General features: G+C 41.5%; 2 protein-coding genes across 2 annotated transcripts; one reads left to right on the top strand and one right to left on the bottom strand.

The window, feature by feature from the left end:
- The first annotated feature begins 21651 nt into the window (after positions 1 to 21651).
- LOC124619564 (ornithine decarboxylase 1-like) lies at positions 21652 to 24955 on the top strand. The gene is made up of 8 exons (XM_047146052.1): positions 21652 to 21743; positions 21885 to 21981; positions 22194 to 22270; positions 22405 to 22577; positions 22685 to 22982; positions 23555 to 23806; positions 23921 to 24129; positions 24251 to 24955. Exons 1-8 carry the CDS (start codon positions 21654 to 21656, stop codon positions 24483 to 24485), a joined length of 1431 nt encoding a protein of 476 aa, XP_047002008.1. The 5' UTR covers positions 21652 to 21653; the 3' UTR covers positions 24486 to 24955.
- A 23562-nt stretch (positions 24956 to 48517) lies between these two features.
- LOC124619539 (ornithine decarboxylase 1-like) lies at positions 48518 to 52170 on the bottom strand. Its single transcript, XM_047146005.1, has 8 exons — positions 52062 to 52170; positions 51825 to 51921; positions 51539 to 51615; positions 51232 to 51404; positions 50827 to 51124; positions 49962 to 50213; positions 49641 to 49849; positions 48518 to 49520 (listed from the first exon to the last, which is right to left on the bottom strand). The coding sequence occupies exons 1-8, from the start codon at positions 52149 to 52151 to the stop codon at positions 49286 to 49288; spliced, it is 1431 nt and encodes a 476-aa protein (XP_047001961.1). The 5' UTR covers positions 52152 to 52170; the 3' UTR covers positions 48518 to 49285.
- Between the last annotated feature and the right edge of the window lie 19919 nt (positions 52171 to 72089).

The raw sequence follows: 72089 nt of genomic DNA, 5'->3' as shown, positions 1-72089 counted from the left end.
ACTTGGTAGTCACTTCTTTTAAGTAAGGGAAAAAGAGATCTCAAAAACAACTCATTAGGATGCTTTTGTGACACAAGTTGAACTTTGTGTCAAAACTGTTATCAAGTCTCTTACAAATGGGTCCTGAACTTTATTTTTTTGCTTTAGGAGCGGAAAGCTTAGCAGCAGTGTAAGGTGGAGGTGCACTGTCTTCATTACAGTTTTCCGTTTCATCGTCCTCAAGGGCAGAGGTATCATTCATATTTCCTGAGCTCCTGAAATTAAAAGAAAATTTTTTGGAAAAACCCACATACCACTTTATACTGTGCAAATTTGTGTGATGTGATAAGTACAGGTTAATTACAAATGATTGAAGCGATTTCACAGCTCTACAATAACGTTATTATTTGAGATATTTTCACAATGCTTTGCACACACATACAAAAACTCAAAAAGTTTTTTTAGGCATTCACAAATGTTCGATATGTGCCCCTTTAGTGATTCGGCAGACATCGAGCTGATAATCAAGTTCCTCCCACACTCGGCGCAGCATGTCCCCATCAATGAGTTCGAAAGCATCGTTGATGCGAGCTCGCAGTTCTGGCACGTTTCTTGGTAGAGGAGGTTTAAACACTGAATCTTTCACATAACCCCACAAAAAGAAATCGCATGGGGTTAAGTCGGGAGAGCGTGGAGGCCATGACATGAATTGGAATTGCTGATCATGATCTCCACCACGACCGATCCATCGGTTTTCCAATCTCCTGTTTAAGAAATGCCGAACATCATGATGGAAGTGCGGTGGAGCACCATCCTGTTGAAAGATGAAGTCGGCGCTGTCGGTCTCCAGTTGTGCATGCGCCAATTTTCCAGCATGTCCAGATACACGTGTCCTGTAACGTTTTTTTCGCAGAAGAAAAAGGGGCCGTAAACTTTAAACCGTGAGGCATCCAGAAGCTTTAAACTGCGCATACCATCGCCGAATGGAGTTAGCAGTTGGTAGATCTTTGTTGAACTCCATCCTGAAGTGTCGTTGCACTGTTATGACTGACTGATGTGAGTGCATTTCAAGCACGACATACGCTTTCTCGGCTTTTGTCGTCATTTTGTCTCACTGTGCTCTCGAGTGCTCCGGCGGCAGAAACCTGAAGTGCGGCTTCAGCCGAACAAAACTTTATGAGTTTTTTCTACGTATCTGTAGTGTGTCGTGACCATATGTCAATGAATGGAGCTACAGTGAATTTATGAAATCGCTTCAATCATTTGTAATAGCCCTGTATATACCAAGTCTGTATTAAGTAACTACTATATCAACTGGAAATACATTTAAATGTTACAAAATTGCAGAAAAAACTTTTCACTTACTGCCTGAATTCAATGGCTTCTTGCAGGAAAGACATCTGTCAACGGAAGGATTTTTTTCTTTTTGCTGTCATTGTGTTATCACTCTACTTAATTTTTGCAGTTCTTTCAGGTGGCTACTATATGCATCACGCATATTTTTCCGCCGCTTTTTTACTTCATTTTCTGTAGGAACGTTATAAACAATTATTTTTACGCCTACTCATAGAAATTAATTTCCATCAACCTGATATTCCGTTTTATACTCTAGTAATTTATAACAGGTATCTTGGGAATGGGATGCTCCGTGAAGTCTCTATACTACAGTTTTTAGTTGGTCGCTCAACTTTTCCTTCTGTAATTGAAGATACATGCAGAGAAATTTGGAGCTGCTTAGAGCTAAAGTCTATGCCAAAGCCAAGGAAAGCGCACTTACAAGAAGTAGCTTTGAATTTTGAGAAAACTACAAATTTTCCTCACTGCGTAGGTGCTACTGACGATAAGCACGTGTGTCTGGCGAGGCCCTGGAAGGGATTTTTTTGTCATATACAATTCCATTCTGTATTTGGTAGAAAATCCAAAGAAATTCTGGTCGTATGTAAAGTACACAAGCGGCAAGACGCAGTCAATACCTTCGCTGCGCAGTGCCAATGGTCCTGTTACCGGCGACTGTGCCGCTAAAGCGGAGTTATTGAACACAGTTTTCCGAAATTCCTTCACCAGCGAAGACGAATGGAATATTCCAGAATTTGAAACACGAACAGCTGCTAGCATTAATTTCTTACAAGTAGATACCTTAGGGGTTGCGAAGCAACTCAAATCGCTTGATACGGGCAAGCCTTCAGGTCCAGATTGTATACCGATTAGGTTGCTTTCAGATTACGCTGATACAATAGCTCCCTACTTAGCAATCATATACAACCGCTCGCTCACCGATAGATCTGTACCTACAGATTGGAAAATTGCGCAGGTCGCACCAGTGTTTAAGAAGGGTAGTAGGTGTAATCCATCGATCAACAGACCTATATCATTGACGTCGGTTTGCAGTAGGTTTTTGGAGCATATACTGTATTCAAATATTATGTATCACCTCGAAGGGAACGATCTATTGATACGTAATCAGCATGGTTTCAGAAAATATCGTTCTTGTGCAACGCAGCTAGCTCTTTATTCGCACGAAGTAATGGCCGCTATCCACAGGGGATCTCAGTTTGATTCCGTATTTCTGGATTCCGTATTTCCGGAAAGCTTTTGACACCGTTCCTCACAAGCGACTTCTGATCAAGCTGCGGGCCTATGGGGTATCGTCTCAGTTATGCCACTGGATTCGTGATTTCCTGTCAGGAAGGTCGCAGTTCGTAGTAATAGACGGCAAATCATCGAGCAAAACTGAAGTGATATCAGGTGTTCCTCAGGGAAGCGTCCTGGCACCTCTGCTGTTCCTGATCTACAGTATATAAATGACCTGGGTGACAATCTGAGTAGTTCTCTTAGGTTGTTCGCAGGTGATGCTGTAATTTAGCGTCTAGTAAGGTCATCCGAAGACCAGTATCAGGTGCAAAGCGATTTAGAAAAGATTGCTGTATGGTGTGGCAGTTGACGCTAAATAAAGAAACGTGTGAGGTGATCCACATGAGTTCCAAAAGAAATCCGTTGGAATTCGATTACTCGATAAATAGTACAATTCTCAAGGCTGTCAATTCAACTAAGTACCTGGGTGTTAAAATTACGAACAACTTCAGTTGGAAAGACCACATAGATAATATTGTGGGGAAGGCGAGCCAAAGGTTGCGTTTCATTGGCAGGACACTTAGAAGATGCAACAAGTCCACTAAAGAGATAGGTTACACTACACTCGTTCGTCCTCTGTTAGAATATTGCTGCGCGGTGTGGGATTCATACCAGGTGGGATTGGCGGAGGGCATCGAAAGGGTGCAAAGAAGGGCAGCTCGTTTTGTATTATCACGTAATAGGGGAGAGAGTGTGGCAGATATGATACGCGAGATGGGATGGAAGTAACTAAAGCAAAGACGTTTTTCGTGGCGGCGAGAACTATTTATGAAATTTCAGTCACCAAGTTTCTCTTCCGAATGCGAAAATATGTTGGTGAGCCCAACCTACATAGGTAGGAACGTTCATCCAAACAAAATAAACGAAATCAGAGCTCGAACAGAAAGGTTTAGGTGTTCGTTTTTTCCGCGCACTGTTCAAGAGTGGAATGGTAGAGAGATAGTATGATTGTGGTTCGATGAACCCTCTGCCAAGCACTTAAATGTGAATTGTAGAGTAGTCATGTAGATGTAGATGTAGATTGTTTATGGCAGTTGCTGATAGTAACTATTGCTCTCGATACATTGATACAGGGGCATATGGATACGAATGTGATTCAAATATTTTAAAAGGAACTAATTTCGGAAGAGCCTTGTATAAGGAAAGGTTTTCACTATTAGACGCCAAATAGGGACGGTGGCATGGGGGGAGGGCAATGGGGGCTATAGCCTCCTCCCCAATGGAGTATCATATTGCACTGGATAAAATTACTTCGGAAATAAGCAAATATATTACTCCTACAGATTCATTCATTTTTTTTTATAATTATGTGGCAATACAGATTGCAATGTATTTCAAACAAATAAGAGCGGCAAATAGCTTATTATCTAAACCAATAAATATCATTTAATTTAAAATGGGTGCCTTATTATTTATTAATACATATTTCTTACCCTGAGCTCCAAAACAGTTACCAAAAACTACTTTAAGCAAAACCAAATTTTAAAAATTTGTCGGTGGAGAACCCCAACTCTCCTTTTGTTAAGCGATATTCCATTCCCCCAAACCCCCTGCCCCCCAGTTAGCCCCCCGCCCCCCCACACACACACACCTTGAGCGACTTCCAGAATCGCCCCTGACGCCAAACTTGGACTAATCAACCAAACAGCGAAAACATGCCTTTCGTATTTATTGCAGTTGACGAAGGTTAAAGAAATTGGAAATGGTTCAAATGACTCTGAGCACTATGGGAGTTAACATCTGAGATCATCAGTCCCCTAGACTTAGAACTACTAAAATTAACGAACCTGAGGACATGACACACATTCATACCCGAGGCAGGATTCGAACCTCCGACCGTAACAGTAGCGCGGTTCCGGACTGAAGCGCCTAGAACCTCTCGGCCACATCGGCCGGCAAGGAGATTGGAAATTTGTGGTAAGGACTATGAGACCAAACTGCTGAGGTCATCAGTCCCTAGGCTTACGCGCTACTTAATCTAACGTAAACTAAATTACGCTAAGGACAACACATACACCCATGCCCGAGGGAGGACTCGAACCTCCGACGGGGGGAGCCGCACGAACCGTGATTAGACGCCTTGGAACGCACGGCTACCCCACGCGGCTGACGAAGGTTAAGTAAGATCTTGATAAACACTTGATGCAGCCTTTTGCAAGAAAATCAATCACGTTCTCGAGAAGTTTGTTTAATTATAGGTTGAGTAGAACAAGGGGTGTAGTAGAATGGCCATTTGACATCCTTGCCACAGGGCCATAGATGTTAATGTTAAGCCGGTCGGAGTGGCCGAGCGGTTCTAGGCGCTACAGTCTGGAACCACGCGACCGCTACGGTCGCAGGTTCGAATCCTGCCTCGGGCATGGATGAGTGTGATGTCCTTAGGTTAGTAAGGTTTAAGTAGTTCTAAGTTCTAGGGGACTGATGACCTCAGAAGTTGTCCCATAGTGCTCAGAGCCATTTGAACCTTTTTTTTTTTTTTTTTGTTAATGTTAACTTGGCTGAAAGTATTATAAAAACTTGTTACCCGCTGCTTAACTTTGTGCGGAGGTATGATGGCTATCGTTTTAAAGATACTTTAACTTGTTCTCTGGCAACTATGGACTCAGAGGTAGCAACCGTGGTTGTGACATCAGAGATATGTTTTGCAACTATTTCTGCTGTGTGGAAAGATCAGTTCCTTGGCGAAATGTATACTTTGTCAGCAGAGATAACAAGGCATCTGCTGGTGAGGATGTCATTGGTGTCATAAGCCATAATTACTTTTATTAACAGCTGATAATGTCATCATTGTCATGTTAAACAATCATTGTCATGTTACACTTTTGTTTTATGACTTAAATATGTAATGCTACGAATACTTTCACAGGAGTACTGCTCTTGCAAACAACCCTTTTAACTTTTATTCCTCAAAAGTATAACTTATTCCACAAAAATTTTCTTTTTTCAACTTTATCCTCGTAACTATTATTTTCTTTTTACCTTAGGTAATATTGGATTAAGATACTAGTAAGAAAAATTTGTATCAAATCAGGGTAATCACTTTCCTGAGTTTTTTAAAATATTGAAAACAGTCTGCAAATATCTCTAAATGTCATCACACACAATCGTGGTAAGTTCCAACACAATTAATTAAATTGTTTTGGTGGAAGAGGTTTGCTGCATGTTAGACTATTAGATGGAGAAGAAAAAATGAAAATTACATTTCTTTTATAGTAGCTGACCAGGCGAAAGTTACACCGATTGCTATCAAACTTTGCACGCACTTATATGCTAGTACGTACATTATCGTATCTAATGCATTTTGACCCTCCAGTGATAACGAGTTCCACTTCTGTCCCAACACTATCTGCTCACACCTTCTTCCATGCTTCTGTCTTCAACAGACAATGTTTATAATCTTACGATTATATGTGTCCACGTCAATTTTTTATCAACTCAGTGTCCAAATGATCCACTGGAAGGTCGTTTACAGATTTGTCGGACATGACCACTCCCAGGTGAAACAGATCTGAGTGGCTGCTGCGTGACTGGCAGTAAAAACAGCACAGTGTGGCTGGGATGCCGACGATTATTGCCACTCTAAAAATAGGCCCAGGCCCATTCGGCAGCGACAGTCGCGTGCGGAAACTCGACGGTACGACAATCTCAGCGCATTGTGTGGCACCCTCAGTTTGCAACAACGAGTTCCATTTACAGTGCAACAAAAATCGTTTAACTTCGGCGAAGAGAATCGCCTAGTGTGGTGTTAGCCTAAGGAAGCCATCTTGTCAGTTGTTGTCTTTATTTTTAAGAGAACTACTCTAGCTATTGTTGCGTTCTTTACCACTGAAAAATACAGAATTCGTTTCGGCAGTTTGCTGAATTTTCAGTTGCCTCGTACATCTGGTCCTCCCCCACCTTTCTGTGCATAACCTCCTCGCCCCTCTCTATGTTCATCTCCTGCCCCATTTCTATGTCCATTTCCATCTCAATGGTCAGTAGAACACCGTGTAAAAATTTGAAGTAAATATGTGAAGACCTTTTCGAAATTGTTGGTAACAATGTTTCCCCACTATATATTCGGTATATGTTTCTATATGTAATATATTACAAAAATATGTAGGCTACGTCTCTCCAAACATCCATTAGAGTATCGTGTGAAAACTGGAAGTAAATCAGTCAAGAATTTTTCGAGATTTGCGGTAAAATCTCTTACCCTTTATTACATGTTACGTATAAAACTGTCACACTGACTTTTTTTTTTTTTGTTATGAAAAGATGTGACAGCAGAACTGTCAAACCGAATGCAATTTCTTTTTATTTTCGTGTTCATACCAAAAACACCATTACCATCTTCAATTACTAATATAACAGAAACAAAAATCAACCAAATTGGTCAAGCTGTTCTCAGGTGATGATGTCTCACACGTGCGGCAGTCTATTTTTATTTGTATAGATTATGATAAATAAATGTGGTGTTAACGATGCTGAATGATCCAGCCGTTTCGGTGGATTTACCTTTAAAACCTTGCCAACAATAAATTATTTCATAGTTTGGATTATTTCCAATCAACCAAGAATATAACTTGTTAGAGCTTTAATATTTCTTTTAAAGTATTTTATTAAAAAAACATAAATCCTTGCATGTTTGGGTGTAATATATGCTAAAATCACATTGAACAACCTGATTGCGTAAGTAGAATTTTAAATTTAAATTCCTGGATCAACAAATTATTTGTTTTGTTTACTGTACTTCAACTCGCTTCTTGTATAAATTTCAACTTCTTACGTCATTAATAATTCACATTATGAAGTTTCATAATACTCTGATGTGATTTGCTAATGTGTGAGTTTAAGGATTTTGAATAGAGAAAAAAGATTTCCGAAAATTGCAAGAAACCCAGTCTACACAAAATTCAGAAGGCCTAATTAGTAATCCGGTAAGGAAATACTGTAGATTCGATGAAATGTGAAACAATGTCAATGAATTGTAGGACAAGAAAAGGATTCCTCAGCTCCACGAGACAACTGCCTTAATCATTTCTTTAATTCGAACCATTTGTCTTTAATTTTTTAGTTTAAGATATGGACAAAGTGGAGAAGCGGAAAGCCAAATGAAGATAAATACTAAAAAATCGCCAACAACAGTTAGTTTCACGTAATGTTTCTTTACAGGTTGGATCGATGCATGTTCGACTAAAGAAAAAGACTGCCAGGTAGTGAGTATAGAACGAGACACGTGCTTCAGAAATAAGACGATAAGATGCAAAAGGATGCATTACAACGACATTTCAAGCCAAAGAGAGAACGATCTAGCTGAATCGAAGGTGGAAAGGTGGATGCTGAGCCACAGAAGGAAGAAACTAGTGCAACTACTGAAGCTACGTCTTCATCTTCAGGACATCACCAAAAAGCTGACGAGAACACCCCTGTGATCACCGAAGACAGAAGCAGTACTGTCGGTTAGACCGTCAGTGAGAGAGCACTTCGATTTCCTGCTGCTAATAAGGCGAGTACACCGTTCGCTTGTAGGGTAAACATAGTCATGTGTAGGGACTGTGGTTGTTGTGAGCGGACGCAAGGAGAATTGGCCACTCTTCGGGGGCAGGTGGAGGCTTTGTCTGTTAGGCTCATCGAGCTCGAGGCGCAGGCGTCGGCTCGTAGTGGCGTTGGGGCAACTGTGGTGAGACCTATGCCTACTTCGGTGGCCTTGGAATCGCATGGAACCCCTGATGTCGCTGCGTCTTCCGGCAGTGAGCATCTTACCGGTCAGCCATCACTCCAGGGTGAATGGCGGACAGTGGTGGGCTCGCGCGTGCCTGGCCGAAAGGCGAAGATGGGATCTGGCCGCGTGGCAGCTGCCTTACCCCTTTCCAACAGGTACGGGGTGCTTCCTTGTGGTGATGACATCGTTTCCGAGCCACCACAGGATGCCTCGCCTGTTGGGCCAGTGGCCGATTCTCCGGCAAGGTCCCGACAGTCACAGAGGGCGGGCCTATTAGTTATAGGGAGCTCCAACGTTAGGCGGGTTATGGAGCCCCTTAGGAAAATAGCGGGTAGGTCGGGGAAGAATGCCAGTGTGCACTCGGTGTGCTTGCCGGGGGGTCTCGTCCGTAATGTGGAGGAGGCCCTTCCGGCAGCTATTGAACGCACTGGGTGTGACCGGCTGCAGATAGTAGCACATGTCGGAACGAATGACGCCTGCCGCTTGGGTTCTGAGGCCATCCTTGATTCCTTCCGGCGGCTGGCTGATTTGGTGAAGACAACCAGCATTGCACGCGGAGTGCAAGCTGAGCTTAATATCTGCAGCATAGTGCCCAGAGTCGATCGCGGTCCTCTGGTTTGGAGCCGTGTGGAGGGTCTAAACCAGAGGCTCAGACGACTCTGCGACTATAATGGTTGCAAATTCATCGACCTCCGTTATTGGGTGGAGAACTGTAGGGCCCCCCTAGACAGGTCATGCGTGCACTACACACCGGAAGCAGCTACTAGGGTAGCAGAGTACGTGTGGCGTGCACACGGGGGTTTTTTAGGTTAGAGGGACCCCCCCCCTTGGGCGAAACGATAAAATACCTGACGGCTTACCAGAGAGGACATTATCATCGTTGATAAAGAACGTCCGTCCTCAGAGACCAAAAACAGGAAAAGTCAACGTAATATTGGTAAACTGCAGGAGTATCCAGGGCAAGGTTCCTGAATTAGTATCTCTTATTGAAGGAAATAGTGCGCATATAGTATTAGGAACGGAAAGTTGGTTAAAAGCGGAAGTGAACAGTAACGAAATCCTAGACACAGAATGGAATATATACCGCAAGGATAGGATAAACGCCAATGGTGGAGGAGTATTTATAGCAGTAAAGAATTCAATAATATCCAGTGAAGTTATTAGCGAATGCGAATGTGAAATAATCTGGGTTAAGTTAAGTATCAAAGGTGGGTCAGATATGATAGTCGGATGCTTCTATAGACCACCTGCATCAGCAACCGTAGTAGTTGAGCGCCTCAGAGAGAACCTGCAGAACGTCATGAAGAAGTTTCGTGATCATACTATTGTAATAGGGGGAGACTTCAATCTACCAGGTATAGAATGGGATAGTCACACAATCAGAACTGGAGCCAGGGACAGAGACTCTTGTGACATTATCCTGACTGCCTTGTCCGAGAATTACTTCGAGCAGATAGTTAGAGAACCAACTCGTGAAGCTAACGTTTTAGACCTCATAGCAACAAATAGACCGGAACTTTTCGACTCCGTGAATGTAGAAGACGGTATCAGTGATCATAAGTCAGTGGTTGCATCAATGACTACAAGTGTAATAAGAAATGCCAAGAAAGGAAGGAAAATATATTTGCTTAACAAGAATGATAGGGCACAAATCGCAGAATATCTGAGTGACCACCATCAAACGTTCATTTCTGAGGAAGAGGATGTGGAACAAAAATGGAAAAAATTCAGAAACATCGTCCAGTACGCCTTAGATAAGTTCGTACCGACTAAGGTCCAAAGCGAGGGGAAAGATCCACCGTGGTATAACAATCATGTACGAAAGGTACTACGGAAACAAAGAAAGCTTCATCATAGGTTTAAGAGTAGTCGAATCATAGCTGATAAGGAAAAGCTGAACGAAGCGAAAAAGAGCGTAAAGAGAGCAATGAGAGAAGCATTCAACGAATTCGAACATAAAACATTGGCAAACAATCTAAACAAGAACCCTAAAAAGTTTTGGTCATATGTAAAATCGGTAAGCGGATCTAAATCCCCTATTCAGTCACTCGTTGACCACGATGGCACCGAAACAGAGGACGACCGAAGAAAGGCAGAAATACTGAATTCAGTGTTCCGAAACTGTTTCACTGCGGAAAATCGTAACACGGTCCCTGACTTCAGCCGTCGCACGGACGCCAAAATGGAAAATATTGAAATAAACGATATCGGAATTGAAAAACAACTACTATCACTTAGTAGCGGAAAAGCATCCGGACCAGACGAGATACCCTTAAGATTCTACAGTGATTATGCTAAAGAACTTGCCCCCTTTCTATCAGCAATTTATCGTAGATCGCTGGAAGAACGTAAAGTACCTAGCGACTGGAAGAAAGCGCAGGTCGTTCCCATTTTCAAGAAGGGTCATAAATCAGATGCGAATAATTATAGGCCTATTCCGCTTACGTCAATCTGTTGTAGAATAATGGAACATGTTTTGTGTTCTCGTATTATGACGTTCTTAGATAATACAAATCTCCTTCATCATAACCAACATGGATTCCGCAAACAGAGATCATGTGAAACTCAGCTCGCCCTATTTGCCCAAGAAATTCACAGTGCCGTAGACACTGGCGAGCAGATTGATGCCGTATTCCTGGACTTCAGGAAGGCATTTGATACGGTCCCGCACTTACGTTTAGTGAAAAAAATACGAGCTTACGGAATATCGGACCAGGTTTGTGATTGGATTCAGGATTTCCTAGAAGAAAGAACACAACATGTCATTCTTAACGGTTCAAAATCTGCAGATGTAGAGGTAATTTCGGGAGTACCGCAGGGAAGCGTGATAGGACCTTTATTGTTTACAATATACATAAATGACTTAGTTGACAACATCGGTAGCTCCGTGAGGCTATTTGCAGATGACACGGTTGTCTACAAGAAAGTAGCAACATCAGAAGACTCGTATGTACTCCAGGAGGACCTGCAGAGGATTAATGCATGGTGCGTCAGCTGGCAGCTTTCCCTAAACGTAGATAAATGTAATATAATGCGCATACATAGGGGCAAAAATCCATTCCAGTGCGATTATACCATAGGTGGTAAATCACTGGAAGCGGTAACGACCGTAAAATACTTAGGAGTTACTATCCGGAGCGATCTGAAGTGGAATGATCACATAAAACAAATAGTGGGAAAAGCAGGCGCCAGGTTGAGATTCATAGGAAGAATTCTAAGAAAATGTGACTCATCGACGAAAGAAGTAGCTTACAAAACGCTTGTTCGTCCGATTCTTGAGTATTGCTCATCAGTATGGGACCCTTACCAGGTTGGATTAATAGAAGAGATAGACATGATCCAGCGAAAAGCAGCGCGATTCGTCATGGGGACATTTAGTCAGCGCGAGAGCGTTACGGAGATGTTGAACAAGCTCCAGTGGCGGACACTTCAAGGAAGGCGTTACGCAATACGGAGAGGTTTATTATCGAAATTACGAGAGAGCACATTCCGGGAAGAGATGGGCAACATATTACTACCGCCCACATATATCTCGCGTAATGATCACAACGAAAAGATCCGAGAAATTAGAGCAAATACGGAGACTTACAAGCAGTCGTTCTTCCCACGCACAATTCGTGAATGGAACAAGGAAGGGGGGATCAGATAGTGGTACAATAAGTACCCTCCGCCACACACCGTAAGGTGGCTCGCGGAGTATAGATGTAGATGTAGATGTAGATGTACTGACAGTGGACCATCCACAAGATGTACAACAGGCGTCCAATTAACTGAAGATCTGGTTTATGAAGGGAGCTCCGATAACTACTCAGCAGGCAGAACTAAAATTAGGTGACCAGAGTTGGAAAATACGGGAGGGACATCAGCTGCTGCATTCGCCGCCGAAGATGGGATTGAAGGCGAAACTAAACTTGAAGACATGCTGGAAGATGGTCGGAAATGATTAACGATTGCGTTCTAACGACTTTGATCATGCGAGACCCTCCCGACTGCATATTTAAGCTGAAGATTGTCCTAAACTTGCGACAACTGGCGCTTCAACCCTGTGTATTACAGTTGTTTTTCGAAGAATCTAGAAAAAAGCAGATAGACTTTGTTTGGTGTACTCTGCTTTTGGTGCAAAATCTTTTCATCATGTATAGTAAAACTTGCAAAAAACGGTATAAGTGTCTGCGGCACATTGTTTCTTATCTCTAAAGTAATGTGGAGTCTACCGAGCATGTCAATTAGCACAAAAAGCATGTCGGGTGTTTTCTGAAGGACTGAAATATTCACCAACTGCTAACGCCCGTCATCAAAGGCGACTGAAAGCGGAATGGGAAAAAAGTTCCTCAGCATTTTATAGCGATACTAAACGTCTTGGGTCAGCAGTGTGGGCCTTTAAGAGGAAGTACAGATACAACCTTTCATCGTGACAACGGAAACTTCTTGAAACTCATTGAATTATTCGGAAAGGTCGACGCTGTGATGATGGGGCACCTGCACAGAACAAAGCAATTGGAGAACAAAGGTCATCATTACCTTGGAAAAGACTCACAGAACGGAATAATCCATCTTACTGGGTCATCTATAACCAACAACATTTTATTAATGAAGTATCATTCTAGATTGAATACCAGCTGTTTCAGAAGTAGAGCAGGTGACAGTTGTAGTAAGCGTCGTGCAAGAGATACGATTCGAAGGCGTATACGATGTCCGAATTCGCGAGCATTCCCTGAGATTTATTCCAATGCCTGGTTCTTCAAGCTCCATTTTGATGCAGGTCGTACTCAAGTTCTTGGGAGATAAAAGGAAATCCCGTTGTGTAATGTGAGAGGCCAAGGGCAAACATGAAGGGAAAGCATTCTGGTATCCAGAAGAGGAAGAGCCGTATCGATGCACTTACTCCCCTGAAGTTTCAAATTGGAGGAGTTCATCACGCGCTTATTCAGGTATGAGAAGAATTCGATGACATGTACTGCTCACAAAGCCACGGCACTTGCGAATCAAATTACACCTTTCTTATTTCTCTGGTAACGTGGTACGACGTACTGCTTCACATCAGCGTAGTATTCAAAGTATTGACATAAATGTCTCTGAGACCGTGGAAATGCTTGGAAATACGAAATCATATTTTGAGAACTGTGGTACGGAAGAAAAGTTTGCGTCTTTCTTGATGGATTCCAAAGAACTGGACACGGAATTAGAGCTAAGAGTTCTAACGTTACCGCGGATAAATGTTCCCCGCCGACAAAGCAAGAAGCCAAGACACTTTACTTACAAAGGAGGGGGATGACACGTTAGAGAATCCAACGAAACTTTACAAGACTGAATTCTGTAATTATCTTTCTTGACGCAGTTACCACATATTTGGCGGAGAGATTCACTCAGCTGACGTCTCTTTGCGATCATTTTGTTTTCTGTACGACATCGGCAAGCCGAAGAAGACGACTATCAGTAGCCTGGACGAAAAGTGTAGAAACCTCGCAGCGGTTTCCGAGAAAACGAGTCTAGAGAAGTTGATGCACTGGAGTTGAGAGAAAATTTTAAGTTCTTTCAACGTTGGTGAAACCCTGAATAGGTCTAACAAAATGTGAAGTTTATAGGAAGACATAACTCTTCCCGCAGTGTTAACGTTGCTCTAAGAATTGTCCTGGCACTTGTACTGCGCCCCCCTTTCGTTATCACTAGCTCGTCGGAGATACTCGTATATTGTATGGACAAGCTCTGTCAGCACTACAATACGTAGGTGAAAAGCATCGTCGGTCAATGTAGTTCACTGTTGTAATACTACAATAAGTTGTTCTGACAAGCCCTTGCCTGCACTCAACGACTTAAATAGAATAGAATAGAGTAGAATCTGTATTTGCCTTTCAATATGTTTTCCATACAATTGGCATCGTCAGTGTGTTCAATACATTTTTTTTTAAATTACAATAATTATTATTGCACATAATTGTACCTGTGTAGGGCAAGCAGATACCATGCTAAAGTAATATTGATATAACCACAATTATTCATTCACAATAGTAATAATAATAATAATAATAATAGTAATAATACATCATAACAGTTAAATATACAATAGTATCAAGATACATTTATGGTACATCTTACATATCCATGTAAAAAGTCTTTGCTGGTACATTACTGTCACAAACATATATGTATAATTCACATGGCAGTTATTTGTTTCATGTAGCATATCTCTTTTGTGTCACTGTTTAGAAACTCATCAAGTGAGTAATATGGCGTACATTTGAGCCACACTTCTATTGTCTGCTTAAAGTTATTCATCGGTAGTTAGCTCACAGCTTTTGGGAGTTTCTTATAAAATTTTAAGCTAAGGGGTTTATGGCTCTTTTGTGTCAACGTCAGCCTTGTATATGGTAGGTCTATGTTACTATTATTTCGAGTATTATGAACATGCACTTCAGATCTTAAGTTAAAGTTATTTACATTCTCTTTAGCATGTGTTAAACAATTATAAATGTATATTCTAGGTAGTGTCATTATCTTTAGTTCTTGAAAATGGTTTTTGCAACTTTGTCTTGGTGCTGGTCCTATAATGCACCTGACTGCTTTCTTCTGCCACTTGAAGATGGTACTTGAACCCACTGAGTTACCCCAAAGAAGTATCCCGTATTGCAGTTGTGAATGGAAAAAAGCAAAGTATGTGGAGATTAGCGGATTTTTAATGATAACGTGTCTCAGCCTGTGTAATAGAAAAAGAGTTCGAGCAAGTTTGCCACATAGATAATTTGTGTGTATGTCCCATGTAAGTTTTTGATCTATATGTATACCTAGTAACTTGACATTTTTTGTATTCTGTTCAATTGGTTTTGGGGTGAAGTAAATTTCTTCAGTTTTCAATTTGTTTATTGATAAAACATTGACTCTGCACCAGTCATTGCTCATTTCAGTTACTACTTTGTTGTATTCCATGACATCTTGCAGATTTTCTCCATCTGTTATTAGTGTCATATCATCAGCATACAGTACATTTTTGCATTGCATATAATTTGAGAAGTCATTGATTTAAACAATGAACAGGAAAGGGCCAAGCACTGAGCCTTGTGGAATTCCTCTCTTTACTTTCATGGGTGTTGAGTTTTGATAGTTTGTTTTTACTAATTGTACCCCATTGCTTTCTATTACTTTTGATATAATGGAAGCTATTGATATAGGTCTATAATTATTTGGCATTTTTCTGTCACCTTTCTTATAGATTGGCAGTGTAATTGTCATTTTTAGACGTTCAGGGAATACTCCTTCTTCTTGTATGTGATTCGTCAGATATGTTAGCGGAATTAAGATTGCAGTGGCTATGTGTTTAACAATCATGTTACTAAGTCCGTAATAGTCCACTGTTTTTGAGTTTTTAAGTTTCTTTATAGATTTGATAATGTGGTCGGAGGTGATTTTTGACCAAGAGAATTTCTTGGTTGCTGGTGCTTGTTGTTTAAGAAGGGTTACAGCAGCTGAAATATTATCAGAATTGTTTTTACCAAAAGAAGAAGAAGAAGAGAATGAAGAATGAGAGCTGGCACAATTTATAAAATACTCGTTAAGGTTGTTGCAATCTATAGGCACTGTGGCTTCCTGTTTACTCATATTGATTTCACTTTTTATTATATTCCGAGCTGCTTGACAGGCATTTTTTGAGCCTGCAATATATTTATCATTTATTTACATTTAGCTGATTTTATTTCATATTTGTACAACTTCTTAAGGGTCACATACTGTTTCCTGGCTTCCTTATTTTTGTTGTGTGACTTGACGTAATCGTCTATACTAACTCAACGACGTCACATAAGATTTGATATTCAGCTTCTCACGCTATCAGGGTTCACTAGTTTCGAAAGATAAACTACCACCAAAGCTAGTATCAGTCACCAGAAAAAATACGACATGTTAAGAGTCTACGGGGAGTAGGAATGATGTGGTTATTTACGTCACCAATAACAGCAACCTACAGTGAAGCTTACTGACAACACAACCAAACTTTCTCTATAACGTAGGTACCAGAAACGACAGCATTCGTATACAACTGATGAATACGTTATCCATTGCCTCTTTTTGTTGCTTCACTTGTAAAGCTTCAACGAATAATTGTATACACACCCAATCAGCGTGAACGTTATAAATATTTACGTAAATCTGAGAATACGTTCACAAGGCAAAGATATAATTTTATACTGTTCGTGTTTCGTTGTCAGTCAACGGCAGCCTCTACAAGTAGCGCCTTGTTACAACACTATCCTTGACTCTCTTTAATAAATTATTTCGTTAATCTCAGCCTTTTAGAATTAAATGGAATAACTTTTCATTTATAATTAATCACTTTTCCATAACACGCAAACTTGCTTTCCCTGCCTAAAAATTAAGAATTACAATTCCTGCTTCTTAATTTTCTGAACTTTACTTTTACCAATATTCCAGTCTTTTGCTGTATTGGCCTTTGAATTTACTTTTTCCGAAAAGATATATTCCAGAGATTAATCTGCTTTCAAATAAGCCTTTGACTATTTTTCCTTGTAACAGTTTGGGGATAAAGGACAAGTCGGGTACTAACTTTTTCAGCTTAAAGCCGTTTTCTTTATTTCCTACAATTAAATCATTTAAAGGCACAAAACAGCATTTTATTTTACGATTGATGGTCTTCTAGTCGAAACCTCAGTAAGCGGAAATGTTATACAAAAAAATAAAACAAAAACCTGAGTGTCACCACCACTTTTTCGCTATATGAACTTCAAATAATCGAAGTTCAACCACTTCAGGCATCGACTTTAGCGACTCACCAATGTTTAAAACTCAAAACACCACACTCGATTATCTCTTTCAGAGAGAATTAGCGTGTTGTCTTTTAAATGGTCCTTGATTTTTTATTTAGGGACAAGGGGGAAAGCCATCAAATTATCAATAAACTACGACTGTTTCTCAATAAATAACTATTACTTAGGATGACCGTTCTCTTTAATGTAGACTATAGATTCAGAGCGTCGAATGAGGTTTCTGGAATTTACTATATTGCGACGCTAACGCCGAAGTCACAAATTAAATCCTAACAAAATATCTCTAAGTCACTATTCCTTAGTTCTTGCGTACACCTATACAGCCACAATAATACAATGCAACGTTACTATCCCTTAGTGCGTGCTTTAATCCTCAACCACATAATAACTAAAGGACTTCGCACAGGTCTCTTATCATACACCATCCAACGGAAAATCTCATCACATATTGAAACACGGTGCGTCTACCATAGCGTAGCTATTAAGCATCAAAACACACCGTTGCTCGCAACTCGGAGAAACTGATCTCACACTTCAATAAATGGGAGCTTTTCCTGTACCTGGTGAGTCTACACTTTACCAAAATCGGCGAAATTATGACTTTCTACATACGCCGATAATTTTCCCAAATTACCTTTCTAAACGACTTACAACTACTTTGAATATACTTGAGTTCTATCTCCGTTGCAGACTGGTTCACGTATCGTAAGTGTGAGTCGATCTTATCAAGCCCTTGAAATAATCTCTCTCGAGGCTCACTACTCGAACAATACTCGGATACTGCTGCTAAAATTCTAAAAGGAGAAGTCGAAACATTCTCTGCAAACGAACATATCACGTTAATTCTCTTTTTAACAGTAACTGTTTCTTCTTTGCAATTGCCGGCAAACGTTCGTCGTGGCCAGTTGTGTCGTAGTTGTTATCTTCGCCGCACGCCGCGCTTCAGCAGTCGGTTGGGCGTTGCAAACTCGCTGACTTGATAGGGGACAGCTTTTCTCGACCATCAGGTGTCACATGTCTACGACATTTTAACACAAAAATATAAGAAAACTATAAAAGCAACTTAATCTCTTCATTTTTGTAGCACATAAAAATTGATGATAAGTTGAGGCGATACAAAGAAGTGATGCACTTATTACGGGCTGAAGATGATTTGGCGCATTCCACACTCCCAGTGACCATTCCGATCGGAGACAGAAGTTTCTCAAAGCTAAAATTGATAAAAACATATCTCAGATCAACGGTGAGCGAAACTTGTTTGAGTGAACTTGCAGCTATATATGTCGAACACGAGACTACAGAGAATTTAAATTACGCAGATTGAGTGAAAGATTTTGCGCAAGCGAAAGTGAGGAGGCTTCGGTTTGTCTAATGTTTTTTATACATTCAATTGCTTAGTACATTATTGCGTTGGATTTTATTTTGTTCAACGCAAAACAAGTTATTGCACACATTATCATTCGAAGTAAGTTATCACGTAAATTTTAAATTTTGTTCCCACAGAGTACGTTATCGGTACACAACCGTAAAACATGTTCATTTATGTTAACAATAATTCCGCATGGTTTATTAAACTTATTTTTAACACCCAGACTTGCCTAAATCATACAAATAATTTCTCAAGTCATGTTTGCACAAGTATCAAACAGTGGACTGATTTGAATATTACACAAACCTTTTTTTAAAAAAATTAACAGTAACCAGGGAGGGATGAGGACGAAAGGCTCTTACTAGTTTCGTCATGAAAAAAAATTAGTTTATAGATCTAACAACAAATGGCTCTGGGTACTTACTTGGTACCAGGTAACACCCATTATCTGTTCTTGCTTTCTTGTAACTGGTACTTTATTAATACTAGTACGTGTGTCTGTTTTGTGGGCCCTTTGTGATTTTGTAGGACAGCTCCCTTTCTCCTGCCGCTCGGTGGGTACCCGTTTGCTTTGTCCACAAATAATGAATTATATTCTGAGGCAATAACCCATCAGGCAGTCATCTTTTTGACCTAGACAAAAGAAAAGTAGTATGTTCGCTAAACGGACTCCTGCAGACCCTTCTTTGTGACGCCTTCAGCCTTCCCATCGTTCTCTATTTCGATACTAGAAATTTGTAAATATGTGAGAAAAGTTTAAAAGACTAAAAAAAACGAATATTCATCAACGTGATACCAGGCAAAGATGAAACTTTTCAGAACGAAAGAGTAAGAACATCAATTTTTTCAGTACAAATTGTGCTATTCAAATTTACAAAATTATTCCTGATTGAGATAAAAGCTGTTTTTTCATTGTCACTGTTTAACATACGCATAAGATCTTGAGTCCGTGCTTCACAGAATTTGTAAATTATGTGGAAAGTAACAGACTTTCAAACAGAGTACAAATTCTACCGTAATTTGCAGGTAAGTCCAAAATTCATTTAAAGGTACTTTAATTACTGCAGCATGATTGATGAATGTTCTTAGTTTTACATACAGTGCGCACCCATACATTCTGTTTGTGTGCGATGAGTGCGAGAAAGCATTCACGAATTAATGTACACGACAATATGTAAGGTTTATAGAAGAATAAAAAGAGCGCGAAGATTCGATTAGAATAGGACATAATTGCCACTATCATTTTCGGACTCGATTTCTTCCACAAATGCTGTAACGCATGCACGTTTGAATTGACATTGTGGATACCCATTTATTTTCAAAATATTCGCTACTGTTGCAAGGAAGTATAAAATCGTTTACTGGACTTGATACTTGAGCACAGAACTGTCTGTTGTACTGCGGAAACCACAGAAATCACAACAATACTACGACAAACGTCTGCACACCGTGTATATGTGTTAGACTGTGGTCCCCAAGCAGCGCAACAACGCAGCAATACTGTCAATTATTGCGAGAAAATCGTCATCTCATGCAGCTATTCACAGACACATTTACATACCATCCGCGAGTTTGCTGTCTTAATGGTTCACATGAAGTTCCAGCTTCGTAACGACAGTAAAAAAGCATTTTACAGGTGCAATAATTCAAGACTGTCCTGAACACACAGATTTCACATTTCGATGCAAGCACCCGTAATTGAGAATTCTTCCTCTTTCGGAGATCGTAGCACTGCTAAAATGACCTCGGAATAGAGGTGTCAGTGCGACCTTTAGTAGTTATGCAACGGTAACGTGATCAGACAACATTTATCACCGACCTATCAGCTACTTAACGCTCTTGATGGAAGAGATAGGAATCCCTTCCATTAATTATCACGTAGAGGGAAGGTGACATCGGGTAAAAATAGTGACAGTATCATACAGAAGTGAGGCCACCTGTGGAGAGGGGGAAGAACGTCACACGAGCCCATTCTTGGCCAGTAACTCCACGTAATTGATAAGATTTGTTCCCCACGGCCCCTGGCATGTTCTCCAGAGTATATAAGCTCACCTTTGGTCTTCCGAGATCACCAGAGTCCACATACGGACATCAAAAGCGGAACGTCGTGGGAGCGAATTTATTTTCGCCCAGCTAAAAGACACCTTACGCCGAGAGTCCAAGAGAACTTCGTGAAGGACGCAGTGTGGTTTGGCGACCATACTTTGAGCGCTAGTGACCAGAATATCGTAATCTACACCAGTTGGCTGGTGTATGGGAAGTATAGTGAACGGCCTTAGTGAATGTGCTCAAGAGCTTTGAGTGTGCAACCTGGGCTGCACATTAATGAGGTAAGTGACGTTAAACTAACAACTACTCTAAAGACATTGGTAAAAGCTTACATCCTCATGAAGAATGTGCCAACTAACAAGGCACCCTTTATCAAGAGGTACTGCACTTTTCGATGGCACCACTGAAGGAGATATTAGATAGCAATACATAAATTTAATCGCCATATACCGGTATACATTTTATATCAACAACAATCCATTCAAGCTCTCTCTCTTGGTTGCTTTAGGTTAATGCCTTAACATTTGAGATTTTTCTAAGTGTTTAGAGTTTCCTATAGCAATGATATTAACATACGTATGGTAACATTACTATGGAGCTGGTAGGGTGTTGTGATGCAGAAGACACACTGATTTAATGGGTCTTTCACAGGGTGCTGTAACCTGTGATCAACTGCGTCTGGACCCAGCTGCAGCTTTTTTCTTATACAAATCCAGCTGCAGACTGTACCTAAACGGTGAACCGCCTTGGGTACCACTCCTCTGACAGGCCAAAAGGAATCTCTCTTCTAATTTATTCTGCCTTCAAGTACAAATTGACTGAATCTAACTGAGAGCTGCTTCGTAAGTATTTTACATCATTGCTGAATACTGTTACACATCCTTTTTACTTTGTGTGGTGCAGTAATGATAAACACACTCCTTGTGAAATTACATTAATTTTTGGTCGATAGAATACAAATACCTCTTTATTTTGAATAAGTCAATGAGACGTGTCTCTCCAAATTAATTATTTCAATACATGGCAGTCTATTGATTTTCTCTCTCTTTACAGTCCGCATATTCCAACCAGGTTTCTTAAACTCAAATACTGATTGATCATACCTTCTCTCAAGTATCATCTACCACTGATTCAAACAACATCCATCATGCAGCTGGGCAAACTTGATGAACGAATTCATGTCATGGATGCCAGTTCAAACGCCTGTAGCGTCATAAAGGACATTGCAGAGTCAGGAGTAAGTACAGATGCCTTTTAACTGTCATAAATAGCTCGTGATTCAATGAACTTTGATACGTCCGTTTCAATAGACATGTCATTGACTCGGAAGCTCTTTATGTCAATCCCCTTCTCACACATGGAATAACTTTTGTCCTAGGTCCAAGAAGAAGCATTCTACGTCTGTGACATTGGCGACATAATAAGCAAACACAAGGAATGGAAAATCAAAATGCCAAGAGTCCAGCCATACTATGGTATGTTTCCACTTCTCAGCAACAGTAGCCGTAGGACTATGTATTATCTAGGTTACGACTGAAATCAATTTCTGTGAAGAATGTAATTTTCAAAGTATGAGTGATATCACCTACATCAACTACAGCTGTCCCATGAAAAAGCTTTCTCCTGTTATTAGCCCGTATAGAATAATTATGGTTAACACAGTTACTTACTCCCATTATTTTTGCAGCGGTGAAATGCAACGATAGCCTCACTGTGATTGAGGTTCTGGCTGCACTTGGAACTTGCTTTGATTGTGCTTCAAAGGTGAGTGTGCATTTCTATCATTTCTGTTAAAAGACAGGAACTTATTTTGCATTACTGAGTGTATAGAGGACACAATACAATATACGACAAACATACTAAACACTTTTCAGTAAATTCGTATTACTTTGTTACAGGCGGAAATTGACAGAGTTCTCTCTGTTGGTGTCGACCCAAGCCATATTATTTTTGCAAATCCTGCAAAACCTGCATCGCACATTCGTCATGCAGCGGCTGTAGGTGTTGATCTCATGACTTTTGACAGTGACTGTGAGCTCTACAAAGTCAAGACCCTATTTCCTACTGCCAAGTGAGTAAATGGAAATCAGAATCTACTTTCCATATTTATGGATACGTAGATCTCTCCCTTGCATAACATATTCGGTGACAACATTTTCCTTCTCAACTATGTTTTAGGCTGGTGCTACGTATCCGGTATGATGCTGCCGTCGCTCAGTGCCAGTTGGGGAATAAGTTTGGATGTGACCCAGACTCCGATGCACCACGGCTTATGAAACTGGCTCAGTCATTGGACCTAGACATTGTGGGCATCAGTTTCCACGTCGGCTCTGGCTGTGACGATCCACCAGTATTCTACAAAGCCATTTCTGCCGCTCGAAGACTTTTTGATCTGGGGTCTGCTCTTGGGTTCTCCATGAGTTTACTTGATCTTGGTGGTGGCTATCCTGGCAACAAGGGTGCCCAATTAGACAAGGTAATGTCAGGAATTCTTAGCTCTCTTTTTACGATGCTACACAAACTAGCATTTCTGACTCCATACTGGTAGTGTTAACTTTCTTCACTTTTTTGAGGAATTTAACTATCTTTCAAGTCTTTTCATCCCTCAGAATTTATGACCTAATGGCAATAAGTACTCAGTTTTTACTTTAATGTAGCAATATTAAATATATATTATCTTTACTAAGACCATTACTTCACCTTTGTTTTAATTTCCTTAGTTTTTACAGCCAATTAACACTTCCTTTGGACCCATTTATTTTCACACTTTTGGTATACATTTCTGGGGAGCTGGAATGCTGGTTCCATTTTATAGTAGCTAGTTACGTTGAGAGATAGTTAAGTCTGTCACGTTACTGCAGGTATACTATTAACGGGTTTTCAAGGGGAAGTCTGGCATTAGTGTTGTTATTTTGGTAACTTGAATCAAAATAATGAAATATTATCACATTGTTAGCATCCTATATTGCTTCCTGCTCACTTGCTGCATAATTCATTACTTTATTTTCTACAAAATGCCTTATCTCAAGGTTATTTCCGTATTTCCAGATTGCAGAAGTGGTGAACAGTGCCCTCGGAGAGTTCTTTCCTGAACCAGATGTTCACATAATTGCCGAACCAGGACGTTATTATGTTGCCTCAGCTTATACTCTTGCTACAAATGTTCACTCCAAGAGAGATCTTATCAACCCAAGGGATGGGTCCATCACATCAGTCATGTACTATGTAAATGATGGAGTGTACGGCAGTTTTAATTGCATTCTCTATGATCACATGAAAGTGACACCAGTGCCTCTCAAAGTACGTCAGACAATGTTTGTGTATTATTTTTCTCATGTGCTTTATAACCTTGACATAATTAAGAAATGAAAGGAAAAGTGATCATTGCTCTAACACGCGATGTTTCTTTTATAGGACGCTGGACTTGAAATGCGTCCGTGTTCTGTCTGGGGACCAACTTGTGATGGTCTGGATCAAATAGTTGAGTCTACTTTGCTGCCAGAGTTGGATATAGGAGACTGGTTGATTTTTGATAATATGGGTGCTTACACACTGCCTGTGGCGTCTCCATTCAATGGCTTCCCTGTTCCCAAAGTGCATACTGTGATTGACGTCCAAGGCTGGTAAGAAAGGTTTTTCTTTTCCAGAATCTGACGGTCGTTGTAAAGATTCAAAATATCTAAATACGTTGCAAAATTCATTTGTTATTGTAACCTTACTTATTGTTTCTGAAAATCCATACAGGCTGCTACTCAAAGACCGACTACCCATGACGGAGAATCATTTTGTTATTGGAAACACACCAGCAAATCTACACCTGGGTCTATCCATAGATGGTCAAGGCAACATTGATGAGTGGGATGAAGTTCACACACCTGTTTCATCTTCTGATGATGAGATTGTGGAAGATCACACGTCACATTCAACTGTGGGCTCAAGCATCATATATCCATTCCTTCAGATGGGACAAGTTAATTAGGACCAAATGGAAGTATGTCTGCACCTCAGTGACAGTACATGATAATGCCTTGGGTTATTGTACTTCTTCCTTATCGAAAACAACTATGCCGTTTTCTCCAGTAATTGTCTGTTTCTTCTGTGTCAGCGTCTCGTTGCGTATAAGACAATACATCAAGTGACAAACTGTCATTCATGGCAGGGATACAACACAACACCTATGTAAGTTAGGTTTTGTTAAGTTAGGTGTGACAGGGAAGGCAGATATTCATTAAAATTCTTTAGTGTACTGCAGCTCAGTGCCTGAAATTTGATTAAGGGACTAAAACATGAATCTCAGAATAATTTAAACTATCAAGGTTTCTCCAAAGCTATTTCGGGCACTCAACTGTCTGTAGATATCTCACTGCAAAAGCGTAAATTGTATTTATTTAAGCCTAATTAGAGAATTCTGTTGTACGCTCAACACATGAATAGCATCTGCGTTACTGGAAGCAGAACAAATTAACAAAGATCTGTTTCTGAGGTATATGGTACGATTTATGGCAAATGCTATTTTGTTATGTATAATACACAAAATTTCAGTTTAATGAAACTATTCACATGAAAACTTGGGTGCAGTTGAATGAAACAACTCTATGTAAAGATGTTCCTTTAACTACAGTTTCCTTGGAGACAGTTTTTCTTAGCTAGTTATGTGAGGAAATATCACCATAATAGCATTGTCAAATGGTTGAAACTTTGTTCTAGAACTAGTTCAATTCTTCGTAAATGTTATACTTTTAACAAACCAATAATGTTTCTTAACTACCAAATGCACTAGGAAATTCATTTGTCTCCACTGATATTTGGGTGAGATAACATGAGATGTGGAACCAGTTGATTTCATTTGGAAGGTGTTGCTGTGGTTGAATAAGTGAAGAGGCAGCATCTTCGCTTGATTTTGTAATTTTTTATGTACTGTATTTTATAATAAATCGTATTATTTAAACAAACATTTGCTATATTTTGCATTTACTCCATTATAACCTAATGAGTACCATATGGAGGTATACCAAAACCATTAACAAGTGGCATTATAAATTCTTCTGAGAAAATTGATAATGTATGGAAGTAAAGCAAAGTTATTACTTGAGGAAATTTCTCGTCACAAAAAAGCAGTATTCCATAACATATTCCTGAGAACAATGATAGCAAGTAGCTAACAAATTGCTTCTGTATTAAAGCTAAAGACTTCAAAAGAAGCCTTAAAATCTGAAGAATTTTTGTAGTGAGTAATGATAGTGACAACACAATGCCAAACAAAGAATCAAAGAAATGGAACTGCTGAAAGTTAAGAAAATTGTAATATGTATTGTATTGCCTTTAACTGGAATAATGCAGCCAATATATTGAAATAGTGCGCCAGCCATTAACCGGGTTGGTCGCCCGGGCCAACGTATATGAAACAGCGAAGGCATGGTCACGAACCTAAGCCCTGTGCGGCTACGGAGACTCGGAAGTTAAGTCAAAATGACGTGTTCACCAGCTCTATTCGAGTAAGCTGAGCGTGACACTAAGACTACCTTGTATCGTGTGTGATTGGTCCCTCGAGAATCGCAGAAACACCAGCTAAAGGTTTCACTCGTAGCAATTTGCTCCATTTGGGGGCGTAAGAAAGACGATAAATTTCGTTACAGATGCTAGCACCAGGCAGAAACGGAGTAATTAAGCCAACTTTTACTAAAAATGAAAAGCACAATGACTACCGTGGAACAAAACAAGAGCGAATATGTATTTATTATTCTGATTAAAATTAAACATGTACGGTAGACCTGACCATACTCTTTGGGTATGTTCGCTCTGTCTGTAAATACAACGCTGATATACACTGAAGATCAATAGAAAGTGGTACATCTGACTAATATCATGTAGGGCCCTCGCGAGCACACAGAAGTACCGCAACACGACGTGCCATGGACTCGACTAGTATCTGAAGTAGTGCTGGAGGGAACTGACACCATGAAACCTGAAGGGGTGTCCACGAATCGGCTAGAGTACGACGGGGTGGACATCTCTTCTGAACAGCATATTGCAAGGCAGCCCAGAAATGCTCAATAATGTTCATGTCTGGGGAGTTTGGTGGCCAGCGGAAGTGTTTAAAATCAGAAGAGTTTTCCTGAAGCCACTCTGTAGCAATTCTGGACGTGTCGCATTGTCCTGCTGGAATTACTCAGGTCTGTCGGAATGCACAATGGACATGAATGGATGCAGGTGATCAGACAGGATGCTTACGTACGTGTCACCTGTCAGAATCGTATCTAGATGTATCAGGAGTTCCATATCACTTCAACTGCACACTCCCCACACCATTACAGAGTTCCTACCAACTTGAACAGTCCCCTGGTGACATGCAGGGTCCATGGATTCATGAGGTTGTCTCCATTCCCGTAGACGTCCATCTGCTCGATACAATTTTATCAGGCAACATGTTTTCAGTTATCAACAGTGCAATGTCGGTGTTGACGGGCCCACGCGATGCGTAAATCCTTGTGTCGTTCAGTCCTCAAGGGTACACGAGTGGGCCTTCGGCTCTGGAAGCCCATATCGATGATGTTTCGTTGAATGGTTCGCACGCTGACACTTGTTGATGGTCCAGCACTGAAATCTGCAGCAATTTGCGAAACGGTTGCAATTCTGTCAAGCTGAACGATTCTCTTCAGTCGTTGTTGGTTCTGTTGTTGCAGGATCTTTTTCCGGCCGTAGCGATGTCGGAGATTTGATGTTTTACCGGATGCCTGATATCCAGGGTACACTCGTGAAATGGTAGTTCTCGAAAATCCCCACTTGATCGCTACCTCGGTGATGCTGTGTCCCATCGCTCTTGCGGCGACTATAACACCACGTTCAAACTCACTTAAATCTTGATAATCTGTCATTGTAGCAGCAGTAACCGATCTAACAACTGCGCCAGACACTTGTGTCTTATAAAGGCATTGCCGATAGCAGCGCCGTATTCTGCCTGTTTACACATCTCTATATTTGAATACGCTTACCTATACGAGTTTCTCGGCGCTTCGATGTATGACTGTTATGTTAGAGAATTTTGGTTATAAATAAAAGTGGTTTCCTAGGACGACGATATTTGCCTTTAACAAACTATATAGCAGGTTTTGTCAAGTAATCTATGTGACAGGTCGTACGACTATTTTACATTTCATTAATCGTATTTTATTGGCATTACCTTCCTGATATATAAGTTACTCTAAGAAAATCCTTGATCTGCTGTACATAACTATGTCACTGCAGACATAAGAAACTAACTCTTTTACAGCAGCTACTGACATTCAAACAGTCAGTACTGTAAATGTTTCTGAATGCTAATAGCTACTAGAGTGTTAATAATAGTCTTTCTTCAGGTTACGTTGGTCGTCAGTAATTGGTGTTGTGCTTTTAAGTTTTCTCCTCAGTTGTAATAAGCCAGCAAAATTTGTCAACCTGCGTATGTATTGTGCTAATCTCGAAATTATTTTTTTTTCAGTGTTCAGCGCACTACGTCCACACACTTCACGCCTACGTACATTTATCGACATTTCAGTGCAACAAACCGTACTAAAAACTGACGAGTTGTGGAGAGTTCTTTAATGGAGTATATCACTAAAGTTGCGTATTTTCGTAACACGCAAATGTAAATACGGAAACCATCAAATATGGCATGTTGGCATCGCAGGAGGACGAATACCATGCGCTGTTGATCCCAGAATCTGTCACAAGAGGTGAAGATGAAACAGAATATTAGCGCAGCGACTTTTTTAAGATACTTATTTAGTATTTAACAGGTTCACATAGTAACACTACATAACAGAAAACAAACTAATTTTAAAAATAATTATGTACGTTACAACACATTCATATTTTCAGCCTTCAGTACAGAAACGGCAGTTGAGTTATTTCTTAGATGACAATTTTGTTGAACTCTCAGTTCGTTTCTTTTTTTGCGTAAGGTTTTATGTCGAAGTATTATCACAAGCTTTACATATTGGAACCTTGCGAAAATTCGCGTACTTAATCCTGTATTTAGGACGACTACTTACTTTCTCGTGTTCATCTCATAAGTATGCCATATATTGTAAGTCGTTCGTTAATTTAAGTCCAAAAACTATACTAATTGTGAGCACTAAGATCTACGCTGTAGCGTGTCGCTTTGCTTTGGAAAACGCTTTCCATTCGAGTATCATGGCGTTAGAAACGTTTGTATTGCGTACGTCTGTTCTATTGATCAATCAATCATGTCCCTTGCTGTGTGCCACACCGCGACAAATTTTGAGCACTCAAAAGGATCTTGGATTGTGTCCCCCGAATTACAATTTCCACGTGCTGCTGATGGTTTTAACTGAATGGAATGAAGCTTGGAGTTGGTATCCATTGTCCGGTTTATGACTTTGTACCTTGTCGATCTGGCGCCTTCTGGTACTATTTTCAGCGCTAAATTTTCCCACACTATTTTCCAATTCTGAAGCTCCCATTTATTAGGAATTGGTATTCCTGTCAGAGCTATGGCCATGTTACTAACTTTTCTTTTTTTAAAAACCGTCTGTTGGTACATAGTTTTCATTGATATAATGAATTCGCATAAAGTTCAACGAGTGTGGGATATTGGCAATAGTAACCAGAGCTATCTCTGATGTCGGGCGATATTTGTGGAACAGTACAGCAGTTGAAGAGTATGGTCCGTTTTCTATTACACACTTGGGTCCGATGACGAGTAGTGACGCGCATTTTGCGTGCAAGTCCGTTAGTCCCAGTCCACCCTCATTTAAGCTGAAGGTGCAGGTCGGCAGAGAAACCTTAAAGATTTCACCCCTCCATATAAACCAGTATATCGCATGCTGTAAGCCATACCTATTTTTTTGGGCATCGGGAAGACTTAAGCTAAGTACCATACGCTTACAATTTGTGTGCAGCTTAGCTTGACTTTTTCTGTCGTAGCCAAATTTTTACCTGCATACATTTTTACAGCTCTAATTTTATGCAGTGTCGTGTGCCGACTGAGGGCATTCTTTGTGGGTTATTTGTCATAATGATGCCTAACACTTGGTGTTGATCTTTGGCAGTAAACCAATTCCGCTGTATATTCCACTTCTGCTACGCAGTGGGTAACATCATAGGAGGATTTAGAGCTATTGCACGTAACCCCACAGATAACAGACAGCTTTGTTTGGCTGATCTGTTGATGGGAATTTTGAAGTTTCTGCCATGAATAATGAGTTGTGACACAGCATTGCCCAAAATATTCTGAACTGCATCCGTGAACATAGTCCCCAAACCTATTTTAATCACGACTTTCTTCAGATATTTATGACTAACCATATCGAAATCAACTGAAGGTCTATTAATACACTACTGGCCATTAAAATTGCTACAACAAGAAGAAATGCAGATGATAAACGGGTATTCATTGGACAAATGTATTATACTAAAACTGACATGTGATTACATTTTCACGCAATTTGGGTGCATAGATCCTGAGAAATCAGTACCCAGAACAACCACCTCTGGCCGTAATAACGGCCTTGATACGCCTGGGCATTGAGTCAAACAGAGCTCGGATGGCGTGTACAGGTACAGCTGCCCATGCAGCTTCAACACGATACCACAGTTCATCAATAGAAGTGACTGGCGTATTGTGACGAGCCAGTTGCTCGGCCACCATTGACCAGACATTTTCAATTGGTGAGAGATCTGGAGAATGTGCTGGTCAGGGCAGCAGTCGAACATTTTCTGTATTCAGAAAGGCCCGTACAGGACGTGCAACATGCTGTCGTTCATTATCCTGCTGAAATGTAGGGTTTCGCAGGGATCGAATGGAGGGTAGAGCCACGGGTCGTAACACACTTGAAATGTAACGTCCACTGTTCAAAGTGCCATCAATGCGAACAAGAGGTGACCGAGACGTGTAACCAATGGCACCCCATACCGTCACGCCGGGTGATACGCCAGTACGGCGATGACGAATACACGCTTCCAATGTGCGTTCACCACGATGTCGCCAAACACGCGTGCGACCATCATGATGCTGTAAACAGAACCTGGATTCATCCGAAAAATTGACGTTTTGCCATTCGTGCACCCAGGTTCGACACTGAGTACACCATCGCAGGCGCTCCTGTCTGTGATGCAGCGTCCAGGGTAACCGCAGCCATGGTCTCCGAGCTGATAGTCCATGCTGCTGCAAACGTGGGCGAACTGTTCGTGCAGATGGTTGTTGTCTTGCAAACGTCCCCATCTGTTGACCAGGGATCGAGACGTGGCTACACGACCCGTTACAGCCATGCGGATAAGATGCCTGTCATCTCGACTGCTAGTGATCCGAGCCCGTTAGGATCCAGCACGGCGTTCCGTATTACCCTCATGAACCCACCGATTCCATATTCTGCTGACAGTCATTGGATCTCGACAAACGCGAGCAGCAATGTCGCGATACGTTAAACTGCAATCGCGATAGGCTACAATTCGACCTTTATCAAAGTCGGAAACGTGATGGTATGTATTTCTCCTTACACGAGGCATCACAACAACGTTTCACCAGGCAACACAGGTCAACTGCTGTTTGTGTATGCGGAATTGGTTGGAAACTTTCCTCATGTCAGCATGTTGTAGGTGTCTCCACCGGCACCAACCTTGTGTGAATGCTCTGAAAAGCTAATCATTTGCATAGCACAGCATCTTCTTCCTGTCTGTTAAATTTCGCGTCTATAGCACGTCATCTTCGTGGTGTAGCAATTTTAATGGCCAGTAGTGTAAAATCGCTGCTTTCTTTGATATGTCGGATTCTGTGCACGAAGTAGGTCTCAGTAAGACGTCATGTAAGTTTCTTTCCGGAACGGTAGACGTTGGATACTAATCGATAACTTTTTTTTAATTTTTGGCTTTAATCTCAGTGTGAAGCTGGACACGAACCTACTTTCTTAGGCACCGTTAACTCGACGTCCTTATCCACTCACCTACGGTAAGCACATGACACAAGCAGCATTATTATTGATCTTAGGATGTCCCGAAGGCTTTTACTGCTAATGCATCGTTAATTTTCATTTGATTACGAGAGTGAGGTGTTTGTGATAAATATTTAATGTGCTGTCCGCTTGGAACGGAATACTGCTTGTTACAAAACAAAAAACGCAAAACCCGACTAACTCAATATGGCGAATGTCGTATCGAGTGTCACGTAGATTTGACGTCACATCCCACAGTAACACTCGTATAACCTGAGCTGGACTGTCAGCCATGTTTTCCCCAAAGTATAGAATTTTCCTAACTGTTTACATATGAGTCATGATGCGAGTGGAGATTTCTAATTAAATGTATTGAAGAATTCGTCGTAAATATGGGTGGCTGGTGAGCTGTAAACTGTACTATCTATTGCACAAATGGTTTTCGCATGTTTGATTTCCAAGTGACCGGGCAGGTGGCTGATGACCTCAGAAGTTAAGTCGCATAGTGCTCAGAGCCATTTGAACCAAGTGACCGGGAATGAAGAGAAAGATGGGTCATAGACTGCCGGAGAAATCAGGAGCGACCCGACGCTCAGTTGCCTATTGTAAATATATTTAATGAAAGTAGTTACAAAACATGAAACAAGTTGTACACAACTGCGTTCGTGCCAGTCAAAAACTGTACTGAAGCAGTTCGTCTCAAAATTTTTCGATTTCTGCGGTATTTTCGCAGCTGGAAAAGTGGAGAGGAATATTTTTGATGTATTTATACGTCTTATCATAAACATACATATCCCATTTCTAATACAGACCCGGTGGAACAAGTGGTAATTCGGCTATTTTTATACCGGACTGGTCATAGTGAGAGAGCTTTCACAAGCAACGTAACCTTCAAAGAATGAAATTTTACCACAACTCAACAAGCAACAAACATATCATGAAGTACATAAAATGAATACTGGTTACATGATAGATGAAACTATTAATAAAATTTAGTTTCACTGTACAATAGAAATGGAAATGCTGTGTGGCAAGGGTCTCCCGTCGGGTAGACCGTTCGCCTGGTGCAAGTCTTTCGAGTTGACGCCACTTCAACGGCTTGCGTGTCGATGGGGATGAAATGACGATGATAAGGACAACACAACACGCAGTCCCTGAGCGTAGATAATCTCCGATCAAGCTGGGAATCGAGCCCGGCGTGTTGGGTATGTTATTCCGTCGCGCTGACTACTCAATGGGGGACCACTGTACAATGAAAATGCGGCATTTCTTAAATACGTCCTTTTCAATAAAAAATACAAGTGGTTGTATAAAGGCAAATGTAATAAATAGCCACAGGCTGTTACTGCGTAACTATCATATTGGAAGAGACTGGTACCGAGTTCTTAACTCGTTACATCTCATATTTACAAACTATCACGCAAGTTGCGAGCCTACTTTCCTATAGCTGTGTAATATTACATTTGAATTTTTGCGTTGTATGAAAATGGCGTTCTAAATATCTCTATGACCCATATTACCGGGAAATATGGAAGCGTCCGATCCCGCCCGTCTGCTTTGACCCATGACGTCACAAATATGGCGGAAACGACCATAAACCACGATTCCAATACGGCGCATATAAAGTCGTTACGTACACATCATGAGGACGAAAATACATCGAAAAACACACACACGCACACACACGTTCCACAAAAAGCCTAATGACACTAACAGGACAAGCGCAGGAAATAGGGGTTTTTGGATGGGGACAAACTAAATATAAACAAATTTAGACACCCACCCCCATACAAAACCATGCAAAACGACGAAAAAAATCGACATCACAAAACTCCCCAAATACCACTAAACACAATATCATCTGGAATCGGACACTTCCCTTGACCTATATAGCTCAACAGCAGCTCCCGATTCCATAAATTGGGATCGAACACTTCCCTTGACCTATATAGCTCAACAGCAGCTCCCGATCTCATAAATTGGGATCGAACACTTCCCTTGACCTATATATCTCAACAGCAGCTCCCGATCCCATAAATTGGGATCGAACACTTCCCTTGACCTATATAGCTCAACAGCAGCTCCCGAACTCATAAATTGGGATCGAACACTTCCCTTGACCTATACAGCTCAGAATAATCTCCAGATACCAACAGCCACACATTGGGATCTAACACTTCCCTTGACCTGTTATCCTTACGACATCTCCACATACAGCCGTCCCTGGTCCGAGACGCCGGAACTTTAAGTAAGCCTCATTTCTTCACGACATACTGAACACTTCACTACTTCATCCAAAAATCCGAATAGTTGAAGAAATTTTATTAGAGACAACTGAAAACTGTTGACCCTGTCAGTCATGCCCATACCTCTCAAAGACATAAAAAAAGCAATTTACCAAAATTCACACACGACGCCACACTCGCAATCTAAACCAAAAAAATCACCTAACACACCACCAGAGACCACCACCGATCGCATCAAAACGACACCTACAAACACGCCACACTCACAAACTAAATTCCGCGCCGTCGTGACGTCACACACCACAACAGCCTTACGTCACGGGTCAAAGCCGACGGGTGGGATCAGACGCTTCGGTTCACTTAATATATGCAATATCAAATATTTCAGAAGAAATACTGTGAAAAGTTGCGTGAATATGGCGGCAGATTCAGCCTGTTATATAGGAGCTCTAATAAAAGAGCTCTATCCTACAGCGCGAGGACCACGCCAGGGCGGCTGCTCGAAGGGCCGATCAATTGGTGGTTGGTGGGGGGGGTGGGGGGGAAGGGGGGGGGAGCCTTGCAAACTTACAGGTTTGCTTCCCCGGTCGCCTACTGCCCCCCACCATGTCCGCCACGTACGGGCGGCTCTATACGAGTGACCACTGACCCCTGATGTGGATGGCAACTTTATAGGGGCTTGCACGGGTCTCCGGTCCCTCAGTTAAGTGTGTTCCAGATGTGTAAGCTACTACGTCCATTGCATTATTGTTCCTGTTACCCTCTGCCCAATAAATTGCAGTGGTATCTCTTTCACGGTCTTGCGTTGCCTTGTGTTCCTAGTTGGAACAGTATGATTCTTTGTCTTTCAACGAGAGACGATATCCACTAAGACAGTACCAAAAACTTATGCCTCTCGCGCACTTGTGAATCATAACCATTATCTGGTCGCTCATATACCACTTGATTTCTACAAGGGAACAAGTTAGTGAATTAAATGAGATACATCTTACAGAACAGTACTTTGTCGCACAACATTCTGAGACTACTCACTGCCTTTAAAACTATCTGATGAGTCTGGACCTATGTATACATACATTCTATGCAAACCACTGTGAAACATAGGGTTGCCAGAAGTTCCGGTTTCCCGTTACAGTGCCTGTTTCGGATTAAATAAATTGGTGTTCCGAAAAATACTTTCGGGACGTCAAATCGTCCGGGTTTTAGTCTTCGGAGATATATTTTCATACTGTCTACTTTTTCTCCAAATTATTGCTTGGATCTATATTTCAACTCGAGCTGCTAAGCTAAAAAACTTAAGTTTTCACTTTCACAGCTGATACAGTCTCTTAACCACTATTATTGCACGCTGCTGAGTTTCCGTTCTTGTGTCTTATCTCAGTTCAGTTTTAGCTTTGCAGCAATTTGGTGCTCTGTTTCTCTGTTTATGTCATGTTGCGGTTAATTTGTTTTGAAGTGTTCGATTGTTTCAAGTGAACTCAAACGTTTATTCCAATAAATATTTTCAGAAGACTGGTTCTTCCTAAAACTAGAGACAAGTGAATATGAAGTAGAATATTGGTTCAAATGACTCTGAACACTATGGGACTTACCAGCTGAGGTCATCAGTCCCCTAGAACTTAGAACTACTAAAACCTAATTAACCTAAGGACATCACACACATCCATGCCCGAGGGAGGATTCGAACCTGCGACCGTAGTGGTCGTGCGGTTCCAGACTGAAGACCAGACCGGCCTGCGCAAGTAGAATATTATACTTCCATTGCACATGGGGAAGAGCAAATATTAAAGTTGTTTAGCGTAAAGCTAAAAATCAAACGTTTAAGCTGCAAACGCTTCAAAAAAATTTCAGTTATTTTGTTGCAAATTCATTTGAAGAGGGCAAATTAGTAAAAGTAACGGAATTAGCAGTGTTGTATCATATCGTTAAACATCATATGTCTTTGAAAGCAAAGGGCTGCACTTCTAGGCTAAGCTCCAAACTTTTAATTGATTCCGAAGCAGCAAAAAACTGTGACGTTGGGAGAACCAAACAAAGAGAAATTGTAAAATTAGTGTTAGCCCCTCGACACTGTCGAACGAATGTGATTTTTCATTCAAGGTATTATGTAAATCGAAGGTGGAGGAGGAGAAGGAAAGGGGCTACTGTTGTCACTTGTAAGAGGTCCATGACGAGGGAATTTTTTGCTAGCGCAGTCGAGCAGATGAAATTTCGATGGATTGCTCAGGTTCTGCCTGCGATATGTAAGCTATAAGAGAATCTCAGACCAGAGAGCAGCGTTGTCAGCAGTAGGAACTGTGTAGCAGTTGTAGTATTAGTAGCGAGCAGTCGTGTGTATCAAGTTGGCTGGGCCGGTCGTGAGGAGCGATGGCGGGGCCTGAGCGATGTAGTATAAGGTAAAAGCAGCCTCGCGCATATGTACTATTGTTATATCAAGTCCCATGTAAATGTTTTTAAAAAATCTCTTAATAATAATCTTTCTTATAAAAATTAACTTTTGACAATCATTCATCTCAATTTAAAGAATTTCCTAATTTCTCCAATCTATGGTCATTCCGACTATTGTAAAGAAAATCACTTGTTCCTTTTATACATGACAAATCTATCGGCCAGCATTGCACTGGGCTGTGTCAAAAATTTCTTATAGGAGCAGGTATATACACGTTATCCGGCGACCTTATTGAGGTAAGAATTTTCAATTTATTCCGTATGATCTTTCAGGGCCATGACGCAGCACTGCTGACGTCCAAAATTTACCAATTTGAATTCACAGTCAATTATTGAAAGATTATAAGTGAACCACAATTTTATTGAGAGATTAGTCACATTTTATTATTGGTAGGTTACGGGATTTATGTGTTGCGAGGTTACGCTAAAGGTGAATGATATAATTATTTTTTAAATGTTGGGAGGTTACAACCTGTATTGGGATTTTATGCGGAATCAGCGGCGGCGATTGAAAATGCGTGCCGGCTCGGGATTCTAACCCAGGATCTTCTGCTTACTAGGCAGTTGCGTTGCCCATTGCATCACACACACCCACACAGTGTTTATCGCAACTGCGCGGACTATCAGATGTTCAAATGTGTGTGAGTTCCTAAGGGATCAAACCGCTGAGGTCATCGGTCCCTAGACTTACACACTACTACGCTAAATTAAACTAATTAAGAACAACACTCACGCCCATGCCCGGGGGAGGTCTCGGAAACTCCGGCGGGAGGAGCCGCGCAGTCCGTGACATGGCGCCTCGAACCGCACGGCCACGCGGCGCGGAGCGCGGACTATCTCGGTACGCCTCCTCTGGGCGACCCACATTCCCACCTAGTGTTACCTGTCAACAGTCCCCTCAGCAGTTGAGTCCCATAGTGCTCAGAGCCATTCAGTACAACGAGCTGTTGCAAACAACGTGCTTGTGTAGCTGAAAAGTGAAATGAACGAAAATCTTGTAGGAGTTGGACGCACGCACACATATTATGCATGGTGGTCCATTGATAGTGACTGGGCGAAATATCTCACGAAATAAGCGTCAAACGAAAAAACTACAAAGAACGAAACTTGTCTAACTTGACGAGGGAAACCAGATGGCGCTATGGTTGGCCCGCTAGATGGCGCTGCCATAGGTCAAACGGATATCAACTGCGTTTTTCTAAGTAGGAACCCCCAATTTTAATTACATATTCGTGTAGTACGTAAGGAAATATGAATGTTTTAGTTGGACCACTTTTTTCGCTTTGTGACAGATGGCGCTGTAGTAGTCACAAACGTATAAGTACTTTGTATCCGTAACATTCTACGTCCAATACTTTCCCACCCTACCTGCCCACGTTAGGCTAAATTTTTCTGGCTGAATGATATAGTACTCTCACCGTCAGAGTGTGGTACGGGACTACTAGTCCCACCGCCACACCTCCAAAGTGAATTGCAGTGACGCAGTCACTGCCCTGTGGATAAATTTACTGCCTCACCAACACAGTTAGACCGCAATAGACCGGTGATGCTGTATTGTAACATATCACAAAAAAATAATTAAAAAAATAAAAACATTCCGCCAGTGAGGACGCTATTTGCTTCTTGATACATTACCCGTGTTAAAATGGACCGTTTACCAACTGCGGAAACGGTTCATATCGTGTAGATGTATGGCTATTGTGATCAAAATGCCCAACGGGCGTGTGCTATGTATGCTGCTCGGTATCCTGGATGACATCATCCAAGTGTCCGGACCGTTCGCCGGATAGTTACGTTATTTAAGCAAACAGGAAGTGTTCAGACACATGTGACACGTCAACCACGACCTGCATCAAATGATGATGCCCAAGTAGGTGTTTTAGCTGCTATCGCAGACAAATTGCGCGAGAATCGGGAATCTCAAAAACGTCGGTGTTGAGAATGCTACATCATCATCGATTGCACCCGTACCATATTTCTATCCACCAAGAATTGTATGGCGACGACTCTGAACGTCGTGTGCAGTTCTGCCACAGGGCACAAGAGAAATTACGGGACGATGACAGATTTTTTGCACGCGTTCTGTTTAGCGCCGAAGCGTCAATCACCAACAGCGGTAACGTAAACCGGCATAATACGCACTATTTGGCAATGGAAAATCCACGATGGCTGTGACATGTGGAACATCAGCGACCTTGGCGGGTTAATGTATGGTGCAGCATTATGGGAGGAAGGATAATTGGTCCCCATTTTATGGATGGCAATCTAAATGGTGCAAAGTATCCTTATTTCCTACGTAATGTTCTACCGATGTTACTACAAGACGTTTCACTGCATGACAGAATTGCAATGTACTTCCAACATGATGTATGTCCGGCACATAGCTCGCGTGCGGTTGAAGCGGTATTCAATAGCATATTTCATGACAGGTGTATTGGTCGTCGAAGCACCATACCATGGCCCGCACGTTCACCGCATCTGACGTCCTCGGATTTCTTTCTGTGGGGAAAGTTGAAGGATATTTGCTGTCGTGATCCACCGACGACACCCGACAACATACGTCAGCGCATTGTCAATGCATGCGCGAACATTACGAAAGGCGAACTACTCGCTGTTGAGAGGAATGTCGTTCCACGTATTGCCAAGTGCACTGTGGTTGACGGACTTCATTTTGAGCTTTTATTGCATTAATGTGGTATTTACAGGTAATCACGCTGTAACAGCATGCGTTCTCAGAAATGATAGGTTCACAAAGGTACATATATCACATTGGAACAACCGAGAAAAATGTTCAAGCGTACCTACGTTCCGTATTTTAATTTAAAAAACCTACTTGTTACCAACTGTTCGTCTAAAATTGTGAGCCATATCTTTGTGACTGTTACAGCGCCATCTATCACAAAGGGAAAAAAGTGGTCCAACTAAAACATTCGTATTTCTTTACGTACTACACGAATATGTAATAAAAAATGGGGGCTCCTATTTAAAAAAAACGCAGTTATTATCCGTTTGACCTATGGCAGCGCCATCTAGCAGGCCAACCACAGCGCCATCTGGTTTCCCCCTTAAAGCTAGACAAGTTTCGTTCTTTGTAGTTTTTTCGTTTGACGCTTATTTCGTCAGATATTTGGCCCGGTCACGATCAATTTTTTTTTTTTTTTTTTTACTTTATTGTTATTTTAAAACCTGTACAACTCAGGTAGGCTGGCAGCGGCACACTACGCCGCTCTTCAGCCATAGCGTTTTACAAGAGTATAAAACATGGTGAATGACAATGAACAAAGTGACGGGCAAAAGAGAGAGGTCACAGAGACATAAAAAACACGGAGTCGTTCACATGTGACGATAACAACACTGAAAACGCGTCGGCACGGCGCACAAAACACTGATGAGTCCGACGGCACAAGTGAACGTAGGAGTGGGACGGCGGACACCAAAAACACTATACGACGTCACACACACGAGACACAGAAGGCGACGATCTCCGGCGCGCGAATGTTCACTATACGTGTGCGAGTCCGGGGACCTGCCAAGAGAGGAGGAGGAGGAAGGGGAGTGGGAGAGCGAGAGGGGAGAGCAGAGATGCCACGGGCAGGGGAGATAGGGAAGAGGGAGGAAGGGGGAGAGGAAGCCCGGGGGAAGAGGGGGAAGGGAGGGGACAGGGAGACGGAAAAAGAAGGGAAGAGAAGAGAAGGGAGGGAGGGTGCCGAAAGGAAAGGACACGGGAAGTGGGGGGCTGGGCAGGGTCAAAGTTGATAGGAGGGGTAGATGGAGGGGACGAGGACATCATCAGGGAGAGGGAGCTGGCGGAAGCCACCTTGGGAGAGGGTATGGTCACGATCAATGGACCACCCTGTATAATGCTGCAAAGGCAGCCGCTGACGTTATGAGCGTTGATGTGGAAACATTGTTAATTAAACTTTTCAGTTAGCTACTTCTCCTTATACACAATATGAACGGAGTGTCTAAAAGAATATTGTGAGTTTGTTGACAGAGTATTATGTATTACTGTCACATCCAAAAACAGGATGGTTATCTGTGTGTTGTGTACATAGTTCTGCATAGTCAGCGCGTACACAACTTTCCCACTAGAGCGCGCCCCGCTAAGCACAACAGCGCAGGCGCAGCGCTCGTCCGTCTCCGCACTACGAGATGGCGCTGCCTTAGAGACGAACCAAATTCTGCTTCCGCCGATCCGCGTATTAATATGTAACGAAGCCAATGAGATTGCTGCTAACGTAGAACCTTTCCTCCGAGCGGATCACACTCGCGCAGTGATACCTGAACGCTCGACTTATTATAACGAGCGTACATACCTCCGATTAGTTAGTCTGCATTAGTCTGTAGTCAAGTTTCAGTCTGAGCCTAATAAGATTATCATATTCCTGTACATAGCCATGAAGAGAAATGTATAGACACTTTGTCAAGTATCAGAGATATGTGAGAATAAGATTAACGTGCCAAGACCAAAGGAACATCAGATTGTCAATTGTAAATACCATCCAGAATCAAGTTAAGTAATGTCTATGCTTTTTATTATTTTAATAAATGTGTGTGAAAATTAATCAAGTTCTGTTTAAAGTTGGTCACCGTCAATCTGCTACTCTAAGCGTGCAAGTGGCATTTCTATCGTCTGACCTAACGGCAGAAGATAAACACGCCACGATAAGACCACGAGACATATTGCTGACACTCGCCTACTTCGTTAGAGCGACAAGTCAAATAATCTGATGGTGTGTGTACCGAAGGTCTTACAGTACGCACACCACACTATGTTTGTTGCACTGTAAAAAATACTGTAATTACATGATGCTCGTAAGTCATTCTTCCTCTCAGAAGAAAAAGCGCCTAAATTTCGTTTATTTCACATTTCAGAATCCGCTGATTGCCATATGTAAGGTGTTTGCGCTGTCAGTTGAATGTATTTCAAAGACAAGGTGGCTGCATCACAAAAGTAGCTGCGATGTTGTCGGAATTATAGGACGGTGTAAAGATAGGGCTGCCACATGTAGCAGGGATCTCGTCGGGACGCTCTGAGATGAGGTGTAGAAATGAAATAAAAATTCTATTTAATATAATTACTTTTTATTTAGAACGCAATTCCATGGACTTTGTTGCTGCAGAAGTAGTTAGTACATCATATTTTTTGAAAGATTCTCCTCTTTCAGCAAGTCTTTTTTCCCTTTTACGTATTCATAAAACTCCATCCAAGTCAGCTTGTAGTGTAACCGGAACTGTAAGACTGATTCCATAGTCCCTGGCAGCAGTCGATTTCTTTCATCTGTCCACTGGACCGACATCAGCGAAAATACTTTTTCCACCGTTGTGTGTGGGAACAGAAAACAAATATTTGCCTATTTTTAGCAGTTGGCATTTGCGTTCAGGATGTTGAGGCGACCTTGTGAACATAAAATTGTTGTCATAAATGAAACTAACTGAGGCTGCATTTAATTGTTGCATTAAGATATAGCGTTACTTCAGTACTTGGCCCAAGCTGATAACAGTATTTTGCAAAATAGGGACAAAATTGGATCATGTCGGGGTGTCGGGACAAGAAGATCCATAACCGTGACGGTAACCCTACGGTCCGGATTGTTTGGGGTCGCTGTCAACATCAGCTGCGTGACGATATTGCGCACCGTACAATAAGCACCCGTTGCGAATAGTGTTGATCGGTGTGCGGTGTTGTGCGTAGTTATTGTTAATACTATTTACAAAAATGAGCGAAGGCACTGTGCCTGGTCCTTGTAGCGATTCACCATCAGGTTTTGTGTCACTTCCGTGACAAGTTAACCCATCACACGTTCATTCCCTTAATAAGCTGTAAGCTGGCTCCTCTGGGAGAAGGAGGTAGGGGTTGTCTCAGCAGCCAATGTGCTAGGAGCCGACCGCAAGCTTCTGCTCTCAGTGTCCTCGATTATATGAACAACGCTGACAGGAGTTCAAACTTGATGTTAGTTCAGAACCAGAACTGTTCAGGACTCGGCTCTATTGCATAACACTAAACTAAGATCCGCCGAAGACGGTTCATTGTTGATCGAAGTTAGCACGAAACATGCTTGGCAGCACGGCTAAAATCGGCTGCCGATACGATTATTTCACTGCGCATTGCGCAGATAATAATCTCGCGTTCTAGATATACAACATTTATTATCGAAGGTGTCATTTTACAAGGACGGAAGGAAGTAAACAGAAAATGGAGTGATAGTTAAATTTCTCCTAATACGAAAAAGATTTACTACTAGAAATCTTTTTTTGACGAACCGAAGACACCGTGGAATGCCAAAAAAGAAACGAATTAAGCGCCTACAGCCGACAAGGTACAGGCGTGGGAAGAAACTGCGGTTGACTCTAATTCGCAGAACATCGAAACAGATTGTGACTGAAGGTGTCTGAAAAAAGTTTATGAAAATACGCTGAAGAGCCGAAGAAACAGGTACACCCGCCTAATGTTGCGTATGCCCTTGCGAGTAGGCAGAAATGTCGCAACACGACGTGGCATGGACCCGACTAATGTCTGAAGTAGTGCTGGAGGGAACTGACACCATGAAACCTGAAAGGCTGTCCACAAATCAGCAAGAGTACGACGGGGTGGAGATCTCTTCTGAACAGCATGTTGCAAGGCATCCCAGATATGCTCAGTGGTTGCCAAGTCTGGGGAGTTTGGTAGCCAGCGGAAGTGTTTAAACTCACAAGAGTGTTCCTGGAGCCACTCTGTAGCACTTCTGGACGTGTGGAGTGTCATATTGTGCTTCTGGAATTGCCCAAGTCCGTCGGAATGCACGATGGACACGAATGGATGCAGGTGACCAGACAGGATGCTTACAGTACGTGTCACCTGTCAGAGTCGTGTGCAGACGTGTCAGAGGTCCTATACCGCTCCACCTGCACACGCCCCTCACCATTACAAAGCCGTCACCAGCTTGAACAGCCCCCGGTGACATGCAGGGTCCATGGATTCATGAGGTTGTCTCCATACCCATACACGTCTATCCACTCGATACGATTTGAAACGAGACTCGTTCGACCAGGCAACATGTTTCCAGTCGTCAACAGTCCGATGTCGGAGTTGACGGTCCCGTCCTTGCAGGATCTTCTTCCGGCCGTTGCGATGTCGGAGATTTGATGTTGTACTGGATTCCTGATATTCACAGTACACTCGTGAAATGATCGTACGGGGAAAATCCCCACTTCATTGCTACCTTGGAGATGCTGTGTCCCATCAGTCGTTTGCCTACTATAACACAATGTTCAAATTCACTTAAATCTTGACAACCTGCCATTGTAGCAGCAGTAATCGATCTAACAACTGCGCCAGACACTTGTGTCTTATACATATAGGCGCTGCCGACCGCAGTGCCGTATTCTGTATTCGAATACGCATGCCTATGCCAGTTTCTTTGGCGCTTCAGTGTATTAAGAAAATGACCAAGAAAGCATTCGTGCATGACGAGGTATAATCGTAAGACTCACTTTACAATTATTGCGGCACACTTCATCTTTATGGAATTCCATGTGGTGTGTAAACTGGAGCAAACACAGAGTGAAATTTTTTCAAGGTTGAAAATCATATACAGGAGGAGGTAATTTCGTGAGGCCTGCAGGCACAGAACGTGGACAGAACTCATCGCAGTCCCGAGACCACAATTTTTTCCTGTCTGTAATCCCTTCGATGATGATGCTGATTTTCATCCAGAAGTGACATGCAGTGGTCTGTCAACATTATAATACTTTCGTGTAAATATTTTGGAGCGAATTTGCTGCGTAAAATGTAGTTTATAATATTGTTTATGTCGTTCTGACAGAGATTCAAGTAACACTGAAGGCTGTAGTTCTTTCACTTCAGTAAACTAGGAGACAGTAACTTGAAATGAAAATATTGTTCTCGTTGATGGCAATGAAAATGAAAACAAAGGGGATTGTATTTACACTGGGCTGGTAAGAACAATATTGTACTAAGATAATAAACTGTGACAGCACACAAAAACGTAATTTGAACTAAAAATAACCTCTAATTATAGGTAGATACGCAACACGCAAACATGGATTCTTTTTAGATCTGAGAAAACGGTACACGCTTTCGAACGGGCTCGAGATTTCCCGATACGCCGCTGCGTTCAATGCATTATCGAGCTTGTCCAAACTTTGGCTCACACAGCACATGTTTAAGCGATACGCAACTACTTACAGTAGCTGCCCACAACAGTAAGCTATGGCTGTGTATTAATTTGACAATTTCGCGAGACAGTTGAGGGAACAACAATAGATATTACCACTGCTCGAACTCCTATTGTGTGTTAACAATTTGCAATACGTGTTCTCATACTGTAACGCTGTGTGTGGATGTATTAACATTTATGCTTATTTTTAAGTAAAGGTAACAAACAGACGAAAGAGTCGTGCTCCAAAAAATATTGCATCACTGAACCCAGTTTAATATTTCATTCATTTATGAGAGGCTGTAATGATTTACCAATTAGGTTGTAAATGAGCAGTTCAGTTCCTGTTCACATATTAGAACAACAGATAAAAACTTAAGCACATTTTAATCAGTTTGAAAACAATACCGCAACGTGATTTGCATCCTCACTGTGGCGCTAATAACGCCAGTCTTGTGCGATGGCACGAAATTTGATAGATATCATCTTTCAAATGTAGAAATACGCTTACCAACTTTCGTTCACGTCGCACAACTCCTACTTTATGTTGCGAATTTATTCCGTCAGTGTGTATTGTACAAGACAAATGTTGCAACTATAATAACTGCTGCGCGATTTACTTTCATTTAAACAGAGAAATCGTCGTTTGCCACTCAGAACATTCTCCCAACTGAAGATCTGCTTTTCTTGTGGGCCCATTACGGGTTCGCTCAGCCGCGATTCTTCGCGGGGTACCGGCCTCAACAAATACCTGTAACCCTGATAGTCACTGTCTCCTAGAAATACCCCTTCTGGAATTTCTCCTAATTTCAACTCAGCATGTACGCGTGAATTTCCGAAAATGTTGCTGTCGTGGGCATATCCCGGTAGGCTAACCACAATACTGCAACATCGTAGTTAGCGCCTGAGATTGCTTGGACGTTTAATGATGACCACCCGTGACGATTCCTAAATATCTCTGCACTTTCGCCACCAGGAGATTTGATGATGGTGTGGGTACAGTCAATAGCGCCTAAAACAAGAGGAAAACGTGTTATCTCATAAAAATATTGTTGGATTTTCCTCACGTCAGCTCTGTAAGCTGTTTCTACGTCTGTTTCGAACAAGTTGCTAACCACCATCTGAAAAAGCTTCCTGGAACATAAAACAGTAACCTTAAAAGCAGCATGCACATTGAAGTCAGTGGCTGGTTTCAGCAGATCCTCTCAAATGGTTCAAATGGCTCTGAGCACTATGGGACTTAACATCTTAGGTCATCAGTCCCCTAGAACTTAGAACTACTTAAACCTAACTAACCTAAGGACGTCACACAACACCCAGCCATCACGAGGCACAGAAAATCCCTGACTCCGCCGGGAATCGAACCCGGGAACCCGGGCGTGGGAAGCGAGAACGCTACCGCACGACCACGAGATGCGGGCTCAGATCCTCTCTCAACCTTAGTTAAAACTGCTGCACAGTATTTTTGTCCAAGCGAAACCTCAGCTTAAATTGTATATCAACTAATTCCCTTTCATGGAACATGCGGGGAGCTTGTTGGATCTCATCGTCGTCCTAAGCAGACACATCTTCATACTCAGACATCTGTAAAGTAAACGAAAGGAAGCAATGTAATTCACATCACGTGGGTTTGTTGAAGAGTTTTCCCCGGGAGGGCTACAGAACGCTCGAACAACATGGAGTGTGGTATTGTTACAATATTTTTATGACCAATACAATACAGAAAGTTGTAAAAATGGAAAAAAAGAATTTCCGAGAATTGACGTGTCCAAACATGAGATTTTTTACACTGCAGTCCACGAAACAATCTCTGAGCGACTGAAGTATTTGAAGGATTGTTACTTGTGTAGCGTTATATTGCTAAAAACTATTTTGTGTTCTATTGATCAACGTACGTTGGATTGTCATGACAGTAGAAGGAAATTAGTTGGTTAGTTAAAAATTTAATACGAACTGCATAGTTACTGCTACTCGAACCAAGAGAGAACATGCATAAAATATATAAACGTAGGTTTCCGTGTCCATTGTCACAGTCAATAAAATTTTTCTGCGTTTGTGACCGCATTGTCAGTATGTAATTCTACTGACGTTTCGGTCACTATTGCAAGTGACCTTCTTCATGGCGTTTTTTTTATTTTTTCGTTTACTGTAAACAAACCCAAAACCCAAAAAAAAAATTTATTGGCTGTGTATAAGAGATGCTGAATCGTTATTGGCTGCTATCATAAGTCCCATACTTAACTGTTCACTGCAAATATTTCGAATTTATCTTACACACTCTGTTGGCTAAGTGTCAATAAAATGTCCCTGAACTAATCACATAAATTACGAGTTGTCTCCCACAAACGTTTGTAATATTAATCATTACTTACACGCAGAAGCCAGTAATATCCTTAACTTAACCTTCCACATCAAAAAATAGTGTTTCGACCATGGGTGGTGTGGGAAAGGTGTTGTCACATAACTTACTTACTTACCAATTTCTTGTGTTGACCACAACTTCCTTTATTATTTCAATTTGTACTTGCTAAAAACAAAAGCGATGTTTCGTAATGCCACTACACCATAAACTGACGATTGCAGCTTAACCTGACTCTGAACTGCGAATTTTCGCCACTCAAATATGATGCGACTTGACGGTGATATAATCTAGGATTAAGGTTTACACAACGCAGATTTCCAGGTTAAGCTTGATCTGAGGTGTTTTTCCGTCTTAACCTTATACAATCGGCCCATTGCAGCTGCATCCTATAAAATCTTGTGACAGTTATGTGACAACCCCGCAACTTCATTCTCCTCACCTAATTGGATAAAGCCACAAGCCTCTTGATGAATTTATGCAAATACGCTCCAAATTACCCTCCAACTTTGAAACAAGGTGGAGAAGTAGAGTGTTTGTCAGAGAGGAGGGTTGATTTAAGAGCGCTTAAAAGGGAGTGTTATGTTATACCGTATTGTTACAAGTACCAAGTTATGTTTAGGATGTAAATATTGTATAGCAATAAGAACTGTTGTGTAGCATTTTGGATTGTTGTGCGGCATTTTGGAGTTGCAATGCAGGAAACAGTAGTTGCTAATGATCTGTGAAAGCCTTTGCGGTATTAACAGTTAGAATTCAGAATAAACAAAAATACATATTTCTGTACTAACTACAATAGTTACAGCGTATTAGCGTTTGAAAAATCATAATCCAAATTGCCTATGATTAACAAAATGTAAAAACAAGAAAAGAAGCAAATTAAATTAGATATTGACGATATTATCTTTGAGAACTTTCACAATGAAAATTTAACTTTAGAATATGTATATCCACTTAACATTACAAACTGACATCTAATTCTATAACAAGGAAGTATAGCCATCTCAACTGTATTGCATTTAGCTGCAAGACTGTTTTGTGCCAATGCAATTCAGTTGTTTCAGTTACAGTTCAGACATCATACCTTGAGTTTTCGCAGGTATCTTAATCTAATCTGTGATACGCATATTAGTAATTTTAAATGCAGTGTGAAGTCTCGATTGTGTGACAAAGGATTCGACTGTTCTGTAAGATGCATCTAATTTGATTTATGAAGTTATCTTACATGGAGAAATCAGGTGGCATGCGAATGATCCGATGGTGACTATGATTTACATATTAACTATTATTATATTCGGTATGTAAGTGTCGGTGTTGTTTGATATCATCTCTGGTTGTGAGGCCAAGGATAGTACCACTCACAATGTGGGACTTGCCTTTCCCATACTCATCTGTATCTGCTGCATTTTTCCAGCTAAATGCAATACAATTATAATTGCTTCTGGAGTTAGTCATTTTTCCACATTTGTGCACTTCCCGTCCCTTAATTAATTGTTTGATTTCATTGTGTTGTTACTAAAATCAATCCAAATGCCTCTTTTCCAACTGAATTCTTCTTTTGAACTCCTAGTAAGTACTCCTCCCTAATATTTTAACATTAATGCAGCAGCACTCCCTTAGCAACCTGCTACCACTATTCTCGGGGGTATTTTATAGAAAATTTTCTCAGCAGAATTGTAGAATGCCGCTCGTTGTGATAATTACTTTGTTGTACTTCTGTATGGTAGACATTAGGCTATAATGGCGTAAATGAAAAATATAACAAATATTTGTTTAAATAATTCGATTTATTATAAAAGACAATAAATAAAAAATTCACAAATTCAAGCGAAGATGCTGCCTCTTCACTTATTCAACCACAAAGACGCTTTCCAAATAAACTCATCTGTGTCCATACCTCAACTTACGTCTTCAAATAGCACTAGAGACAAATATATTTGCTACAGTATTCGGTCGTGAAGAACATTATGAATATGACAACAGTATAACAGTTTACAAAGACTGAACATCTTTCTAGGACAAGGTTCTCAATATTAGAAACTGCTACTTAAGGTGGTATTTCCTCTAATTACAAGCTAAACAGAAAAACTGTCTCGAAGGAAACTGTCATTAAAGGAACATCCTTTTATGGAATTGTTTCGTCTCTCTGCACCCAAGTTATCATGTGATGAGTTTCAGTAAACTGAAACTGTTACACATTTTACAACAACAAATTATCATTTGGCAAAAATCACATCATACACGGCAGTGACAGATTTTTATTTGTTTCCTCTGGTTCCAACAATGCAGATGCTATTCAGGTATTGAGTGTATACATACATTCTATTCTGCTTGGGCTTTTGTAATGATAGCTCGGCAGACAGCTGAGTACCTGAAAAGACTTTGGAGAAACCTTTATACTTTAAGTTATTCTGAGATTCATGTTTTAGTCCCTTAAACAAATTTCAGGCATTGAGCTGCAGTACACAAAACTGTCACTTGATACATCATCTTACATGCTGTGAGATTTTCACACAAAAGAAACAGAAAGCCACAGAAGAAAACAGCTAATTTTTTCCGTTTTCTGCAAACGAGGAGTAAAATAACCTAGTACGTTATGATCTCTTGTAACTGAGGTGCAGAGACGCCTCCATCCGATCCTAATTGACTTGTCCCATCTGAAGGAATGGATATATGATGCTTGAGCCCACAGTTGGCTGTGACATGTGATCATCCATAATCTCATCATCAGAAGATGAAACAGGCATGTGAACTTCATCCCACTCATCAATGTTGCCTTGACCATCTATGGATAGACCCATGTGTAGATTTGCTGGTGTGTTTCCAATGACAAAATGATTCTCCATCATGGGTAGTCGGTCTTTGAGCAGCAGCCTGTATGGATTTACAGAAACAATAAGTAAGGTTACAATAACAAATGAATCTTGCAACGTATTTAGATATTTTGAATCTTTGCAACGACCGTCAGATTCTGGAAAAAAAAACCTTACTTACCAGCCTTGGACGTCAATCACAGTATGCACTTTGGGAACAGGGAAGCCATTGAATGGAGACGCCACAGGCAGTGTGTAAGCACCCATATTCTCAAAAATCAACCAGTCTCCTATATCCATCTCCGGCAGCAAAGTAGATTCAACTATTTGATCCAGGCCATCACAAGTTGGTCCCCAGACAGAACACTGACGCATTTCAAGTCCAGCTGCCTATAAAAGAAAAATCGCGTGTTAGAGCAATGATCACTTTTCCTTTCATTTCTTAATTATGTCGGTGTTATATGGCATATGAGAAAAAATACACGAACGTTGTCTGACTTACTTTGAGAGGCACTGGTGTCACTTTCATGTGATCATAGAGAATGCAATTAAAACTGCCGTACACGCCATCATTTACATAGTACATGACTGATGTGATGGATCCATCCTTTGGGTTGATAAGTTCTCTCTTGGAATGAACATTTGTAGCAAGGGTGTATGCTGAGGCAACATAATACCGTCCTGGTTCCGCAATTACGTGAACATCTGGTTCAGGAAAGAACTCGCCGAGGGCACTGTTCACCACCTCTGCAATCTGGAATTATAGAAACAACCTTGAAATACATCGCACAGTATTCCTTCTCAATAAACAAACACCAGCTTATTTGGCAGAAAACTGCGTAATGAATTATGCAGCAAGTGGGCAGGAAGCAATATAAAATGCCCACAATGTACTAAAATTGCATTAATTTGATTGGAATTATCAAAGTACTGACACTAGTGCCTAACTTCTCCATGAAAACCCATTATCAAAAATCGTATATCTGTAACAGAATGACAGACTTTGCCAAACATATCTCTTAAAGTGATAAGTGGCTTGAAAATGGAATAAGCATTCCAACTATCCAGAAATGTATACCAAAAGTGTGAAAACAAATTAGTCTAAAGGTGTGGTAATTGATTGTAAAGAGCTACGAAAGCAAAGAAACTAAAAATAAGGAGAAGAAATGATCTTAAAGATAACATGTTTTATATAGGTGCTTTAAGGTAGTATTTTGAGTGCCTATTGTTATAAATTCAAAAATTCTTAGGGAAGAAAAGAGATGAAAGATAATTCAGCTGCTTAGACGGGTTACCCATTACAAAACAGTCAGAAATGCTGGTTTGCGTTGCGTCGTAAGAAGAGAGCTAAGAATTCCTAACATTACCTTATCTAAATGGGCACCTTTGTTGCCAGGATAGCCACCACCAAGATCAAGCAAACTCATGGAGAACCCTAGAGCTGACCCCAGATCAAAAAGTCTTCGAGCGGCAGAAATGGCTTTGTAGAATACTGGTGGATCGTCACAGCCAGAGCCGACGTGAAAACTGATGCCCACAATGTCTAGGTCCAATGACTGAGCCAGTTTCATAAGGCGTGGTGCATCTGAGTCTGGGTCACATCCAAACTTGTTCCCAAGCTGGCACTGAGCGACGGCAGCATCATACCGGATACGTAGCACCAGCCTAAAACATAGTTGACAAGGAAAATGTTGTTACCGAATATGTTATGAAAGGGAGAAATCTACGTATCCATAAATATGGAAAGTAGATTCTGATTTCCATTTACTCACTTGGCAGTAGGAAACAGGGTCTTGATTTTGTGGAGCTCACAGTCACTGTCAAAAGTCATCAGATCAACACCTACAGCCGCTGCATGGCGAATGTGCGATGCAGGTTTCGCAGGATTTGCAAAAATAATATGGCTTGGGTCGACACCAACAGAAAGAACTCTGTCAATTTCAGCCTGTAACAAAGTAATACGAATTTACTAAAAAGTGTTTAGTATGTTTGTCATATATTGTATTGTATCCTCTATACACTTAATAATGCAAAATAAGTTCCTCTTTTTTAACAGGTATGATACAATTGTACACTCACCTTTGAAGCACAATCAAAACAAGTTCCAAGTGCAGCCAGTACTTCAATCACAGTGAGGCTATCGTTGCATTTCACCGCTGCAAAAATAATGGGAGTAAGTAACTGTGTTATCATAATTATTTTATACTGGCTAATAATAGGAGAAAGCTTTTTCATAGGACAGCTGTAGTTGATGTAGGTGATATCTTTCATATTTTGAAAATTAGATTCTTCACAGAATTGATTTCAGTCGTAACTTAGAGAATACAAAGTCCTACTGCTATGTTGCTGAAAAGTGGAAACATACCATAGTATGGCTGGACTCTTGGCATTTTAATTTTCCATTCCTTGTGTTTGCTTATTATGTCACCAATGTCACAGACGTAGAATGCTTCCTCTTGAACCTAAAACAAAAGTTATTCCATGTGTGTGAAGGGATTCACGTAAGGAGTTACCGAGACAGTGACATGTCTATTGAAACGGACGTATCAAAGTTCATTGAATCACAAGCTATTTATGACAGTTAAAAGGCATCTGTACTTACTCCTGACTCTGCAATGTCCTTTATGACGCTCCAGACGTTTGAACTGGCATCCATGACATGAATACGTTCATCAAGTTTGCCCAGCTGCATGATGGATTTTGTTTGAATCAGTGGTAGATGATACTTGAGAGAAGGTATGATCAATCAGTATTTGATTTTAAGAAAAGCTGGCTGGAATAAGCGAACTGTAAAGAGAGAGAAAATCAATAGACTGCCATGTATTGAAATAATTAATTTGGAAAGACACGTCTCATTGACTTATCAAAAATAAAGAAGTATTTGTATTCCATCGACCAAAAATTAATGTAATTTCACAAGGAGTGTGTTTATCATTACTACACCACACAAAGTAAAAAGGATGTGTAACAGTATTCAGCAGTGAGGTAAAATACTTACGAAACAGCCCTCAGTTAGATTCAGTCAATTTGTACTTGAAGGCAGAATAAATTAGAAGAGAGATTCCTTTTGGCCCGTCAGAGGAGTGGTACCCAAGGCGGTTCACCGTTTAGGTACAGTCTGCAGCTGGATTTGTATAAGAAGAAACCTGCAGCTGGGCCCTGACGCAGTTGAGCACAGGTTACAGCACCCTGTCAAACAATCATCGCCATTAAACCAGTGTGTTTTCTGCATCACAACACACTACCAGTTCCATAGTAACGTTACCATACATATGTTAATATCACTACTAAAGGAAACTCGAAACACTTAGAAAAATTTCAAATGTTAAGGTATTAACCCAAAGCAACAAAAATAGAGAGCTTTGAATGGGTTTTTATTGATATTAAATGGGTGTACGGTGATCCAACAAACCTCCTTCAGTGACACCAGCGCAATATGCGGTACTTCTTGACAAAGGGTGCCGTGTTACAGTGGAACATCGTTAATTAAGATGTAAGCTTGTATGGAGGAGTGTACGGGAGCTGTAAATTAAAAGTGACTTACCTCATTTATGTGCAGCCCAGGTTGCACACTCAAAGCTCTTGAACACATTCACTAAGGCCGTCAACTGTAATTTCCATACACCAGCCAACTGGTGTGAGATTCCGGTGATCTGGTCACTAGTTGTAAAAGTATGGTCGGCAAACCACTCTGCACCCTTCACAGAGTTATCTGTGCAGTCTCGGCGTAAGATGTCTTATAGCTGGGCGAAAGTAAATTCGCTTCCAAGAGCGTCTGTCTTCTGATGTCCGTAAGTGGACACTGGTGATTTCGCCAGACCAAATGTGGCCTTATATACACTGGAGAGCGTGCTAATGGGCCGTGGGGAACAAATCTTATCTGGAAAGTGGCGTTACTCGTCCAAGAATGTACTCGTGTCTGACGTTTTTCCCACTCTCCACAGGTAGCCACACTTCAGTATGATACTGTCGCTATTTTTACTCCGTGTCACCGTCGGTCTACGTGATCATTAATGGACGGAGTTCCTATCTCTTCCACCAAGACTGTTAAGTAGCCGTGAGAATGGTGATAAAAATCATATGATGTCGTTGTCGTTGCATAACGACTGGGCTCACAGTGATGTCGATTCGGAGGACGGGTTAGCCGTGTAACGGTTCCGGAAATCGATGAATTATTACTTGTTGCCTTAGTTCTGAGATGATACTCGTACGCAGACACGTTCCTGGCTTTCCATTGCCTGAGTGCGGGCATTACCTTGGCGATTCAGCTGACGTTCAAGTTACGCTGACAAGCGAATCCAGGATGCCCTAATGTCAAAATATTATTGGGGCATTGTTTTCGTTTTAGGATTTCTACTAAAACCCATTTTGTAGAATCTTCATTTACAACACTACGCTGAGGTGACATAAGTCATGGTATCGTGTAGTGGAATGCTTGTATACAGATGGTGGTGGTATCACGTACACAAGGTATAAAGGGGCTAGTGCATTGGTGGAGCTGTCATTTGTACTCAGGTCTCTACATCTACGTGATGTAGGTAATTCATGTGAAGAGGTTTCCGACGTGATTATGGCCGCACAATGGAAATTAACAGACTTTGAACCTGGAATGGTAGTAGGAGCTAGATTCATAGAACATTTCATTTCGTAAATCGTTAGGGTATTCAGTATTTCATAGTGTCAAGAATGTGCCGACAATATGAAAGGTGGCTACACTGAGTCACAGCGCCAGAGATTGCGCCAAAGATTATTATTCCGCCGCCTCCACTGGTGCAGTAGTAGTTCAGAGGATGTCGAGGGCAGTTGTTGTTCTGTTGGGCGAGAGAGTAGATGCTGTTTGGATGGTGTAATGTATAGATGGAAAAAGTTGAAATTGTTACAGTGTATTTGAGAAAGGAGATGGGCTTTTGATTTATGATATTGGTGTAATGGAAAATTTTCGTCAATATATAATGAGGCAAAAAGGTATTACAGTTTTCTTCAATGACAATGCCTCTTGGTCACAGGAACAGTCAACAAAGCATCTGGCTCGTGTTCATTTATTAGACTTGTAATTCTGGTTTCCATGTGCAATTATAGTATTTCTGGTTTTTCAATCGGTTCATTGTAAATGGCGTTTAAAATATTTGTCGTGTTGAGAAAGAACCGAGCCAGATACATGTACGTTGAGTCACACTACCACACACAAAACAGTTACACTTGTGCTTTGTTGTCTCGTAGCTTTTATAGTTGCAGGGGACTTAATTAATCAATTGTGTTAATGGAAATTCCTTGTCATTCTTTATTTTTATTTTATGCAGTCAGATTGCGTGCTAATACTAGTCAGGGCCAACCGGTTACCAGACTTCGTAACCGGTCACACAGCCACTAAAATTATTGCATTTATTCATTAATTCTTTTAATTAAGCCCCCATGCAAATACTAAATTTCAGGCATTACGTCTCACCCTGACAACGCAATGGCGCTTAACGACAGAGAGCAGCAGCGTTTGCGTAGAGCTGTCAGTCATAAGAGACAAGCAACACTACGTGTTATAACCGCAGAAATGAATGTGGGACGAACTATATGTTAGGACAATGCGGCGGAATTTGGTGCTAATGGGTTATGGCAGCAGATGGCTGCTGCGAGTGCCTTTACTAACAGCACGACATCGCCTGCAGCGCCTCTCTGGGGTTCGTGACGATATCGGTTGGACCCTAGACGACTGGAAATTCGTGGTCTGGTCAGATGAGACCCCATTTCAGATGGTAGGAGCTGATGGTAGGGTTCGTCTGTAGCGCAGTCCTCACGGAACCATAGATCCAGGTGAGCTGATGGTAGGGTTGGCGCAGTTATCAACAAGAGACTGTGCAAGCTGGTGGTGGCTCCATAATGGTGTGGGTTGTGTACAGATTGAATGAACTGGATTCTGTCCTCCAACTGAACCGATGATTACTTGGAGTCCAGTTGTAGCCATTCAACGATGAAATTTTTATGGATGATAACGCACCATGTCATCAGGCCACAACTGTTCGCTGTTTGAATAATATTCTGGATAGTTCGAGAGAATAATTTGGCCACTCACATTCGCGCGACATGAATCCCATCGAACATTTGAGGGGCATAATCGCAGATCAGTTCGTGCATAAAATCCTGCACCAACAACACTTTCGCAATTATGGACGGCTATGGAGGCAGCATGCTTCAAAATTTTTGCAGGGGTCTTCCAATCACTTGTTGAGTCCATGCCAAGCCGAGACGCTGCACCAGGCCGGTCAAAAGGAGGTTCGACATGATATTAGGAGGTATCGGATGACTTTGTCACTGCAAGCTGATCGGCGACTAGAGACAGCGTGGAAGGAGTGCAGCCTTGGAGAAGGTTCTTGCCGTTCGTCAGTTTCGGCTGCCCTGCCGCCAACAACGTTTGCTACCTCCCCCCCACAAAAGTCTATATTCAATACGGATGCGAATATTCCCAACGTCGTAACTGCTTGTAGGAGGGCCGAGTTAAACATTCTGGCCACAAGTGTTTAAAAAGTTGCCGCTCATAAAAATGAATGTGTTGGCCATGTTTATATGCGAAACGAAATTAGTAATATTGTGGCTCTGAGTACCAGGTAAGAATTAATAACGAGTATTCGATCGGGTGCTTAGCGTATGGCTCCTTTAGCACTCCCCAGTTAGCCGGCCGCGGTGGCCGAGCGGTTCTAGGCGCTTCAGTCCGGAACCGCGCGACTGCTACGGTTGCGGGTTCGAATCCTGCCTCGGGCATAGTTGTTTGTGATGTCCTTAGGTTAGTTAGGTTTAAGTAGTTCTAAGTTCTAGGGGACTGATGACCTCAGATGTTAAGTCCCATAGTGCTCAGAGCCATTTTGAACTCCCCAGTTAGAGTCGCTTCTGTCCCTATACGCAATGTGCAAGACTTGTCCCATCTGATCTTTATGGTAGTTCTTCACTCGCGTTGTCGGTCATCAGCTGTAATACAGAATAGTTTAAATTCAAATGGTTCAAATGGCTCTGAGCACTATGGGACTTAACTTCTGAGGTCATCAGTCCCCCAGAACTTAGAACTACTTAAACCTAACTAACCTAAGGACATCACGAACGTCCACGCCCGAGGCAGGATTCGAACCTGCGACCGTAGCGATTACGCGGTTCCAGACTGCAGCGCCGTTCTAGGCCGGCCAATACAGAATGTCACCATCGGTACACCATCGGTGTCAATGAACTACAATGCTCCAGTTGCCTTTTTTTTGGGTCATCAGTCTTCTGACTGGTTTGACGTGGCCCTCCACGAATCCCTCTCCTGTGCTAACCTCTTCATCTCAGAGTAGCACTTGCAACCTACGTCTTCTGTTGTTTGCTGGATGTTTTCCACTCTCTGTCTTCCTCTACAGGTTTTGCCTTCTCCAGCTCCCTCTAGTACCATGGAAGTCATTCCCTCGTGTCTTAACCAAAGTCCTATCATCCTGTCCCTTCTTGTTATCAAGTGTTTTCCACATATTCCTTTCCTCTCCGATTCTGCACAGAACCTACTCATTCCTTGCCTTATCAGTCGACTTAATTTTCACATTCGTCTGGAGCACCACATCCCAAATGCTTCGATTCTCTTCTGTTCCGGTTTTCCCACAGTCCACGTTTCACTACCATACAATGCTGTACTCCAGACGTACATTCTCAGTAATTTCTTCCTCAAATTAAGGCCGATATTTGATATTAGTAGACTTCTCTTGGCCAGGATTGCCCCTTTTGCCATTACTGGTCCCCGTTTTGATGTCCTCCTAGATCCGTCCGTCACTGGTTATTTTATTGCCTCAGCAGCAGAATTCCTTAACTTCATCTACTTCGTGACCGTCGATCCTGATATTTTATCGCTGTTCTCACTTCTGCTACTTCTCATTACCTTCGTCTTTCTTCGATTTACTTCAACCCATACTCTGCACTCATTAGACTGTTCATTCCATTCAGCATATCACGTAATTCTTCTTCACTTCCACTGAGGATAGCAATGTCATCGGCGAATCGTGTCATTGATATCCTTTCACCTTCAATTTTAATTCCACTCCTGAACTTTTATTTCCATCATTGCTTCCTCGATGTACAGATTGAACAGTAGGGGCGAAAGACTACACCCTTGTCTTACACCCTCTTTAATACGAGCACTTCGTTCTCGGTCGTCCACTCTTATTATTCCCTCTTGGCTGCTGCTTTAAAAGCTTAAAAACGGGAGGAACCAGAACAACTTGTGACATAGTATAGTTCATTCATAGTGTACAATAGAAACACCTGTAAAGCAGCTGACCTGCTACCTGTGTCTCCATAGCATTCGTTTACCTACTAGTGTCGCTTGAAAGTGGACAAATTAATACGAAATACAGTATAGAGTTTCTTAACCTCAGTTTTCGCCCTTTAGTACCGACTATTTGTAATGTCCAAATAGTGATTCGAACGCCTATTACAACATGATTCTTGAGCAGAGTTTCAAAAAGTTAGAATCAGTAGGAGAATAATGGTGATTTTTTTTGGTAGTATTCAACCACTTACCACTTTCGGAGAAAAGCAGTGAACGCTACGGGTGGTGTTGCATGGTTGAAGAAGAGCGTTCCGGCGCCAAAAATTCTGGAGATTTATCACTGGTTAAAAGTAAGCAGCACTCCGTCTACAGGCCACAAGTGGCCCATCGGGACCATCCGATGGCTAATGGTTCAAATGGCTCTGAGCACTATGGGACTCAACTGCTGTGGTCATCAGTCCCCTAGAACTTAGAACTACTTAAACCTAACTAACCTAAGGACATCACACACATCCATGCCCGACGCAGGATTCGAACCTGCGACCGTAGCGGTCGTGCGGTTCCAGACTATAGCGCCTTTAACCGCTCGGCCACTCCGGCCGGCTGGACCATCCGGTCGCCGTGTCATCCTCAGATGAGGATGCGGGTAAGAGGGGCGTGTGGTCAGCACACCGCTCTCCCGGCCGTTATGATGGTTTTCTGTGACTGGAGCCGCTACTATTCGGTCGAGTAGCTCCTCAATTGGCATCACGAGGCTGAGCTCGTGCCCCGAAATATGGCAACAGAGCATGGCGGCGCAGCTGGTCACCCAACCAAGTGCCGGCCACACCTGACAGCGCTTAACTACGGTGATCTGACGGGAACCGGTGTATCCACTGCGGCAAGGCCGTTGCCACTACTTCAAAGTAGACCGTCAAATTTAGCTGTCATGATAGAAGGCCACGCAGCAGCTAAACTTGACTTTAATGGTATAATCAATGAGTTTACCTCGCACAGAGCAAGGAAATGCACAATAAAATTAGAATAAAAACATAATTCATGGGCTGGGACATTTTCTCGAGTCTAAATTACAGTATTTTTGATGGATTTTTAACTAACAATTTATGCACCATTAATAATTTTACGAGGAGCGAATAAAATCTGTTTTTTTATTATTATTATGAATCGTACTGAAGCCAACGATACAGACGCTACCAGAAACAAAAAGATAGCCCTATTGATTTTATTTTATTTCAGTGTTTTTAGAAGTTTTATATAACTTGTAATTTAAATATAACAATGCCACATTTCATTTGTTTTGTGCCTAGTTTTCGGCAAAACAGTTCATTTAAGTAATATTTTCGATAATGATTAAACTGTATTAAACCCACTTACAAAATTAAAATCTGTTGAGTGTGTCAATTCAAGTCATACGATTAGTGGGACTTTCCATTTATCAGTTAGATATGGTGGCCCCTCGACGACCACTTCTACATCGGGGCTCAAACAACGTCTTGTGAGTGTGCAGGAATATGTTATCTGATGTTATCTGCGTGGAATCCCAGGTGCGACATGACAGGTTATTTTTGTCTGTCTCTAAGGCGAAAACTCGTTCCGCTTGAGATGACAAATTTTGTGTTCCGTGGAATGCCGCAACAATTATACAGTGTAACTAACATTAGTTAGCCAGGTATTGAATAAACAAAGTTGACTGACCGAGAGCGCTATACAAAATTTGTTGGAAGAGTTGAGCTAGTGTGTCCCAGCACATTAGGCTGACAATTATGTGGATGACGGAGGGTTCTAAGCTGAGTATTTTGAATCACTGAAACTGGCTTCGCTGTGAAACACTGGAATTATTACACAAAGAAACACATTTTCCTGTATGTTTCACAACATTTCATTCGACAGTAGCTATGTTTAGGGTTACAGATACAGTTTCTAGTATTACTAACTCAAAAATATCATTCCTGTTTTCTGGTGTACTATGAAGCTAACAACATACAACTACCAAAGAAATTTAAGTTGTAATTCGAAACTTATCAACTGAAGATATTAAGTCTGTAAATGAGTCGACAACCATGTTTTGGCACTTTACTTGTAAAGGTCCGTCTTGATTACATAAGTTGTACGATTCACCGTTACCGCTTTCGGCTATAGCCAAATCTGTTACAAATGGAGCAGCAGTGTTTCGACAAACTAACTTCAGTTAGCTGAAACTAAATCTACAAATGTCCAAGGAATACACAAGAAATAATAAATAAGAAATAATAACATGGCTAACAATCATACATCCATAAAAATTTCAGATACGAGTATCAAAAGCAGTTATCTATCTACATCTACATGATTACTCTGAAATTCACAATTACGTGCCTGACAGAGGATTCATCGAACCACCTTCAAGCTATTTCTCTACCGTTTCACTCTCAAACAGACTCTTGTGCGCGAGCTCTGGTTTCTCTTATTTACTACAATGACCATTCCTCCCTCTGTAGGTGAGCGACAACAAAATATTTACACTTTCTGAGGAGAAAGTTCGTGATTGAAACTTTCCCAGAAGATCCCACCGCAACGAAAAACGCCTTTGTTTTAATGACTGCCACACCAATTCACGTATCATATCCGTGGCGCTCTCTCCCCGATTTCACAACAGCACAAAACGACCTGCTCTTCTTTGAAGTCCGCAGCTCGTGGTCGTGCGGTAGCGTTCTCGCTTCCCACGCCCGGGTTCCCGGGTTCGATTCCCGGCGGGGTCAGGGATTTTCTCTGCCTCGTGATGACTGGGTGTTGTGTGCTGTCCTTAGGTTAGTAGGTTTAAGTAGTTCTAAGTTCTAGGGGACTGATGACCATAGATGTTAAGTCCCATAGTGCTCAGAGCCATCTTCTTTGAACTTCTTCGATGTCCTCCGTCGATCCTATCCAATGCGGATCCCATATCTCACAGCACTACTCCAGAAGAGGGCGTACAAGTGTAGTGTAGGCAGTCTCTTTAGTACACCTGTTGCATTTTCTCAGTCTTCTGCCAATAAATTGTAGTCTTCCATTTGCTTTACGCACTATCTATGTGAACGTTCCAACTTACGTTACTGATGATTGTAATCCCTAAGTATTCAGTTGAATTTTCAGCCTGTAGGTTTGTATGATTTATCGTGTAACCGAAATTTAGCGGATTCCTTTCGGTACTCATGGGGATCACTTCACACTTTTCATTACTTAAAGACAACTGCCATTTTTGCACCATACAAATACCTTTTCTAAATTGTTTTGCGCATTCGGAAGGACGACGGTTCAATCCCGTCTCCAGCCATCCTGATTTAGGTTTTCCGTGATTTCCCTAAATCGTTTCAGGCAAATGCCGGGATGGTTCCTTTGAAAGGGCGCGGCCGATTTCCTTCCCCATCCTTCCCCAACCCGAGCTTGCGCTCCGTCTCTAATGACCTCGTTGTCGAAGGGACGTTAAACACTAACCTCCTTCCTTCCTTCCTAAATTGCTTTGCAATTTGCTTTGATCATATGATGACATTGTAAGATGGTAAATGATTGCATCATCTGCAAACAATCTAAGAGTGTGAAGCTTCTATATTTAAGTGTGTGTATCTGTACTTAAATTGCAGAATGACTGAGAAGATGAAGCGTATACGTTATTTGAGTCTGAAACAGCTGAGTAAAACTGAACGTACTGAGCCTACTTTCTCTTTACTTTTTCTTATCATTTCAACACTGACTCACAATATTCTAGCGCAACGCAATCTGGCTGCTCAAAAAAATTGCAACCTGAGTTCAAATAATTAATTTAAAAGAATGGCCCTGATTAAAAAGAAATCTTAACATTGACTTATACGTTTCATTAAGCACTTACCTCACAAAAATCTTCATTACGCGAACTACTGCAATTCAGTGAGCGTCAATACTGCCAGCTAAATAAAAGATATTAACTACTTAAGCGACTATCTACTAATAGGCATGTGGTTAGCAAAGGAAAGATTTTGTAGCAAACTAAATAATGTATTTTTTACCTTAATAATGTGACATCCAGTACAAAGAGATATAATCATGAATAATTTTCAATCTCCAAGTCGGATACTTCCAGATCGTTAGCCTACGCTAAAACTTCAGACCTCTGCTAACTTTTCATATTTAACATCCATCACTGCTGGCTGTTCACCTCTAACTGCCCAACAGTACTTCCATCATTGCTGGCAACTAACTTCCAACTGCCCACCACTACTGGCGATTAACTTTCACAACGAGTCCAACCAGCCACAGAGTCTCTCGGAAAGAAAGCGCGTTCAGACATACAATGCAAAGCGCTACACAGCGCTACCAACACAGAAGCAGCCCACTTACAAGTGCTACTCAGATTACTTCCTAAATACTTTAGGTAGATGAGCAGAGGGGAACACTAAATATTACTTCTGTTTCACTCCAAGACATTCCCTCAGTTATTACGACCAGGAAATCACAAATCCTGTCGCACGACAGAGGCAATGGTCCATCGGCACGCAATTTGATTAGATGTCGTTTGTGAGGTACCTTGTCAAAAGCCTTCTGGAAATCTAAAAACATGGAATCAATTTGACATCCTCTGTCAATGGCGCTCATTTCTTCGTGAAATAAAGAGCTAGTCGTGTTTCACAAGAACGATATTTTCTGAACTCGTGTTGGCAGTTCGTTAATAACTTATTTTCTTCGAGATAATTCTTCCAAAATCCTACTACTGGGTAAGCCCTACATAGATCTGTCACATGGGGAGAAATTTCAATATACCATTTAAAAACCGCGCATATAAGCAAAACAACGCATTCGCTACACATTTGGATAAGAAAGAAAAACATGTGGCACGAAATGCACAGGGTAATATGGAAGTTTAGCATAAGGCGCCTGAAGAACAGTTATTGAACCTAATGGAGAAAATAAAAATTTTTCTACACGAGAAACGGCAACCGGGATTACTGCTGAACGAACAGAGCGAGTTTCACTTGAATGCTTATTTTGATGTATTCAGCATCTTGGCAGTATGGGCAGCATCGTGCGCGGTCTCATGTGCGCCGGTCACGAACGGCACGGAGACCTGGCGATCTTAGATCGCGAACTTCGCCAAAAAAAAAAAAAAAAGAAAAAAAAAAGTAACAGAGAAAGCACGGCAGCGCCACTGGTTGCGAGGTTTCACTCCGAATGGATTACTGAGCATCGAAAGATTAATAACTTAGTCGTTGCCTTGTTCATTATCTTCGACTTACGATTATGTCTAATTGCTTTATAGTGCTGAAAGGTTTCTATTAATAAAGTTGATGTTACTTTTACACGTTTTATTCTGACTTCTACAGAATGATGTAGTATTTACTTTGCAAGGCTAGGAACTTTCTACACTGGAGCGCCCAAAAAACTGATACAGGCATGACTTTTCAGATAGAAAGATCTGTAAACAGGTTGAATACGGCACTGTGGTCGGCATCGCCTATATAAGACCACAAGTGTCTGATGCAGTTGTTAGATCGCTTACTGCTGCTAGAATGGCAGGTTATCGAGATATTAAGTGAGTTTGAACGTAGTGTTATAGTCAGCGCACGAGCGACGGGGCACAGCATCTACGAGGTAGCGGTGCAGTGGACATTTTCCCGTACGCCCAATTCACGAGTGGAGCGTGAATATCAGGAATCCGGTAAAACACCAAATCTCCGGCATCGCTGCGGCGGAAAAAAAATCCTGCACGAACGATACGATTGAGAACTGAAGGGAAACGTTTAACGTGACAGAAGTGCAACCCTACCGCAAACTGCTGCGGATTGCAATGCTGGACCAACAAGTGTCAGCGTGCGAACCTTCAACGGAGCAGTATCGATATGGGTTTTCGGAGCCGAAGGCCCATTCGTGTACCGTTGATGACTGCACGACACAAAGCTTTACGCCTCGCCTGGGCCCCTCAACACTGACGTCGGACGGTTGATGACTAGAAACTTGTTGCCTGGTCGGACGAGTCTCGTTTCAAATTCTATCGAGCGGATGGGCGTGTACGGGTAGGGAGACAGCCTCATGAATCCATGGACCCCGCGTGCCACCAGGGGACTGTTGAAGTTGGTGGAGGCTCTGTAAGTTGGAAATTGGTGGTAAGGTTGTATGGGACAAAACTGCTGAGGTCATCGGTCCCTAGGCTTACACACTGATTAAACTAACTTAAACTAACTTACGCTAAGGACAGCACACAACCATGCCCGAGGGAGGACTCGAACTTCCGACGGGGGAGACGCTCGACCCGTGGCAAGACGCCTCGGACCACGCGGCTACCCCGCGCGGCCGGAGGCTCTGTAATGGTGTGGGACGTGTGCAGTCGTAGTGATATGGGAACCCAGATACATCTAGATACGATCTGACAGATGACACTTACGTAAGCATCCTGTCTGATCACCTGCATCCATTCATGTCCATTGTACATTCCGACGGACTTGGGCAATTCTAGCAGGACAATGCGACACCCCACATGTCCAGAATTGCTAGAGTGTGGCTCCAGGAACACTCTTCTGAGTTTAAACACTTCCGCTGGCCACCAAACTTCCCAGACATGAACGTCATTGATGCCTTGCAACCTGTTGTTCAGAAGAGATCTCCACCTCGTCTTACTCTTGCGGATTTATAGACAGCCCTGCATTATTCATGGTGTCATTTCCCTCCAGCAGTACTTCAGACATTAGTCGAGTCTACGTCGCGTCGTGCTGTGGCCCTTCTGTGCGCTCGCGAGGGCCCTACACGATATTAGGCAGGTGTAACAGTTTCTTTGGCCCTTCAGTGTGTTATTACCCTTTACATGTTTTATGTGGATATCAAGCATTATTTCCAAATACTGTATGTCAGTTTATGTTTTATTGCCAGATGATTATTTTGCACACATGAAATAATTTTGGTTAATGACTACGCATATTGCATTTTAACTACGGGAATTTACGATACTGATGACACCTCAACCCCGGCGTTCATGTCCTTTACTGGCTAGAGTTAAGTGTATAAATACAGGACGCCTTCTAGCCATCGCCAATAGTAAGTATGTACATAGTTGTACATATATTGACGATGATACTCATATTAGTATATTTTTATGGTATGTATGGCTGGTTTCTTCTGTTTATAACAGACCTGAAGATGGCAACAGCCGAAACCGGTAATTGTGAATTCTGCAACTTGTTTGATCAAGACGGACCTTTACAAGCGACGTAATTCGAGTTACTCCCTTGCTCAAGAGAGAGTGTCTCTGCTACCACCTATCGTTCATGCTGACTGCATGTTTATTGAATTCAAAAATTTAAATTGCCAATTATGTCGCAGTTTTACTCACACAACTGTGTTTTAACTAAAATTTATTTTCTAATGAACTTCAAATTTTGCAAAACTCAATGTTTTTCTTTTTCTTCGATGTTTATCCTTAGGTGCTTCGCTTCCTATGTGTCATCGTCTATGGGGCTAGTTTTCATTTCTGAATCTGCATTAATTTAGATGTTTCGTTGTAAATGATGGCCTTCTGTTGTGCATTTAATGAGTTCACAACGTCACGTTTTTTATCATATTTTGCATTCTTGCTGTGTTTTGAGGGTTGTGATTATATGCACCGTTTTTCACAATTTTTGACAGTTCGTTGTCACCTGGTATTTCATGTTTTTATTCACAAAACAAATTTGGAAACATTAATGGCGCCGCACTCACTGAGCAATGAGTCTTGCGATACCAGGTAACAGTGAAGTAGTAAAGGGTGTGAAAATGCACTGTCTGTAATTACAGTTCACGAAACACACAAATGATAAAGCTTTTTGGCAGATTAAAACCGTGTGCGGACCGGTGCATTCTGCGCACTAAGCATGCACAGTATGACAAAATACACGACATGCTCTGAAGTTGTAGAATTCGTAACAGCAGACCACTTTGTGCAATACAACCTTTAAATTAACACATCTTCTGTAATTAAAACGAGGCTCACAGAAAATTACACATACTTGTCGAAACATACATCGTAAATAATCACTAAAACAAAAAATTTTTGTTTTGCAGAAGGTGAAGTTTTTTCAACCTAAATTTAATTCGAGAACGCGACTAAACTGAAGTAGGATCTTCCAGTCTCAGTAAGATGATTATAATTCGACTTAATTGTGAGTCTTTCTCAAGTGTGGTAAGTGTTTAGCTAGGGACAGCATGGTCGCACAATTAGTTTTACATCTTCCTCTACATCAATACTCTGGAAACCATCGAGAGGTGCATGACAGAGGATACGCCCGATTGTACCAGTTATTAGAGTTTCTTTCCGTTCCGTTCACGCATAGAGCACGGGAAGAATAACTAAATGCCTCTGTGCGTGCAGTAATTGTTCTAATCTTATCCTCACGACAACAATGTGAGCTGTGCGTAGGGGATTGTAATATATTCCTAGTCATCATATAGAGCCGGTTTTTGAAACTTTGTAAACAGACTTTCTCGGTATAGTTGAGTCTAGCTTCAAGACTCTTCCAGTTCAGTTTCTTTAGTATCTCTGTGACACTCTGCGACGGAGCAAACAAACCTGTGACCATTCGTGCTGCCCTTCTCTGTTCAGTATCCCCTGTTAGTCCTATTTGGTACGGGTCCCACACACTTGAGCAATATTCTAGAACCGGTCGCACGAGTGAATTGTAAGCTATGTCCTTTCTAGACTGATTGCACTTCCCCAGTGTTCGACCAGCAAACCTAAGACTACCACCTGCTTTACCCACATCATTCAATTTCACATCCCTACAAAGTCTAACACCCATATTTTTGTATGAGTTGGCCGATTCCAAATTTTTATTATTTGAATTCCAATGGCAAGCGCCGTTGTCCGCTGAAGTAAAACATCTTACTCACATCGTCTAAATACCTACAGCAGTGCACCACATATTTTGCCAAGGGTTCAGTTGTGAAGAGTTTTGTTCCAGAATTGAGATTTGTCTAAGTAGATTTCTGATAAAAGTTGGGGTAGTGGGGATCCCACTGCTAGTCTGTCTAATAATAAGAGGAGCAACCACTGCGCATACTCGCTGCGCAGATTGATACCGGGCTTCTATCCCACATCGAATGGTTGCCTGTCTCAGTGTTGTCTGAGCGTCAGTCGAAACAAGTTGTTATTGTGAATACAGTAGAACTCGCTGATCCTACGTTGGATGGTCCGACTCCGAGCTTAGTCCGACCATCTCGTTTCCGCTGTTTCTTTACTTACACGGGTTGCTGCTACAGTCTGAACTGAGATTGTCGATGACTCATCGTCTTTCGTAAGGATCAGTAGGCAGCTGACTATCGCTATGCGCGATAGTTCGATCATTTTTAGTGTGAAATAAATGTTTTCAGCTCGATCGATAAGTGTTAGCACGCATTCGTTTTATAAATTAGTGACGGCTTTCTTGTTACATGTTGAAGTGTATTAAACTAAATTATGCCACCAACTAAACGTAAACATGTGACTCTGTCTTTACTGCCGAACGTTGAGCCCAGTGACGTGAGTGGTGTATCAGTACAGCTGATGATGACTGCATTAAGGAAGCAAAATTGACTGATGCTGCAACTCGAACAACCAATGAGAACGAGAAAGATGATGACGACAACGAAAACAACGAACCTACAGATCTTGTATCACATAGGGATGCTAAAAAGGCATTAGATATTGACCTTCAGTACATCGAACAAAGCTCTACGTCTACTCCAATAGACATTTTCTGGTTTAGGAAATGCTGGAACATCGCGGCGAAATCAAAGTCATCGTCTGCTAAGCAAATGAACATTATAGACTTTCTCCGTCCTAAACTTTCACTCTTACCGTACGGTACGGACGTATTTTACAGTACAGGCACAACTGCACACTACATATTCGTGTAAGATATTTTAGTGAGTGAAGGTTTTCTTTTCGTGTTGTTGCTGTAATGACATGGAACAATAATTCAGACAGAATTTACCGTTCAACATTAAACTTGTGCTGCACTGTATGTTATGGGTCAAAACTTTCCTCTCATAATCCGACCTTTTTTACATGCCCATTATCGAAGTTCTACTGTACTGAAAGTGATTCTAGGCTCTGTCGAATTTGATGTTAGAGAAATCTTCGTTTTTTGAATGTTGCAGAATTACACTGTCAACTAAGAGAAGCGAGTAGTGATACAGTAATGAACGGAAGAAAGTGGCGTGAAATGTTCAACAATAAACGTGCAAATGTTCGGAAGTTGAAACTTAACTTCAACTAAAGGAAGTGAATGGTGATACAGCAATGAGCGGAAGGAAGAAACCGGCGTGAAATGTTCAACAATGGACGTACAGATCGTTTGATGAAACTTTACCTGGACGTCCGTTACTAACTTCACATATGATTCAAAGAATCGGCGAGGAATGAAATCGTGCAATATACAAGAGTAACAATAAGCTCGATGCACGCAGTACAGAATATTAATGTGCAATAAATAGCCGCATATCTCGTGCGTCCACACGAAACAGATTTGCAATCTACTACCGATCCGCAATCAGTCGATATGATAAGGAATTTACAGTGGCAAGAGGCTACATTCTGAACGATATTTTACACTTCCTTCAGTACACAAATTCGTAATTGAGGAAATTCTTTTGTGGTAAGTGTTCGAAACTAGTTTTGAAAATAATTCAGTGTGTCAGAGGCTTAAAAAGCGGTCCTTATAATCAAGCTACTGGATCCTTAAGAGACGGAATTTTACTCTGATTAATTTACTTTACGAGCTACACGATGAAATCAAAGACTGGATATATTATTTATGAATAAACTAACAACAGTATAATACTGACGACAGAATACCTGTGTAAAGAAAGCGATTTCACATTTTGAGAGGTCACTACATACGTTACGACTGCCTGGAAACACGAAGGAGTAACAACGAGTGAGACGACGGCACTGTTCATGCAAGTCCTGAGCAAAATTATACCGAACCCTTAACAAAACTCTACAGGCTGTTCCGAAGAAAGAGTTCATGCAGGCAAGTGAAGTATTTCATATCGAACAAATTTCGTTTCTTTGTTGAACTCTCTTCGGTAAACAGTACGTCATTATTTTTTTTATTATCATTTCTCTGTTTGCCGCAGGGACACCTGCTCTCATTTTCCCCACTGTTACAGAGCAGAATCACTGGAACAAATAGCCGGCCGCCGTGGCCGAGCGGTTCTAGGCGCTTCAGTCCGGAACCGCACGTCTGCTACGGTCGCAGGTTCGAATCCTGCCTCGGACATGGATGTGTGTGATGTCCTGAGGATAGTTAGGTTTAAGTAGTTCTAAGTTCTAGGGGACTGATAACCTCAGATGTTAAGTCCCATAGTGCTCAGAGCCATTTTGAACTGGAACAAACATGTATGAAATGGCCGCGCACAGAGTCGCAGTTATGGGGTAGGGAGAGGAGGTGCAGGAGGTCTTATATGCTCGGATCCTATTTAAGCTAGGAATATAGGGCAAAAAGTTTCTGGTTTCGCCCGGACCGGCGGCCATTTGTGTAGTCATTCGAACATCTGTCTTACTGTGGCTGTGCTTTAGTATATTAAGCCAGGTTCGAACGATGAACCAAAGCTGGCGCCCAGCAAATTGCGCGAATGGATTAATTCCATTTGCAAAATATTTTAATTAGGCTGAAATTAATTGTCAGCTAATATCACCATTTGTACGAGGTCTGTTCAAAAAGTTCGGGAACATTCGTAACTTTGCGCCAATGGTGTGTTGGAGCGAAATGCGGTTAGCATCCCTGCACACACCCGTGTTTTAATGTGTAACTACCGGACGATCCATTGTTGTATGTGTTTTAGTTATTGGTCAGAGCTGTATGGAGTAGAACGTTGCGTTGCACAGTTCACGAATTTCGAGATGACAGAGTTAGAGGAGGAATGCGCCTGCATTAAATTTTGCGTGAAATTTAAGAAAACCATTACAGAGACACGCCAAATGTTGCAGGAAACCTACGGTGATGTGTACTTACGTCGTACTCGGTGTACGAACGGTTTACACGGTTGAAAAATGGCCTGACAAAAGTTGAAGATAACCCTCTTTCAGGACGCCCTACGACGTCTACCGACGACGCTCATGTCAGGAACGTCAACGAAATGGTGCGTGCCAATCGAAGACTGACTGTGCGAGAGATTGCAGAAGAGTAACATTCCAGGTGGATCACGTCATGAAATCCTGACACAGCATCTTGGAATGCATGGAAAATCACTGTGCTGCCTCAACCTCCGCACACTCCAGACCTGGCCCCTGTGGATTTTTTTTATTCCCTTTGCTGAAAGCCCGTTGAAAGCACGAAGATTTGCTGCGACAGACGGGATAAAAGAAAATTCGCAGACGGCGCTTCCCGCGATCCAGCAAGAGGCGTACCAAGACTGCTTCCGGAAGTGCAAACGGCGTTGGAAGCGGTGTAGTAGTTGTAGAGGAAAATATTTCGAAGGAGATTATTCACCTTAAGTAAAAGGTAAGAGTAGAAAAATTTTGTGGACAAAGTTCTGGAATTTTTTGAACCAACGTCGTATGTGCACCGTTCGATTTTACGTGCTAAAACACGCAAAAAACAGGCTTGCTTCTATGTTTAAAACTCGTACTAATCGGTTCAAACTTTGCGCAAGGTTAGATAAATGTATGAAGTCAAAACTAAATATTTTTATTCAATATTTTTTTCCATTGTCGAGATACACTGGTTTATGTTTCAAATTTGTGCGGATCGGTTCAAATTTTGTAAGAATACAACGGTTGTCCTATTGTTTTGAGGAAGCTTCATCCATTGCCACGATACAAGTGGCATGGTTCGAAAGACGATAAAAAATCTTGCATGGGGGCTTAATTATTTATGATTGAAATATTTTTAGTAGCTGTATGTCCGATTACGCTGTGTCTCGTAAACGGTTGGCCCTGACTAGTAGTTGTACGCAATCTGACTGCATAGAATAACACAAAGAATGAAAGAAAATTTTCGTTAACACAAATAATTAATTAAGTCCCCAGACACTATAAAACCTACTAAACCAAAGCACAAGTGTAATTGTTCTGTGTGTGGGAGTGTGACTCAACGTACACATCTGGCACGGTTCTTCTTCAACAAGACAAGAAATTTTAAATATCATTTATACTGAAGTAATTAAAAAATAGAAATACTATAATTGCGTAAGAAAACCAGAATTACACTCTAATACAAGAACACAACCCAGATGCTTTGTTGACTGAACCTGTAATGACGCATTATTCAGGACATCGAAATAATGAGAAAAAAAGAAACGGAGTTTGTTACCTCATTTATATTGATGAAAATCACTCTAATCCTTACAATATATCTCCACACCGACTCTCTACTACCACATCTCCACAAGACTCTTCAGTATCACATCTCAGCAAGCACTACCTGCTAGCACATCTCAACAAACACTCCTCACTACGACATCTCAGCACAGACTACCACGAGACCTCGACAGGCACTCTACTACGAGCTCTGGACAAGCACTGACTTCTCCGAGTTCTCTCCAAGCACTGTGGAGGCGGCAGAATAATACTCTTTGGCGCAATCTCTGGTGCAGTGGCTCAGTGTAGCCACCTTTCATATGCCTCTCCTCCACAGGCCAGAATTTGATGGTATTTTTGCCAGCATTGGTGGTGAAAATACCACCAAATTCGTCCACAAAAATACAGACAAAAATAAAAGATAATATTAATACCTAAATATCACATAATTAGTTAAAATTTTGGCTTTGCACTGACCTTTCAATAACCTAATATATGAAATACAGTAAGCAATACAACTTCTTTTCATACATGTGACTTTACATAAGAGTTCACACAATACACAAAAAATCAGTTTATACAAATGTTCACATAAAATGCTTTCAATGATTAGTTTATACAAAAAAGACACCAACAGGTGACATCTTTTCAGTAGAAGCAGTCCATCAGTGGCACCCAGTAAAGTTGAGCAGGTACACCCAGCAACAAGTCACATTTCTCAGCAGAAGCAGTTCCATTAGTGGCACCCAGCAATGTTGAGCAGGTGCAGACAGCAACAAGTGACATTATTTCAGTAGAAGCAGTTCCATCTGTGGCACCCAGCAATGTTGAAGAGGTACACACAGCAACAAGTCACATTAGTTCAGTAGAAGCAATCCATCAGTGGCACCCAGCAATGTTGAGTAGGTGCGGACAGCAAGAAGTAACATCATTTCAGTAGAAACAGTTCTAACAGTGGCACCCAGCAATGTTGAGTAGGTGCAGACACCGGCAAGTGACATCATTTCCATAGAAGTAGCTTTATCTGTGCACCCAGTAATGTTGAGCAGGTGCAGACACCAACAAGTGACTTCATTTCAGTAGAAGCAGTTCCATTAGTGGCACCCAGCAATGTTGAGCAGGTG

The sequence above is a fragment of the Schistocerca americana genome, chromosome 6 (genome assembly GCF_021461395.2).
Source record: "Schistocerca americana isolate TAMUIC-IGC-003095 chromosome 6, iqSchAmer2.1, whole genome shotgun sequence".
Classification (NCBI taxonomy): domain Eukaryota; kingdom Metazoa; phylum Arthropoda; class Insecta; order Orthoptera; family Acrididae; genus Schistocerca; species Schistocerca americana.
The sequence above is the reverse complement of the archived record's forward strand: the minus strand, read 5'-3'. Positions and strand labels throughout refer to the sequence as shown.

Excerpts from the sequence above, each read along its gene's own strand:
- LOC124619539 (XM_047146005.1), bottom strand. The coding sequence starts at position 52,151 with ATGCAGCTGGGCAAACTTGATGAACGTATTCATGTCATGGATGCCAGT. Across the intron at positions 51,125-51,231 it reads ACCCTGTTTCCTACTGCCAA|GCTGGTGCTACGTATCCGGT; the intron begins GTGAGTAAATGG and ends ACTATGTTTTAG. Across the intron at positions 49,850-49,961 it reads TGACACCAGTGCCTCTCAAA|GCAGCTGGACTTGAAATGCG; the intron begins GTAAGTCAGACA and ends TTTCTTTTATAG.
- LOC124619564 (XM_047146052.1), top strand. The coding sequence starts at position 21,654 with ATGCAGCTGGGCAAACTTGATGAACGAATTCATGTCATGGATGCCAGT. Across the intron at positions 21,744-21,884 it reads AGGACATTGCAGAGTCAGGA|GTCCAAGAAGAAGCATTCTA; the intron begins GTAAGTACAGAT and ends CTTTTGTCCTAG. Across the intron at positions 22,983-23,554 it reads AGGGTGCCCAATTAGACAAG|ATTGCAGAAGTGGTGAACAG; the intron begins GTAATGTCAGGA and ends CCGTATTTCCAG.